General features: G+C 36.8%; 1 long non-coding RNA gene across 1 annotated transcript; it reads left to right on the plus strand.

Moving 5' to 3' along the window:
• Positions 1 to 23,008: 23,008 nt before the first annotated feature.
• Positions 23,009 to 45,183, plus strand: LOC116421670. Its single transcript, XR_004232147.1, has 3 exons — positions 23,009 to 23,435; positions 39,781 to 39,920; positions 43,491 to 45,183. It is a non-coding gene; the product is annotated as an uncharacterized LOC116421670 (long non-coding RNA).
• The last annotated feature ends 26,906 nt before the right edge of the window (positions 45,184 to 72,089 follow it).

The raw sequence follows: 72,089 nt of genomic DNA on the forward strand, positions 1-72,089 counted from the left end.
AAGAACTTTGGAGTGAATTCAGAAGATAAAATTCAATAGGAATAAATGTCAAATGTTACCTGGATACACAAAAAACTCAACTTCAAGAATAAAAGATGGGAAAAGGTACACAAAGAAAATAGTTGTTATATAAAGGATTTGGGGTTTTTAGCAGGGCACAAGACTAATGGGAGTCAGTAATGAGATGTGGCTGCCAAAAAAGAAAAATGATAAAATAATCAAACTTCATTAGGAAGGCAAAGCTTCCAGAAATAGAGAGATGATAATTCCACCATCTTCTGTCTTTATTAGAACTCATCTGGCATATTGAGCACAGCAGTTCAAGGATGTTGTTCAGTTGGAGAGCATCCAGAGGAAGACAATAAGGATGATGAAGGTCACAAATTTATGGAAGATTAATTAAAGGAATTGGACATCTTTAGACTGGTGGAAATGATGCCTTGGCGGGGTATAGTGTGTTCAAGAATTTGAAAAGTTCTCATGTGGAAGAGGGATTAGTCTGGTCCTAGAGTTAGGAGCAATGCGTAGAGATAGGAATGAGACTAATTTGGGCTCCCTAAATTAGAACTATCCCAAAGTAGAATGAACTGCCTGAAGATATCCCCCTGCTTAGGGGTCTTGAATTGAGTCTGTATAATTAACACTTTCTTAAGTCTAGAGTAACAAAACAATAAACCAAGCCCTGATTTGTAGTTGAGGTGTAAATGCTCACACTTACCAGTTGGCTCTCACCCCAGTTGGAGCTAGCTCCAGTGTAACCCTGTATGTTACAGCAGGGATTCCATCCTGTATGAATTGAACTAAATGGCTTTGATGTCCCTTCCACCTCTCCAGTTCTGAGATCCTGTGACTTCTAGGGGGGAAAAAAATGAAATCCCTGTGATCAGAGAAGGCTTCACTAAAGTCTAAGGTTGTGCTGTTGTCCTTCATTTTTGAAGAGGACCAAAATGACTTCACTATGGTGGAATCAAGGTACAGAGTGTCTGACTGTGGCTGATCAGACCAATGTAAGCTCAGAAGGCTTTGCCACAGGCGGGGCACAAATAGTCCATATGAACATCTAGAGTGGAGAGGTCCCTAAATTTGCACATCTCACATTTCTTTTAGCCACTGCAATTCTGCTTTGCTCATAGAGCGCAGTGTCTTTTTTTAAAGGGAGCACAGCATGCTGGGCAGTCCTTTTCCAACATCTCCCATGTTATGCATTTGATTAAAAAGTTTTTCAGAGAAACCTTGAGAGTGTCCTTGTATCACTTCTGACTGTCATGGGAGCACTGGGCTTGCCATGAGTTCTCCAAAAAATAATCTTTTAGGCAAACATATGTTTGGCATTCAGACAACATGGCCAGCCTATCAGAAATGGTACTCTACTCTCTGAAGTAGAGTTTGAATGCATGGCAGTTTAACTTGAGAAAGGACCTCTAATACCTTATTTTGCCAGGTGATCTTCAGAATCTTCCTAAGACAATTCAAATGGAAATGATTAAGTTTCCTGGCATGGCAATGATATATTGCCCAGGTTTCACAGGCATACAATAATGAGATCAACACGATGACTTTGTAGACCTTCAGTTTGGTGGTCAGTCTGATACTTCTTCTCTCCCATGTTTTTCTTCAGAGCTTCCCCAACACTGAGCTAGCTCTGAAAAGCATGCATTAACTTCATTATCTATATGCACATCCCTGGGAAGTGTATTGCCAAGATAAGTGACCCTATCTAGAATATTCAAAATGTCTCCATTTTCAAAATGTCTCTTCCATACATGATTCCATGTAGGGATGATGTGGTGCTGGTTGGTAGAGAATTTGTATTTGTTTGGTGTTCATTGTTAAACAGAGAGAATTTGTTGTACAAAGTACAACAAAACGTACTTTGTTGTATCTCAGTTTCAGAGGTTGCATTGTGTGCTTGAGTTGGTAAATAAGGGCTAAGAACCTCACTGCCTCTCCTTTTCATATACCTCCTTTCCATTTTCAAAGCTTCTTACCAATGCCTTCATTCAGACATTTATTTATTAATTCACAAACACTTACCTCCCAGAATACCTCCCAGAAGCCTCTGCCAGATGATGGGTGATAAGACAGATGAACAAAATAAGATTCCTGTCTTCAAGGACCTTATAGTCCAACAAGAAAAGTAAGGCATGGATCCTATTAACCAATTTGAAGTGTGTGGTAAGTACATAAGAGAGGTACAAAGAGCTAAGAAAGTTCAAAGAGAGGAATATCACTTCTGGCTAAAGGCATCAAGGAGCACTTTATGAAAAAAAGACTATTTGAACAAGCCTTTAGGGGTAAGTTGGATTTTAACATCTATAGATGGGGAGAGAGAGAATAGTCCCCTGGTTACCTAGAGTTACAACCACATCTGGATCTGCTCTCCTCATGCATTATCTCATATTCCAGATGTTTACCAACATCTTAATCCTGTCAAAAATTAGCTGTCCCAGGTCCTATTCCTTAAGGACTTTCAGTTTGCTAGACTAGAAACTACTAATCTGGTTGGTTAATTTGTACTGAAGCGTGAACAGTGATAATACAATGACTTAGAATGCTACCTTTCTCAGGTGACATCTATGCATTTTTTTAAAAGTTCTTTTTCTTGCTTTTTGTTTCTATGTCACCCATTTGCCCTTAAAAAGCCTTCTGATGCCTAATGGCCATGTAAGCCAGGGCAAGTTACAGGCATCTTTTAAAGACTCAAGAAAAATCTTTAAGACTTGAAATTACAGAAAAGTTTCTAGTCTTCATTGATAGGGAGAAATTTCCTCACTGAAAGTTCCCAACACCCATGAAATCATACATCTGGTCCCCTAAAAAATAAACAAACAAAAGTGCCCAGGTCAGACTGATTTCCTCAGCTTCCTTCAAGGTCTGGCTAAAATCACATCTTCTCCAAATGTTCAAGAATAATTAGTTAAAATTGGAAGCTGTCAGATGGTGAAATGAGTTGAGTTCTTCCCCCATCTTGCTCACTTACCCTTGACCTCTCCCTAGAATAGCAGCTTCCCTAGCAGTAACCTCAACCTGGCATTTTGGGGTCTCTGCCTTCCTACCACAAAGCAATCTCCCATTCCCTCCCATCAATGGAGGGCACTTCATGTTGCTTGCTGCTGGTGTGGTTTGTGGTCCTTTCTGTGGGCAAAAGAATTCTTCCAACAAAACCTCACAGGATAATAGGATCATACATGTAGAGCTGGAAGCAAACCCCCCTCATTTTATGAATAAGAGTGAATATTTATATGGTGCTTAAAGGTTTGCAAAGCATTTTACCAATATGATCTCATTTTATCCTCACACTAATCCCTAGGGGTAGGTGCTATTATTATCTTCATTTTACAATGAGGAAATGAGACTGAAGGACTTGCTCCAAATCATACAGCTAGTAAGTATCTGAGGTTGGATTTGAATTTAGGCCTTTCTGGCTCTCTATCCACCATGCCTCCATATGAAGTCCAGGGAATTTAAATAACTAGTTCAAAATCACACAGGTTAAACATGTCAGAGTAGGAATTGAACCATAATTCTCCTAAGTTATAATCACCATTGAGGTGATCTACTGCCAGGTTATTGTCTCTCTCTTTTGCAACCAGTTATAACCATACTTTTCTGTGGCAAGTTAGAAAAAATACCACCACATTATTTAGGACAGGTGACTAAATGGTGGCTGACCTGGACCAAATTTTGATATTCTTTGCCTCTTGAATTTATGGAGTGCTTTCTAGATACAAAAGTTGGGAGAGTAGGGAGGTAAATCTAACAAGACAGGTAAACTAAGGTACCTGTTACACAAAATGGACCTCCCTATCATCCTTTCTATAAACTGAGGGGGGTGTGTGTGTGCCCATGTAGTGGGCCAAGGGTGGGAGTCATGAAATATGACTAGTGGACTTCTGAGGTTCTTTCTGGCTATGACCTTCTATGATCTTGAAATTATCTTTGCTTTCCAACCCTATATCGAACTAGTATCTTTTCCTCACATATGAGAAAGATTCTTCAAAACAATCAGAAAATACCATCACCAGTATAGCTTTTGAAAAGATGGACCAAAGCCTTAAGGATATCTTAAGATTGAATTCCAGTTGAGTTATCCTCCATATGATAAGCACCAAAACAATGTCTTCATTATAGAGCAAGTGATTCTGGCAGAACAGGGTCTGATGAAGACCCCTTTGTAACAGTCTTTTTCATTTAATAGAATTTCTTGTAACCAGATGAGCAATACAGTTACATTGGGCCATTGGGGAAATAGGTTTGCTACTCAGAACCAGAAGGGGATGATGGTTTTTGTTAGATTCAAGCATTTCAACTTAGTGCAATAAGAGGTCAATTCAAACTTGGTTCAGAGAATATGTTGGTGTCTTGTTTAGTAAGGGGAGGGACCTTTGATTTCATTGGAATAAGGATGGCAGATAGAGAAACTCTTTACCAATACAGATGAACAATAATAATTATACCAAGAATCATATTAATAGCTAACATTTGTTATAGTGTTTACTATGTGCCGAGCATTGTGCTAAGTGTTTTACGATTATTGCATCATTGATCCTCACAATAAAATAAAATAGAGAGATAGTTGCAATCACTATCCCCATTTTATAGACAAGAAAACTGAGGCAGGGAAAAGTGACTTGCCCTCATCACATATCTCAGATATAAGACTGGATCTGAACTCAGGCCTTCCTAACTCCAGACTTAGCACTCCATCTAATATATCATCTAGGTGGCCCTTCTCTGCAACATAGAGACGTGTAGTCAAGAAAAACAAGTTCAAATCCTACCTCTGACACTAGCAGTATGATTCTGGAGAAGTCATTATATATAAAGTTTCCATATATATGTATATAAATATTATATGTACAATTATATATGCAAACATCAATATCAAAATAATATATAACATATATATATATATATATATATATATATATAACTTGTTTGTGCCTATGTGTAAATAATTTGAGCTGTAGCACTTAGCACCTATCTTACTATCTTACTGCAAGGTTTAAAAGACATAATATAGATAGGAAAAGTATTTTTCACATCTTCAAACATTTGTCCATGTCAGCTTTTATCATTCCTCCTCCCCCAACAAGAAAACTTGAAACCTTTCCATACCTTAGGAGAAAGTCGTTGAGTTTCTTGAGTCGCTTATTTCCAATTCCAATGGTCTTTGACTATATCAGTTTAGGAAACTCTTAGTGTGATAACTATCTGCATCAATATGACTAGCTACTCCTCTGTAACAGACTTTTAAGAAGTTACCCTGGCCACTGTTGTGATTATTCAGTTAGTATGTATCAGAAGCAAGTTTTTGACTCCTACTTATCCTCTATCCAGTACGTCAGGCTGCTTTTCATGAATTGCTCTGAGGACCATTTGGTGATGAGCCTTTCTAAAATTAGCAAGTCTGGTTTTGGGACATCAGAGGCACAATCCATTCCAGGGTCTGTTTGAAGTCTACAAGTTTTTCAGCTTGAAAAGATCTAACAGTTTTCACTCGGCTGCCATAATTTTCAAGAGGCTAAGGTCATCTATACACTACAACTTAACACTGGATATGAGCTTTAATGGATAAATAATAATAACAATAATTGATACCTGGGTTTGAGAATGGTGTTTCCATGACTAGTGAATTCATTTTAAGACTATTTCTTAGTGCAAATAGGCAAGAAGAGGAGAAAGTTTCTAGAGTGCAAAACTGATGTTAAAAAAAATCACTAACAGTACAACTTGGTCTCCATCACCTCAGGAAAGACAGCAGGAACCTTCTTGCTAGAGGTCAGTCCATAGCAGTAAATGGCTAAGAGAAACCCTTGAGCCTTGATGTCCCCCTTCTACCCTAGCTGTTGTTAGCAAGCACTAGCTCTCCTTTGCTGTCAGTCTGGACTCTTCCAGGCAACATGCTCCCAGGAGGGAATGAAAGCCTTTCTAGCACTAGCTTAGCTCTAATAAAAAGCCATTCCAGAATGAGCATTGGATTTGGCATTGTCTTTGACAGACCCCACTGCATTACAAAGCTCATACAGGATTTGTGATAGGGAGGAAATTCTTGGCCCTTGCTCTGTAAGGATTTGTGGAGAAACTGTCACATTCTATTAAACCTGATTAGCCTTGACAGTTGTATGGGTGAAGTTTATAAGGTACATCTAATCTATATGCATCTGGTCATAAAAATGCAAAACAAGTTATTCCCACCCAAGTGCTAGCTCCAGATGTGCGCCGATTTACATTGATTGACACCATATTTTTTTGCAGCTGTCCCACATTTCAAATCTTTTTTTATTTAAAATATATTCATCATAATTATGGAATGTAATAAACAAACTTCATCCTGATGACAAGCTTAAATATAAGAATGTTTCGACTTAAAATAAATGCCGTGATTTCTCTTGGCTAGAAGGAAGCATCACCAGAAAGAGTTCTCCAGAAGGAGACGTGACCTTGTCACCATAAACAGGACACACTTCCCCCCCCTTCTCAGATCATAGAATAATTTTCAAAGAAAAAAGTTTTTTTATGCAGCAATACTATGCAATATCTATGAGTAAAATAATGTTATTCTCAGAGAATAATATATATGTATGCATATATACATATGTTTGTAGATGTATAAAAACACATGTATCCATCCATTCTAATAAATATCCACCAATGCATTTTTAAAAATTAATAAATATTGCTATTGTTAACATTTCCTTTCTCATTTTAAAGTTTACTTACTTACGTAACTGCAATTCTCACCATTTGCTCCATTAGTACTTAAGGTACTAATATATAAAATGTATAAAATTAAAGTACTTAAGTACTTTAATTATGCTGTTACTATCATGGTGAAAAGAATGTTAAAAGCCAATAGGTAAAATTTTATGCAAAGGAACACAATGATAATTGTGTCCATTCTGAGACTGTGTGCAGTCAGTGTGGTTAAGTGGGAAAGGCAATGTATTTATCATAATTATATGTATTGAATGTGTACATATATCATATATGATGTGTATGTTCTATATGGTGTGTATATAGTATATTGTGTTGCAAGAGCTGTCCAATAGTGAAATGGGCTGGCTTTGGTGGGTAGTGAGTTCTCTATCATCGCAAAGACTGAGATGACCATTTGCTGGATTTGCTGTACAGAAGATTCCTGTCCATAAATAGGCTTAACTAGTTGAATTGTGAAGTGACTGTTAATCCTGAAATTGTATGATTCTACATGTTTGAACTGCTCAAATCAACACCCACCCCTAGATTTTGTCCTGTTAGGTATAGGTGCCCATCCATGTGTAATAGCAAAGTGACCAGATATGCTTAATTTTTGTTCCCAGGCTTATTTTTCAAATTGTACTACCTAATTCATGGGCTGCTGTGAAGAAAACACTTTGTAAACTTGCAAAAGTAATAGAAATATGAATTATTTTTAAATGTCACTGTAATATATTAAGAGCTGCTAATGAGGTTGGCTAAATAAAAAATCATCAGGTTGACAACAGATGGGTCAACAGAAGGACAATCTACTGATTTGTTGACTATTGATGGACGTTAGCCATCTCATATGAATTCCAGATAGAGTTATTCATGTCTTTAGCAGTTGCAAATGCCTTTGGGACTTGAGGAAAACAGGAGCTTCCACTTCATCTAGAAAATCTCATGTTTCTCTAAAATGATGCCATAAGTCACAAATCTGTAAGTTCTCAAATAAGTGTCTGGAGTTAAATTTGTATCTTGGCTCTGATAATTGCTCTCCTATTAGGTTGATGAAACAATTAGAACATGTTAGAAGCTCTTGGGTTAGTGCCCATTATTCAGGCCTAAAATGGAAAATGTGTGAATGTTTCTATTTTTGAGATTTACAAAAGGCTTTAGCCTTCATATACAAGTACAAAGCATTTTTTTTTTTACAAAAAAAAAAAAGATTCTAATGTTGGCAAGTTGTCTTCATTCAACAATTCTGAAAATCCCAATAGCTTGCTTAATAAGGGATAATGATTTTCACCCTTCCTCGGGCCCCTCTGGAGAGGACATTCTTGTTTTTTCAAGTCCCACCTACCCATGTTGACTTTCCAATCCTTTCTTGTATCCCCCAGAAGTCTCTCCTTTTTGACATATAATAGCACTTATTGTAGATACCATACTAAGTGTATACTTGCATTATTGGTTACCCTTTTTTGATATATGGTTCAGGTCTCTAAAAATAACCCAAACTCCTTAAAGATAGGAATCCTGTCTTGTTGGCAGAGACAGTACTAGAGATAAACAAAGTAGGCAGCCATACAGAATAAATGAATTGATGCTATAAAAGGCATCAAATTTTTTTTTAATGAAAGAATGGGTGTTGATCAGGGGACTGCCTGATCAGTACCCATACCTCCCCTCCCTCACTGCTATGTCCTAATACTCACATCAGTTTCACTAGAAAATTCTTTAGTTTGGTTAGGAGCTAACAAAAATGTATATCTTGTAATTTCATCAAGTGGATTGGAGAATTTCCAAGTCTGATCAGTGCTCCTCTCATCAACTCTGTCTTTAACAATGATCATTTTATTTTAACAATAATCTTAACAAAAAAAATTTAATATTAGCAATTTCCAGTTTCCATGCTCATGTCCATTTTCTATGTATCTGGGGGAGACACACACACACACACACACACACACACACACACATAGAATGAGAGAGAGAGAGAGAGAGAGAGAGAAAGAGAGAGAGAGAAAATAGGGAGGAGAGAGAAGAAGGGAGAGAGACAGAGAGACAGAAACAGAGAGAATGAGTGTGTGCTTTAAGCTTTACTATACCACATTTTTGGGACACTCTATATATATAAAAGTAGATAGACATATAGACATATATATACATATATATGCATACAAATACATATATTTCTGTATATGTATACATATAACTTGTAGATTTGTTGTTGTATAGACATTTTCAGTTGTGTCCAACTCTTTGTGACCCTATTTGAGGTTTTTTTGGCAAAAATACTGGAATTGTTTGCCATTTTCTTTTTCAGTTTACTTTACAGATGAGGAAACTGAAGCAAACAAGATTAAGTGCCTTGCCCAGTGTCTGAGGTCAGATTTAAACTCAGGATAAGTCTTGGGCCCAGCACTCTATCCACTGGACAACTTACCTACCCCAATCATGTATACATATAGATATGGATATATGTATTATTATATGTGTTTGTATGTGATAAATATACATATATAATAGTCATTGCCCTCAAAGAGTTTACATAATAACAAGAGATTACCTGCAAATAATTATATGTGTATGGATGTACACATATGTATACACACATATGCATGTATACACACATGTTATAAGTTGTTCTTCCTGTTAAACTATAACCTCCTTGGCAGACTATTCTTCCTTTACCTTTGTACCCCCAGTGCTTAGCATAATGCCTATCAAAAAGAAATAGTTTAATAATTTTTCACTGACAGGTATTTATTCTATGACAAGTCATGGGAAGGGAGTGGGATTTAAGGTTAGAAAAACTTCCAAATCCTGACTCTTGACTTCACAAGATCATAGGATCACAGACATATAGACTCATAGAATTGAGAATTGGAAGGGATCCCAGCAACCATCTAATCTAGCCAAAAGCCTAAAGAAAACCCACTAGAACCCACTTGCCAGCTGGTTATCCAACCTCTTGTTTGGAGATCTTCCCTGAAGGGGAAGCTATCTGAAGATAGCTCATTCAACTTATGTGAAAGCCGGCCTCAGAGCCTTAGATTTCTCATACAGAAAATAATGCGATCAAGTGTTGGTTGGGGAGTTGGGAACAGATTAGATGGGGGATGGGGAACCTTTTTCTGCCAAGGGTCATTTGGGTATTTGTAACATCATTCACTGGCCAATCAAAATGATCAACTTAAAGAACTCAAGCAGTGGCAGATTGTTGGACTTATCTTTCAGTTCATCTTCACCTGCAGTTGCTTTAGCAAATGATTTCTCTGAGATTATATAGCTCACAGGATAGATGTTCCCCACCCCTGGAATAGATGATCTCTAAACTTCCTACCAGTTGCAGGTCCTAAGTCCCATGTTGTGCACAGCAGGCAATTAAAAATGCTTCTTGGTTTATTTACTGCTAGATTAACATAGTGAAGGCTCAAAGCTCCTAGTCAACATTAATTGCATTTAACTGGCATTTCTTAAACAATAACTATATACAAGTCACTCTTGTGCTGAGGCTAAAAGACAAAAATGAAAAAGAATATCTGTCTATGAGGAGTTAACATTGTATTTAAAACAAGATATGATATTTACTCAGGTAAGTAAATTAAATACAATTTTAAGTGGGAATCAGGCAAGATCTCATCTAGTTGGTAGCATTTGTGCTGAACCTTAAGGGATTGTATGCAGCTGGGGGACAACCTGTGCAAAGGCATCATGATAGGAAATGGAATACTGAACTCAGGAAACAGCAAATGAACAATTATGGCCAAAATGTAGAGGACATGAAGCAGAGTAATAATAAAATAAATCTTATTTGGAGCCAGATTGGGAAGGGATTGGAAAGCCAATGTTTGTATTTTATCTTGAATATCATAAGGAGCCATTGAAGGGAGTGATATAATCAGACTTTGGCAGCTGTGTGGAGGATGGGCTAGATTGGAGAGAGACTGGAAACAGACTGATCAGGAAGCTATTAGAGTTGTCCATGAGAGAGGTGATGAGAGTCTGACTTATAGTATCAACCAGTGAGAGAAGATGATCAAAGGGAAAAATGTGAGCATAGTAGAACTGGCAAGAGTTGGCATCTGATTGATATGGGCACTAAAAGTGGGTGAAGACTTAGGAAGGCTTGTGAAGCTGCAAACACAGGGATCGGAAAGAATAGGGAAATCTAGAGGAAGGATTACTTTAGGGGAGATAATGAGTTCCATTTTAAAAATGTTTGACATTTAATATTTGAATTTGGCATGCCAGTGGGACATCTAGGACATTTAGGTCAAGATGTTCAGCGGGCGGTTGGTAATGGTGGGTCTAGATTTCAGCTGAGATTTGTGCTATAAAAAGAGTGATTGGAAAGTATCTGAAAGATCACTGAACCAAATGGGAGTTGACAAAATCATCAAGAGGGAGTAGAAGAGAGCCTAAGACCTAACATTGGGAAACATTCAAGCCTAGGAGATCAGGACATGCATGGTAGACCCAACAAAGGAAACTGAGAAGGATGGGTCAGCAGGATAAGTCAGAGGAGAGCCAGGAGAGCCATGTTGTGAATGTAAAGGCAGGAAAAGTATCAATCACTGAATCAACAAGCATTTATCCAGTGCCTATTAAGTGCCAGACACTAGGCTAGATGCTGGAGATCCAAAGACAAAAACGAAATAGTCTCTCAAGGAGTCTATATTCAAGGAGTATACCTACATGTATATATGCATATAATACATACATATGTGTATATGTATAATAAATATATATATGTGCATGTTTATGTGCATACATACGTACAAAATAACAAAGGTAAAGATGCCAAGGAAGTCACTAGCAATCAGGTGGATTTGTAAAGACCATATTTGTATGTTTTGGTCATGTATACTTATTGTGTATCTAAGTTATATTTTAATATATTTAACATCTACTGGTCATCCTGCCATTTAGGGGAGGGGGTGGGGGGGGGTAAGAGGTGAAAAATTGGAACAAGAGGTTTGGCAATTGTTAATGCTGTAAAGTTACCCATGTATATATCCTGTAAATAAAAGGCTATTAAATTAAAAAAAAAAAAAAGACCATATTTGTAAAGACAGTGATTTAACTAAGTTTTGAAGGAAACTAGGATTCTAGCAAGTAAGGATGATCAGGAAATGCTTTCTGGGCATAGAGAGCAGCCCATATAAAGACATGGAGCAGGAGATGGAAGGTCATGTTTGACTTCTTGAGCAGCAAGAAGGATGGTTTGGTTTGACTAAAGAGTGAAGTATTCAGTGGGAGGGCTAATCATCAGTGCCAGAAGTTGCAGAAAGGTCAAGAAGGAAGAAGACTGGGGAAAAGTCATCAGGTTTAGCAATTAAGAAATAATTGGTAATCTTAAAGACAGCAGCTTCAGTTGAGTGGGAGCATTGGAAGCCAGATGGCAAGAGGTTGAGAAGTAAGTGGGAGGTGAGTAACAAGTAGAGACAACTTCTTCCAGGAGGCTGAGAAAAGGAAGGAGATCCAGGTTCAGTGGCTTGAGGGGGTACAGGGGTAAAGTGAAAGCTTATTTTAAAATTTGTACTGCAGGGAAGGACCCAGTAAATAAAAGAGGATTTGCGATGAGAAAAAGATTGAATTAGGGAAGGTCCTACAGGATACAGAAAAAAACTATCAAGGACATAAGTAGAGAGGTCATTTTGGGCAAGGAAAAAATCCATCTCTTTAATCAGACTGAAAGGGGAATAAGGAGAAAATGACAGCTTCTTTAGAGAATGTTTGAGGTTCAGATTAAGGGAGAGGAAGAAGTTAATGACCCAAGATCTTTATTTTGTCAATAAAGTAGGGGTTAAAGTCCTCTGGTGAAAGGAAGATGGGAGAGATTAGTGTAAAGTGTAAAGAGAAAAGAATGTCTGCAAAAGACATTGTGGGGAATGTGACAGAGAGTAAATCATTAAGAAATGATAGTATTGCCATGCCTCAGAATGGAACCAGTTGAAATATAATAACATCAGTTCAGAATAATGTGATTGTAACTTCCTTCATAGTAATTCAGTAGTAACAGAAAAGAGAATGTGTTTTTTTTTTCTTTTGCTGAGGCAATTGGGGTTAAATGACTTGCCCAAGGTCACACAGCTAGGAAGTGTTAAGTCTTTGAGGTCATATTTGAACTCAGGTCCTCCTGACTTCAGGGCTGGTGCTCTATCCACTGTACCACCTAGCTAATCCTAGCTTTTTAAAGAAGTATTTATTATTCTCTCTAAATGAAACATTTACAATAAATGCCAATAAACTAAAAGTCAAGCTAAACATAGATCGACTTCAACCCTTTTTCTAATTTTAGACTATCTATATTTTGATTAAATGAGGGAACCTATCCCATATTATATCACATGTATTATTTCATTTTGAAAAAAATTGTTTATTCCCTTTTTAAATACCAGTCATTTTCTAACATCCTCCTGGAAGCTTCTCTTGTAACAAGGAAAAATAATTCTCGAAAACTTCTCACCATATTTTAAAGTACATGCAATAGTCTATTCTCATAGTCCCTGACCTTTCTAGCAAGAAGAAAAAAGTGCATTTCACCATCTGTTTTCAATTGATCATTGCAGTTAATCAGAGATTGGCTGCCTTTTATTGCTTCTGTTCTTATCTACATTACTTTAATACATTATGTATTTTGTATTCCTGTTTAGTTTCCCTTACTTTATCCTGCATCAGTTCATACAAGTTCCCCATTTTTCTCTGAATCCTCATATTTTGGGATCTATAACTTCATTAGCATGAGGAACTCCCAGAGAGAAATACAATGCAGATATGCAATCCTCCTGTTACTAATAGATTTGGAGTGTTGTCTGAGGCCCAAAGAATTTGGTTCTTGCCCATGGTCACACAGTCAGGATATATTGGAGGCAGTACTTGAACACAGGCTGACCTATTCTCTGTCTACAACAATAATACAGGTTGTCCCAAAAGTCTTAGTGTCATTTTAAGCTTAATAAAGTTATTTGGGAAACTTTGTAATCCAGAACATTAATATAATATTAAGTCATTCCCCAGTTTCCAGTTTGGGATTTTTTAATTATAAAGTAGAACTCTGTATATTTTGGGTGTGTATGTGTAAGTGTATTATATACATGTATACATATGTATCTCATGCAGTTTACAAAATCAGAATAATAAACAAAAAACCCTCACAATGTTTGCCCTATGATTTCTTTCAAGTATTTATAAAGCTTCTTTGCTTTTGGCTGTGCTTTCTGGTGTCTCCACAGTACACAAAGCAATCAATACTCTGCCCATATCAAGTATTCAATAAAAATGTGTTGATTGGTTTCCACTGGACCCCTTTGTCCTTCTAGCTTTCTATTTTAGCCACAGTGTTCTCTTGTTAAGTTTAAATTCCCTGGAGTTATTGTTAAATTCTTGATTCCTTCTCCTCCTCAGAAATTTTCTTTTTATACTATAATTCTTTGCTACTTTGGGCTGCTTCCATGCTGAGATTCTGCTGAGAACAGTCACCTCACTGCCTCAGGTCAGAGTTGTCAAGATGAATTTGTCTGCTCACCATGCTCTAGAACTTTTACTGTCCTGTTCCTAGCTTCATCTCTCTCTAGCTCCCAGCCTTCTCCTTTCTATAATGACTCTGGCTCTTCCACTAAATGGCTTCTCTGCAATTTGGAACTATGCCCAAAGGGCTATCAAACTGTGCATACCCTTTGATCCAGCACTTTCTATTGGGCTTATATCCCAAAGAGATCTTAAAAGAGGGAAAGGGATCCACATGTGCAAAAAATGCTTGTGGCAGCCCTTTCAGTAATGGAAAGAAACTGGAAACTGAGTGGGTGCTCATCATTTGGAGAATGGCTGGATAAATTATGGTTTATGAATGTTATGGAATATTATTGTTCCATAAGAAACGACCAGCAGGATGATTTCAGAGAGGCCTGGAGAGACTTACATGAACTGATCCTGAGTGAAATAATCAGAACCAGGAGATCATTATATACAGCAACAGCAAGATTATACAATGATCAATTCTGATGGATGTGGCTCTTTTCAATAATGAGATGATTCAGGCCAATCTTGTCGTGGAGAGAGCCATCTATACCCAGAGAGAGACCTCTAGGGGACTGAATGTGGATCAAAACATGGTATTTTCACCTTTTTTTGTTGTTGTTTGCTTGCTTTTCATTTTCTTTCTCATTTGTTCCCCCTTTGATCTGATTTTTCTTGTGTAGCATGACAATTGTGCAAATATGTAGAGAATTGCACCTGCTTAGCATATATTGGATTACTTGATGTTTGGGGGAAGGGGTGAAGGGAAGGAAGGGAAAGTTTGGAACATGGGGTTTTGTGGGGATGAGTGTTGAGGACTATCTTTGTGTGTGTTTTGAAAATAAAAAACTATTATTAAAATTTTTTTTAATTTAAAAACAAGTCAATAAATCATGAACCAAAATTTTAGATATTAAAAATAAACTGCTCCTCTGTGCATTCAGTGTTCCCCATTTATTTTCTCCTCCTCTAAGAAGCTTTTCAGGAAAATAGGATGAATAAATGAATGAATGGATAAATGAATAGATAACATTTATTAAGCACTTAATATATGCCAAGAACTCTGCTACAAAGAGAAAATGAGAATAGATCCTGCTCTCAAAATGCTTACTTTATGATATGAGGATGCAACACATAGAGAAGATTTTTTGTGCAGTTCCATAGGAAAGGACCTGTGGGCTGCAGGCACAAAGGAGATGGTTGTATGGCTTCTTTACTATTATTTACATCAATAAAATGCATTTCTCATGTTCAGACATTTGCCAAAACTTTGGTCCAAGAATTTTCTGAGTTTTTGGTAGCTCTGGTGTGGAGGAGGTAGGGACTACTGCAGTACCTGCAGAAGATGTTGCTAATTTTCAACTCACCCCAATGATGGCTGCCAGGATTTAACTGGAGTCAGAGCTTTGGTCTTTCATGGACTGCTATTCCCTGCCTGTCAGGGGCAGTTTGTCATTGGACAATGTTGGATTAAGCAGAAATCAGTACTAAATTCTCTGCTCCCTCTCCTTGAAGACCATGATACCTCAAAAATTAAATTTGTTGTTGCTCAGTCATGTCCAACACTTTGTGACTATACTTGTAGTTTTCATGGCAAGGACACTGAAGAAAGAGGTTTAACATTTCCTTCTCCAATTCATTTTACAGATTGGGAAACTGAGGCAAAAAAGGGTTAAGTGACTTGCTTAGGATTATAGAACATTTAAGGGTCTGAAATCAGATTTGAACTCAGAAAGACAAGGCTTTTTCACTCCGGCCTGGCCCTCTGTTCACTGTGTCATCAAGCTACCCATAAAACTCAAATAGCATTTATTAAATATCTGTGAGGTACCAATGAATTCACAAGCATCTATTAAGTACCTACTATGTACCAGGGACTGTTAGACCCTGGGGGTACCAAGGCAAAAATAAAATAAAATAGCTTTAAGGAATTTATATTCTGTCAAGAGATAACATGTATACAAGTAGCTATTTTACATATATATATATTATACACACACACACTTAAAAATACAAGGTAATGAGAAAGCATCAGCAACTGGGGAGGGATATGGGCTCATCTACATGATGATGTTTGAAATGAGTCTTGAATGAAACTGGAGATTCTAAAAGGGAGAAATGAGAGGGGAGAGATGAGAAGGGAGAGAATCCTAGGCATGGGGGACCTTGGCCAAAGGCATGGATATGAGAGATAGAAGGTTGTGAGAGAAGAATGGTGAATAATGCCAGTTTGACTGGATCAAAAAGTATGTGAAATAGAAAAATGTATAAGGGTGGAAAGGGAATTTGTACCTCTTAAAATCAAGTTGTAAGAAGCTAGAGGATTTTCTTTTAAATTCCAGACTAATACAAGCCATTTGAGTTTACTGAGAAAAGTAATATGGCCAATTGATATGTGCTTTAGAAATATCATTTTGATGGTTATATGGCTAATGGAGAGTTGAGGAAGGAAGACCAATGAGGAGTCTGTTTCAATAATCCAGATGAGAAGTGATGAAGTTGTTACAATTAGGGTGTTGTCTATGTGAATGGAGAGAAGGGCATTAATGCAAGATTCATTATGAAGATAAAATTAACAAGATCTGATAGTTACTGGTTGAATATGTGAGATGGAAGAGTGAAAAGCCAGGAATGACTATGGGCCCAGCAATAGTTCTAGAAAGGAATTTAAAGATTATTTAATCCAATAGCCTTTTTTTTTTTTTAAATAGGAGTTGTCTTCTGCATCAGTAGAATACCAGTCTGAATGAGATCACAGACCCAAATCACAGACTTAATATTGACAAAAGCATTTCTCTTCCAACAACTTCATGAGTCTGCAGTGCAAGAATTAGTTATGCTTATTTTAAATAAATGAGGAAAACTGAGACTCTAAGAAAAGATTTATCTATAGTTGCAGTTAGTAAGTGTGAGAATTGGGATTCAAAATCCAATCGCCCAATTTCAAGTCTATAAAACAAATGAGGAAAACTGAGGCTCTAAAAATAAATTAGTTGCAGCTAATAAATGTTGGAATCAAAACTTGCAAAACCCAGTTACCCATCCTCAAGTCTACACAATAAATCTGGGTGCCAAAGGCAAGTTAAGGGGACATAAAAGACAAACGGTTGGCTTCAGTTTTGTAGAGAGCTGGTTTGGCTTTTCACCTCTGTCAACCAAACTGCCTGTGAGTGGGCCAGCTCAGTTGCCAGACTGTTTCCCTGGGAGTGGGTTGCCAGCGGTCAGTGAAGCCTGGGTCTGTCTGTTCTGTCAGCAGGGGCTTAGCAGGAATTGCCTGCCAGTAGGCTCCACTGTGAGTCAGCAGATCCTCTGTCCTGAGGTTTCTCAAGCTCTGTGGCTAGAGGGGAGATAGTGCTATTGGCACAGATGAGAGAAGCAGAGATATTGGAATGCAAACACAAATCAGACATGTTAGAGGAGAGAGGAAAGAATTTCTCTTAGGAGAGAGAAGAGGACTGAGAAGTTCAGGATCTCAAAGCTAAAAAGTATTTTTAAAGGGCATTTAGTTCGACCCCTACCTTCAACATGTATCTTCCATTAAATAAGTGGTATTCCAACTTTTGATGAGATTCAATAAATATTTACTGACTGATTGATCTATGTAAAATTATATTTACCTAATATATAATATATTATTACATATCACATATATCATAAATAATATCACATATATAATAATATATTAATATACAAATAATATAATATAATAATCACATATATGATATATACCATAAATAATACATACCACATATATAATATAATATTTATACTATATGTAATAATTTATTATATAATTACATATTGAATGCTTATGCATTTAATATTTTCATTTTTTAAATGTACTTGTGAAAGGTAGTATGGCATCACACTGCTTTGGACTCAGGAAGACCTTAATTCAAATGCCTCCATTGACGCTTATTAGCTACATGACTCTGGGTAAATAATTGAAACTCTCTGAGTCTCTGGAAGTTCTCAGAGACAATAAGTTATAGACAGATTGTGATCTGCTTTGGGGAAGGGTGGAAGAAAGTTCCCATACTCAAAAAATAACAGGCTTTCAACATAACATATTTTTGGAAAAGAAACTAGACACTGCAAAAAACAATTAAGAATATGGAAGATCTCTCCCAGGGATGCAGAATGAACTAGTGGGTGTTGAACCAACAATACCTGACTATGGCCCCAGCTTTACCACTACTTCTGTGCATTATGCATAGGCTTTTTCTTATTGGGTCCTGAAGAATTCTGATCTGGAAAAGGAATAGTCCCTCTCCCTTTAGATCTTAAATCCTAGTCATTTTTTTTTATTTCTTCCTTTCTTTTCTTTTTTTAAAATTAAATATTTTTTTTTTTGCTGGATCATATACTTCTAGGGGCAAAGTGCTGACAAATATTCTTTAGTATTGATTTGTAACACTAACTGATCAATCTAGCTCATTGCGGGACTTGAATATGTGTATTTTTAATGGAAGTTAATTTAGTAAGAAATGATTTCTACCTGTCATAGAAAATTTTTTTCTATGAATTGGTTCTAGTCTAATCTTGTTCCATCATTACCCCATTATCTTATTATCATGATTCTGTGAGGTACACTGGTAGAGGAATCACTTTCCCATTTAATAGATGGAAAATCACATCACAGGGTCAAATGAATTGTTTGTGTACTAGGTAATCTACTTTTTTTCATTAAAATATACAAAAGATTTTCCTTACTTTGTCTAATGTTCCAGGGTGAAGCAATAATAATTCAATTCAACAAACATTTTAAAAACAACTAATTACCTTGGACTCTCCAGGCTATATTAATGCCTTGTTGATAGCGAATATAAGCTCTTTGAGGGGGGAGTGTTTATTTTTGTTTGTAATGAAGGTGGGTGGCTGGTTGAAGGAACTGGGCATGTTTAGTCTGGAGAAGAGAAGACACAGAGGAGATAATGATAACTGCCTTCAAGTATTTGAAGGACTGCCATATTGAGGAGATCCTATATTTCTGTTTGACCACAGAGAACAGAATCAGGAGTAATACATGGAATTTACAAAGAGAATAATGTAGCTTGGATGTCATGAAAAACTTTCTAACAGAAATATCCATGACTGGAACGGTCTGCTTCTGAAAGTAGTAGATCTCTTCCCCCCGCCCTCCACCTTGGAGATCTACAAGCAGAGTTTGAACATTGACTTATTAGGGATGCTACAGAAAGAGTTCCTTTCAAGTATAGATTCTATTAGATGGTGGCTGAGGTCCCCTCCAACTCTCAAATTCTGTGATTCTGTGATATTGTGTCAGCTACCATTAGGCATTAAGGATACAAAACCAGAAATGAAACAATCTATCTTCAAGGAATTTTTATTCTACTGAAACAAAGTATTTGATTATATTGAAACAATAAAATATTAGAGTTTATAGAGTTTTAATTGGGGGGAAGAATAAAAATATAGAATCTTCTCACACGTGTACATTGCAGCATTTTGCTATAAAAAATTATGAAGTTTATGCTTTCCAGATCTTCAAAGGATCAAAGAATGTACTTTATTCTGGTTAAGTATAGCCCTGGGAGAAGTAACTTCATTTCAGAATGTTTTATTTTTCATATTTTCAACTGGAGATAATATACTTATTCGGCATATCACAACTGGGTTCCAAAGTCAAAAGAGGTGTTTCTTTTGAAAGTACTGCTATCATCCCAGTCACCTAGGCAAGAACTTCAGAGACAGTTTTGACTTTCCCTTCTTCTTCAGTACTCATAGCTAAGCAGTTATCAAGTACTGAGATGATCACTCCATAGCATCTGTTGCATCTGACTCCTTCCACCCATCACTCAGTTATACTCTGATGCAAATTGGGTTGAGTCATTGCCAGTCATCTTGACTCTCATCTTGCCACTGGACTCTGAGGACTCTGGAGGAGATAGTAAAGCTGACAACTTTGGTGGTTCTTCTTCTCTTAATTCCAGTTCACACCCAAGTCAAGACATCACCTTTGTGATGTTATTGGACTTGCTATTGCAATAGCAGTCTCATCATTGCTCTTCCTACTTCTAGTCACATTGTTCTTCTCTGCAGAGCTTCCAAGATAGCCTTTCTAATGACCCTGTCATTACATGCCTCAGAAAGTTTGAGTAGTTCCCTATTGCCCTTAGCATAAATTGCAAACTCCTCAATCTGCCATGTAAAGCCTTTTGCAAGCCATACTTTCCAACATTTAACATAGAATACCATGCACACTATATCCCAAACAGAATAATCTTCTTGCTAGTTTTCAAATCTGGCTCTACCTTTCACAAGATAGTTAAGTGTAAGGTAGGTAATGTTATTATCCCCATTTGCAGTTGTGAAAACTGAGAGAGTTTAAGTGGCTTGCTCATAGTTAATAAATATGTGAGGCTGGATTTGAACTCAAATTTTCTTGACTTCCAAGTCCAGCTCGGTATCCATTGATCCACTTAGCTGCTTCTAGTAGTAATAATAATTATTATCCTACTTATAATATGAGGAAAATGACTTGTGAATCTTGAAATATTACAAATATGTGAATATTTATTTTTAAGTATATAGATTTAAAAATATTGATGTTGGAAGGGAACAAAAAGGTCATCTGATAAATTAGGTAAAAAACATTGAAGATATTGAATGACTCAGAGAAGGTCACAAAATCAGTTATAGGTGAACACAGAACAAAAACTGAAGTATTCTGATTCCTAGGCCTGGGCTTTTTAAAAAAAATAATACCAGTCCCTTGGGGCAGCTAAGTGATGCAGTGAATAGAGCACCAGCCCTGAAGTCAGGAGTACCTGAGTTCAACTCTGACCTCAGACACTTAAGATTTCCTAGCTGTGTGACCCTGGGAAAGTCACTTAACCCCAATTGCCTCAGCAAATAATAATAATAATAATACCAATCCCTTCTCATCCTCTTTCCCCATAAGAGATTGTCCTATCACTAATAAGTATCAAGCACATCTAGGTTCCAATTAGTGTGAATAGAGACTTTCCTGAAATGGATGCATGTATTTGAATTTGGACTTTTTTAAAGTAATAATTATATAATATATGGTCATTAGTTCCAGTATAGTGGAAATACACAATATGAATTTAAATAATGCATCAGCTTTAGGGGATTTAACATTGCATTAATGAAATTCATTATTGTACTAATTAGGACTTAGCTGTACAAAGCTAACATGGTAATTATAAAAATTAAATTATATTGCAATTAAATAATTATGATTTTAAAATTATAACTTCATAATTATTATCTCATTTTTTCTTCACAACAATCTTAGGAAATAAGTGCTGTTATTATCCCCATTTTACAGATGAGGAAACTGAGTTCAACAAGTTAAGTGACTTGTCCAGGAGCAAACAGTTGGTGAATGAAGTGGGATCTGAACTCAGGTCTTCTTGATTTCAGGTTTAGGGAAGAAGTTGTACTTATTCCATAACAAGCCCATTTGAACTTCCAAGTATCTTGGATACTCAGAAAACTCAATTCAATATGTATTTATTTTTTAAAGTAGGTTTTTATTGATATCTCTTGTTTTTGTATTTCATCTGTTTTCTCCTATATCTAGCTCGCTCTCTCCTTCTCCCAAAAAACCATCCTTTATAATAAAGAATTCAAAGAAAATGAGAGAGGGAAAATATCAACAAAACTCATAAAAAATCTCATGCTATATGCAATTTTCCATACTTGTGAATGCTAAGCTCTACAAAGAAGGAAGGAACTGTTTATCTTTTCATAGCTCTTCTTTGAGTTTGGGCTTATTGGTTTTTTTTAATTTAGCAATATTTAATTTAGATTGTTTTGTGATTTGTCATTATGTATATTGTTTTCTTGGTTCATTTTACTTCACTTTGCATCATTTAATGTTTGTCTAACATTCATTATGTTTGCTGTTTTGATGGCATTCATATACCACACTTTGGCCATTCCCCAGTTGTTGGGCTTCTACCTTATTTTCAGTTCTTTATACCACAAAAACGTGTTGCTATGAATATTTTGGAATATATGGAGTCTTTCTTTTTATTGATGAACTCCTTGGGGTATATGCCCAGCAGTGGAATATAAACTGTAGGGCCTTCTAAGTCTTATTCCAAATACTTTCCAAAATGATATTGCCAAATCAAAGTTTGACCAATGATTCACTAGTGTCCCTATCAACACTGACTATCCCCCTCTCATTACCCTTGCCAATATCTTGGTTGTGAGGCTTTCATTATTTATTTGTTAAGCCTTCATTATATTCATTTTTGGGAGAATATAAATAAAAAATTGAAAACTATCTTTGCCTTCAACCCAAGGTAAAAAGCTTCTTCAACAAGATGTAGATGCTAATGAGAGGCAGGAGAAAAAAAGAAAATCATGGATAAAATAAACTGAATAAACAGAGTATTTTAGTTATTTGGAGATGAAAGGCCTTTTTAGCTGGATTCATTAGTCTTCTGCTCACAAGTTTAGCTTTGCTTGGAAAAATACTAATGTCTTCTCAGGATGCCAAATCATGCATCTGTCTGAAAAAAAAAAAAAAAGCTCATTTAAAAATTTTTGTATTCCTCTTCTTTAAAAAAAAAAAAAAAAAAGGCAGTTGAGAAATAGATCTGTTGATTATGACATTTTCTTTGTTTGTTCATTGTTTAAAAGTATTGGAAGGTAGCTACAAGTAAGGGATTTATAAATGCTCTCTTTTTTTCTTTTAAGCTCAGGGATGTGGAGGAGAAAGAGGAAGTAAAGGGAAAGGAGCAGGAAAGGAGATGAGAAAAAATCCATCCCGTTTCATCTTAAATCTGTCTTGATTCGCTCTTGAGTTGACATTTATTGTTTTAAAACCTTGAGAAAATGTAGTGAGGACTTGCCCAGCACCATCAGTTTCTGTATGAAATGTTTAAAGTGCACATTTTTCATCTGATGCCAGAATGCGGATCAGAGCCAGGCCTTGTTTGACAACCAGATGACTAGCACAAAGGGGTTCCCCTGATGAAAACGCTCAGATATGTGAGCTGGCACACAGCACAGATCCCCGCTCACCCCCTTCAGAAGCCAGAGCACAGTCATGTGCGGGGCACATGGGCCGCCAGCACATCGCCACACGGAACCCAGCAAGGCTGGACTGAGTAATCAGGCTGGCCAAATTGGGCCATTTTTCTACGCCTGAAATTCAGAGAGCAGCTTCAGGGCGTTAAATGGAAACAATTTGAATGGCAAAATGAAAATTGACCACACATTGCTGAGAGGTAAGTAATGCTAATCTGTAAGTTTGCCCTCATTTAAGACGCACACAAGTCAGGGATTCCAAATCAGGAACAAATCTTTACCACTAACCTACAGGACTAGAGGAAGGGGATGGGGGTGAGAGAGACAGAGACAAAGAGAAAGAGAGGGAAGGAGAGAGGGAGGGAGGCAGGGAGGAAAAGAGAGAAATAGAGAGAAAAACCAGGAAAGAGACAGAGACAGAAAGAGAGAGAGAGAGAGCACATTGTCTGCCAGTCAAACTAGACTTCGAATGGATATTCCTAAATTGGAGCTGTGTCTTCTCTTGGAAAGGACAGGTTCTAATTTAGTGTTTAAACAACATGACTTTCATACCAGTCATTACTTTTGGCTTTCCAAGTATTTAAAAGTGTTCTTCTTCTTCTTCTTTTTTTTAAAAAGAAAGCAGGGGGGAAAATATTTGGGCCTCCCAAATGGATTAATTTTGTGGCTTTTCAAGAGGCTCGGGACCTCCACATGGGCCAGCCACTGGGCTGGATGGACAGGGAGGTAAGTGGAGATTATAGGTCGATCAGAAGGTAAAGGATGAACACTCAGGGTTTCCCAGTTTATTTCCAAGTTTGTCCATTTAGAGTATAGGTCCACCTCAATTTACACAATATCCAAGTTCTTGGAAAGTTGTGCTTTTAAAATTTTAAAATAATTGCTTTCATTTATTTATTCAACAAAAAAATTGTCGAACATTTGCTGTATTCTGAGGGTTAAGGATGTACAAAGACCAAAATGAATGTTGTTTTGATCTCAAGGAGTTTGTGTGATAAATGAGCACAAATCCTTTGGTAAAGAGAATCCTCACCTTGCCTACCCATTCCTGGAGTAATCTGGTTTGTGCAGCAACAAATCCAGAGTTCCTTATATAGGATTTGTTTAGTGTGGAGTCTCTCTATAATGATATACTTGACAGGCCATCTCTATAGCACTGTAAGGTTTACAAAGTACTTTCGATCCATTATTTAATTTGTTCTCTTTAACTCTGTGAGCTAGATTCTCCTGGTTTTTCTTCTTCAAAGCCCTTGCCTTGTGTTCTACTCCCTGAGGCTGAGTTATGCTTAGTAATTTCCCTATAATCACTATAAGAGTAACAGGTAGGATTTGAACCCAGTCTTCCATTATTCTCCATCCATTCTCACTGTTTCCTCAATGCTAGGATACCTCTTGTGAGCACAAGAGACTGGATTTATAGTCCTCTTGGAGATAGATGGAATTGATCCCACTTTTCATTTCTTAGTTCAAAAATTGACTCTCCTTTATCACAATAAGAATCACACTCTTATCAGTACTGCGTGGCCTCTGATAAAAAATCTCTAGGGCTCCAGGGTTCTCTGAGTATTGAGCTTTCATTTTTTCAACATCCAATAAGCATCTGTTGAGCATTTATGATGCACCAAGCATTGTGCCTGTAGTTTGAAGAATATGAGGGAAGTCAGACACAGAGGATGGCCAGGTAAGGGAAAGACTGGCTTGATGTCCAGGCATTGGTATGGGAAGCTCCTAATCAGAAACTTTTAAAAACACCTTTCCCCTCAATTTAAAGTCAAAAAGTTGCCCAGTTCACTGAAAGTCTTTCTCCAAACATACAACTACTATGTGTTAGGTAGTTGCTGAACTCAGGTCTTCAAGATTAGTTCTCTATTTACTTTGTCCCACTGCCTCTCTTATGACAAAGACAAAAATCAGAACAAAATCCTGGCCTTGGAATGCTGTCATTCATTTTATTCTTAACTTTACATCCCCCAAAATGTGCCTTTAGTCTTTGAGTAAGAAGCCAGGAAGGTCAGAAACTTTATCTAATAAAAAGATGTTTCAGCCTCTAGTATAAAAGAAAGTCCTGTGGGAGGAAGAGTTGGTATTCCTGGCAAATAATAGGTCAGAATTAATTCTCATTAATACCTCTAAAAAAGTTAATTTTATGAAACAATAAAATGATGGGAAGCTAGATGGTTTGCCCAACTTCTTAAACTGTGGTTTGCAACCCCATATGGGGTCTTGTAACTGAATATGGGAATCACAAAATTATAATTTATTATCAATAAATGTTTGATTTGCATAACTATTTTATATGCCTGTATATCCAGGGTCACATGAAAATTTCTTAGGGGAAAAGAGGTCGTGAATGGGAAAAGCTTAAGAAACCCTGGGTAGTGTAGTGTATGAAGTGCTGAACTTAAAGAAAGGAAGACCTGAGTTCAAATTTGGACTCAGATATTTTGTAGCTGTCACTTAACCTCTGATTCATCTCATCTGTAAAATGAAGATAGTAATTTCACTTACCTTTTTGTGAGGATCAAATGAAATAATAATTATAAGGCACTTATCATAGTGCCTAGCACATAGTAAGCACTACATAAAATCTATTAGTAGTAGTATTATTAGTGTTATTTAGCAATGTCCCAGAGCAGACTGGCCAGTCTGAAGTCCTGTTCCCTCTTATCCTACCCTAAGGGAACTGAGGTTAAAGGAGAGTTTGGAAGAACCCACCTGCCATGAGACTCTATAGAAGAGAGACATGCACATTTGAGCCTTAAAAACATGTTTGAGATTTAGCAGCTATGGAAGAGAGACAGGGCTTTTACATAGCTGCTAAACCTCAGTAGACATGTTTTCATTCATCATGGGGTGAGTAATCAACATTAAGGTTTTTGGAGGGCTCAATCCGTCTTACAACAGAGTGTAAGCAAGCTATGAATTTGTTCCTGGTATATGGAAATAACTATCCTGACCATTTGGGTGAGTGGGTGGGGGGCACAAGCATTTCTTAGGAGATCATATTTTGGTCACTGCAGTCCTTGAAGGGAGGAGACATGAGATGTATCTTTAAGCAAATGAATAATAAACCTCTTCTGGATCCCAATTAGGAACAGATGTAATACATATGGACTGTAGACTTAGAGTTACAAATAAATGTTTTGAAACCAAATATTTGAAAAACAAGTTTTCTTTTATTCAAAAAAAAAAACTTATCTCCCAACATCAATTCAGGGCTTTGATAAGCCCAGGTGGAGCTGCAGTGGCTCATCCTTAACCTCTATACTGGGGGCAAGAGAACAGTGTATAGAGAAATTTTGCTAAGAGAGCAGATCAAAGCTAGAAGCATTATTAAAATTAGGGCACTTGGGCTTTCTGATCTCCTCACAGCTTCTTTAAATGCATCTGTCCTTCATCATGCAATTAAAAGAATGCTAGATTTAATGTCTGAGATTCCGAGTTCAAATTCTAACTCTTAGAAACAGTGGTACCTTTGGACAAATTATTTTTACTACCCTAAGTCTCAATTTTTTCATTTATAAAATGAGATGGATGGATTATTAAAGTTTCTTAAACTGTGGGTTGTAATCTCATATGGGGTTTGTAACTAAATGTGAAGATTGTGAAATTATGATTTATGATCAGTAAATGTTTGATTTGTATACCTATTTTATATACTTATATACCTGGGATCATGTAAAAATTTCTCGGGCAAAAAGGGGTTGCAAGTGGAAAAAATTTATGAAGTCCTGTTCTAATAATCTATGGGGTCCCCTCCAAAACTAGATCTCCGATCCTTGTCCTGTTCACCCAAGATTAAGAAAATTCATCTTAAGTTCTTAATAAATATGTTTCCAAGGGCTTACAATATAGTATAGGAAGAAATGACTCATACAAAACATTAAAGTGAAAATATGGAGAAAATATGAAAATATGTACTAATTTGTATTTATAAACATTCCTCTTAATTCAGCTCAACTCAATAAGCCTTGGTTAAGTGCTGTACTAGACACTAGAGAGAATAAATCAAAAATACAGTAATCCCTGCCCTCATCAAGCTTACACCCTATAAATGGTGAAATGAATAGTTCACACTGTTTTATCATCCACAATTACCTGACAATAAGCCTCTTGAAGCCAAGTGCCATTTATTCCTTTTAATTCTTACTTGTCATTTATTTATATTTTTAGATATATATTTGTTTATAATTTATTCTTTACTGAATTAGCACAGTAAATATTCAATAAATACTTGATTAAATAGTTTATTTAAAATGATTACTCTTCTGCTCATAATGCAATTAGTTCCTATAAAAACTATAACTAGTGTAGAGGATGTATTGGTATTCTATACTCATTTAATGGGTGAGGTTTGTCCATGTAAATTATGTCCAGCTGAGTCTGTCTAGATAAGATTGACAAGGAGGCAAGAACAGCTGTCTCTTGAGTCTTTTCCCCTTACATTTTCCCAAGGATTCTTGTCAGGAGGGGTAGGAGGAGGTTGAGACCAGAGCTACTCTGTTTTCCTTAGAATGAGGAGGTACCTGGCTAGAATTATATTTCTCTACTGTCTTAAAAACCTGTGGATTTAATCTATGGAATATATATGTTAATTTATGGAAAATAATATTAGGTTTTAGCTGTGTATCTGATTATTATCCCTTACTGGGGAAGAAATGCCCCAAGCTTTATAAATCCAAAGCTTGAGTCCCTTCTTATCAAATGCTAGTTCCACAATTAAAACACATATTTTGAATAACAAATAAGCTCATTTATCCAAATTCATAGCAAATCAAAATCAGTGAAAGTATACATAGGAGAATTTATGCAGAAAATAAATGTTATAACAAGATCTCCCTTTGGGAATAAAATAATTCAGTTCAACCAAGACAGTCTCAGATCTCATTCAAGGGGAAATTCTCTATAGTCTCTAGTGTAGTAAACAAAGAATGAAGTGTATGGAGTAGGACTAGAACTTCTGGTGAAGGCTTGCCAAGCCCTTTTCAGGGTTATTCATCCACCTTTAGTATCTACCTGCCAACTAATTCTTACCTGTGGCTCCAAGAAATGTGCATAGCGAACACACCCTGATAAACTGTCTCAAAAAATGGGCTCCTGATAACTGACAAGTCCCAAACCAGTTAATGAGTTAGGAAATTGTCCATCCCCAAGCGTGTAAAGAATCCACTGAGGCGGAATGGGTAATTGAGGACAATTTATTCTAGTGGTCATGAAGGCAACTGAGTAGGTGCAGTGGAGTGCTTAGAGCTCAGTTAGACACATGCATACATATCAGAGTCATTTGCTGCATCCCAGACCATCCCTGATCATCTTGACTTTTGTCCTACTACTCAAATTTAATGATTAAGGAAGAGAAAGTAAGGCTGATGATTTTGTTCAACTCTACTTCACTTCAATCCAATTCACAAATATGTTGAAATATTACTTATGATGTCATTGATCCTCTTCAAAAATGAAGGAAAAAACAAGAAGAAGGGCATAGGGACATAACCAAGAAGTCAGCTCCCAAGAGGTCAACTTCTTCTCAAAGTTTCTCTTTCTTCAGGAAAGAGTCTAAGATCACATGTCTTCTTTCTTGAAACTGAAAGTAAGAAGACCAGGATCTTTCTTCTCCCCAGTTCTAAGTCCATTCTCAAGCAGATATGAAACATTAATCATCAGCCTTTACCAATTAGAAGAATTCTATGTAACTGGCTATTTGAGCAAAGGATTACAATAAGAGGAAAGACCTGAGGTTTTTTCTCAGAGTGCCCAAATTCAGAAGGTGACTTCAGTATTTGCAATTCTTTTGCAGCGTTAAAATATCTGAGTTTAAACTCTGGTTTGCAAGACTAATGAGTTAAAATAAGAAACCAACAACTCACTCCAAAGGAGTTTTCCCTTTCCCTTTCACTGTGGCAGCAGCCTTCCTAGCAGCATTTAAGGATTTGTGCCATTTTCCTTAAACACAAACCTTGTTAGTTTCAGCTTTGTTTTCTAAGGTTATCAGCAGCAAAAGTGCATGGTCTTCATCAGCTAAGCATCTACTTTGCCTGCTATATAAGCTGGGTACTCTAAAAAGTCATGTTCCGTTCCGAGTCACTGGAGGACTACTTAGCATGCTGAAGCAGTACTATACTAAATTGTGCCCTGGCACCAGAGTGAACATGGCTTCCCTAAGTACCTAATAATCTTACTTAATAAAGCTACCAAATTATCACCAATATATCCAAAATATCAAACTACTCAACCAACCTGTGGAGTCTCTGGGGATTGGCAAGAAGTTGAATCATCTTTGCTTTTATCCTTAGAGGTTTGAAAATCTAGACAAAGATATGCAGAACTGACAATATATTTTCAGTTTTTGCTCAGCCTACTAGGGTCCCTGCTTCAGCAGATGCCTCCTCTCCTAGAAATGCCTTTTTAAAATACCCACTAATTGCAGGCTCTGGAATTTAATAGCTCTTGTGTGTGAGGATGGACTGCAAGGAAAGTTCAATATAGTCTATTGTCTGATCAGTTTGATGGCCAGATTGGCGTTCTGGCTTCCTATTGTTTTCCAAGATGTATTTCTCAGGGGTCTCTATGATTCTGAGAGTGTGCACATTCTCTCTGCTGGTTTTGGATGGGGTCAGCTAGGAAAATGTCATGGAAGGACATATGGACTCCTTTGGATGTCCTTCTTTAGCTCTTTTTGTTTGAGTCTTTTCTTGAGCTAAGTAAATTAGCAGCTTTCTGTCTTGCGTGAGAGCTGAGCTTTTGGTCAAGACCCTGGAAGTTGTTGAAGTTCAGCACAAGGCAGGACCAGCTTGGCCCCTTTCCAAGGGGGATTAGTTACTGAAGTACCAAAAGGCCCTCGTTAAAAGGCAGTCTCACCTTATAACGAACAGCAAGGACCCCAAGGAGAGTTCTATAATGAGGCCCCCATGTATTTCTAGCTGTTTCACACTGGATGGCAAGAGGGCAGGTGTAGTTGTTTTTTCTTCTTTTAATGCAAGAGAAAATGCAGCCTAAATTCACCTTTAGTTCTTATCCCTAAGATATTTAGTGAATAGAATGCATTTGTTAAAGCTCAGCCAGCACTTTACTCATTTAGTTTGATTTGTAGTTTAGATCTAAGCTCAGTATAGATTTCTATTTATTAAAAGATTTTCTGTAATCAAAAGTAAAATGGGCAATAAGGTAAGAAATGGAGGCAAATTATTCTAATCTTTTTATTGGAGCCATTGAAAATACAGATCTTTTCTAAATACGGAAGATAAAAATTGTAGTGCTAATAAGATGATAACATATTTGGACAATGCTTTCAGATAGCCAGGTGTACACAGGATAGAGCACAGCAAGACATCTTCATGAGTTCAAATCTAACCTCAAACTCTTAATAGCTATATGATCTTGGGTAAGTCTCCTTAAACCTGTTTGTCTTAGTTTCCTCATCTGTAAAATGACCTAGAGGAGGAAATGGCAAACCACTGTAGTATCTTTTCCAAGAAAATCCTAAATGGGATCATGAAGAGCTGGACATGATTGAAATAACTAAATGACAAAATAATGCTTTCAGATTGTCAAAGAACATTTTATTTATTATATTGTTTGATCCTCACAACCTCTTTGTGAGATATATTAGGATATGTTTCAATACTGGTTCTATAATAATGATTTTATTGACATAGGGAACTCCTAGGTGAGGACATTGCCTATACTGATCCAGATGGGTACTTTCTCTGTCACATGTGCTCCTCTTCCTCCTCTTCCTCTTCCTCCTCTTCCTCCTCCTCATCCTTCTTGTTGTTCTTCTTCTCTTCTGCTTTTCTTCTTCTTCTCTTCTGCTTTTCTTCTTCTTCTTCTTCTCCTTTTCTGCTTTTCTTCTTCTTTTCATCATCTTCTTTTTCTTCTTCTTCTTATTCTCCTCCTCCTCCTCCTCTTCCTTCTTCTTCTCCTTCTCCTCTTCCTTCCTCTTTTCCTCCTTCTTCCTCCTCCTTTTTTTGTCATGCCAATTTTTTATTGTTTTTCTAAATCTACAATTTGATACTCAAATTCTGAAAACCCTACAAAATTGCTTTGAGGATAAGGAAAGTTTTACAATGACACTGATATGACAATTACTTCTCTAAAAGGAATGAAAGTTGGCCTAAATTAATCACACAGTTTCACAGATTAATGTTTTTATTATTAAATTCTAAAAACTAATAACTTGTCAATACTATCCTAGTCCTTTTGTTTTGTAAATGGATAAATACTTCTTTTGATGAAAGATAATATAAATTATTTTATGCATTACTAGATAACATATGACAATAATACAGTTTTTACTGAATACCACAAGAAAACAAATACTAAGTGTCATAATTGAAATATTGCAAGCCAGTTAATAATTCACTCCTTACATTAATGAAAAGATAACTATTAAATATCCATAGCAATATGATAACTCAACTACAACCATATGATCCTTATACTTTACACATGTAATTCTTCCTACCTGTGACTATCAGGTGTGTGATATATAAATAAGGTGTTACTTCTAATGACAACAGATCACTGGGTGATTGAGATGTCCTTATTAATCCACACATTCAAATATAAATATTCCAGTAAGTGTATCACATAGATTCTTAGAGAATTATCTAGACTTGGGATGGAAAGTGCTATCCACATCCAGAGAGATAACTATAGAGACTGAATGTGAACCAATGCATTGTATTTTCACCTTTTTGTTGTGGTTATTGTTTGCTTGTTTTTTTCCCTTTTGATCTGATTTTTCTTGCACAGTATGATGAATAAGAAAATATGGTTAGAAGATTTGCACATGTTTAGCCTATATCAGATTGCTTGCTGTCTTGGGTAGGTGAAAAGTGGGAGAAGGAAGGAGAAAAAATTGGAATACAAGGTTATGCAATTGTGAATATTGAAAACTATCTGCATGTATCTGGGAAAATAAAACACTATTGAAAAAAAAACAAAAAAGCACCAAGAAGATGTGACTTGCCCACACAATACATATGTGTTAAAGGTAGGACTTCAGAGTTTCCCTTGATTTGAATCTGGCTCTCTAAGCACTATTCCATGCTGCCCTTCTGAGGTAAGGGTTATTATAGATATTATTTTCACCATTTTACAGATGAGGAAACTGAGGTTTTGAGAGATTAAGTGAGTTGTTCTAGATAATGAGTTTTTCAGACAATCCTTCTAGTTTCTATTCTATTTAACTGTTCAAAAGGAAATGGCAAACCATTCTAATACCTTTGCCAAGAGAGTCCCAAATGGGGTCATGAAGAATCAGACAAGACTGAAAAAGAATGCAACAACAAAAAATCTGTTCCAGAAGATATCAAGCACAGTGTCATTAGGCATTTTCCAATTAAATTTGTCTTGTATTAGGCACCTATGGTGGCATTTAACTTTTAAAATTAAGGTCTTGGTTTCTTCAGCTGGAAAATGAGGGATTGTCACTAGCTGTCTTCTGAGGCCCTTTAATTCTGCAATCATATGAGCCAGACACTGTGCTTGGGATAAAAAAGCAAAAAAGCCCCCATTAGAATGTAGCTTCCTTAAAAGAAAGGATTATTTCATTTTCTTTTTGTATCCTCAAAGGTCTATTACAGTGTCTGCCACACCATAGCCACCTAACAAATTATTGTTGGATTAATTGATATGAATGAAGAACAAAAATAGTCCCTCTCCCCAAGGAGTTCACATTCTTTTGGGAGAATAAAGATGTACACAATGGATAGATATAATATTTTAACTAGACATTTTTTCTGAAGCTGTGGGTCTCATTTTAAAAAACACATTGAAAAAAACTGTGAAAAACTACTTTGATACTTTGAAGTTGCCATCAAGAAATAATTTCCTCTGAATTATACCATTTTTGAAGTTTACAAAGCCAAATTAACAAGCGTTCACTAAGTGTTTATTATATGACAGCTACCACTCAAAGTACTTTCCTCACAACATCCCTGCAAGGTGGGGAGTGCAAGTAGATTATGTTATAGATTTAGAAATTGATGGTCAAGTGTTGTGACCATCGCTCATGGGCACAAAGCTAAGAAATGCCAGAAATGGAATTTCAAGGCCAAGTGGTTTTAAGTTGTAGTCTGGATTCCTCTTTCCTAGTTGGCTCTTGAGATATCTTCCATCTCTAAATTCTGGAAGGTGGGAAAAACCCAAGATTTAGAAAGGATTTTGGAGATCACTTAGTCCAACATTATCACTAAGTGGAGATTGAGGTCAAGATGCACCTGAAGTCAAGATGCACCCAGATTCAAATACCAGCTATCTATGTGACTCTGGACAAGTCACTTAACCTAAGTTTCCTCATCTATATAATGGAGATAAATAATAGCACCTATCTCCAGAGTTAATATGAACATCAACTAAGATAATAATTATAAAGCACTTAACACACTGCCTAGCTCATAGCAAGGACTATATAAATTAGTTATACTTCTTATTTAAATAATAATATTAGAGAATTGCCTGGTCACTAGCATGTGGTGACTCGCTGGAGGTTACACAGTCAACATTTGTCAGAAGCAAACTCAAACAGCAGCCTTCCATACATTCTGTCTCTCAGTTTCAATTCACTAACATTAAATACAAATCTTTTTTTTTTTTTATTTTGATACATTAACAAATACTGGGCACTTTTCCTGAACAGAAAGACAAAGCAAAAAAAATTGTGATGAATTAATAAATGTTTGTTGACTGAGCACTGACCCCTGAACCTTTGAACTCATCTACAAAACATTTTTTGAAATCACAAACTAAATCTAAACTCTTTTCAAAGAAATACTTGGAGAACCATATCAGACCAGATCTGAATCTATTTTTGTTCCAGAACATATTGAATCACAACATAATCAGAATACAGGACCAGCCTGTTCTTGTAGTCAAACTGGAGCTGAATTGTATTACACTTGATTCTAGGATCCATGAAGTACTAATAAGTTTGCTGGAAACATATTAATGGTGTGATTTTTGTGACATTTCTCACCAGTTCCTTGTTCTGGCTTGTACAGACTGTCCTTCGTGTCCGCCAAGTCTTACTTTCCTTTCCTTTCCTTTTATTTTTGTCTTAAACTTCAAGTGCTTTCTGTATTGTTTTTGTACATGACCTTATTGTTTTAGCAATTAAAGAATAAAACATACACATATGTCCCTGGGGAAATCAGAATTCAAGAGGTTAAGTGTCTGCATTACACTGCAGAGTGCAGCTCATATTCACCAGAGGATTCCACTAAATTGTTTGGATAAACTGAGTAAACGTCAGTGGGAATTCTGACACTCTGCATTACATTAATCTTCATAACTACTAGGCCAGATGTGTACACATGTTTCTAGGATGCTGAATTTTCAAGTTAACCTCTCCAACCTAGTGCTCTCTGGAGTGAGGGTGGAGGGGGACAGGGGGAAAGGTTGTTGGCAACAATTTATTTTCATTTTCCTTATTATAAAACATGTGCCCTTATTCTAGGGGGATTTGTGTTTTTATATCTGATTTTTTTGAAAGTTAATAAATTTTAAATTTCCAAAACAGCTCCTATCATACAAATGGAAGAAAACAAATTTTACTTATGTCATTAGTGTTACCAACCGTACTGGTGTTTGATATTATTTTTAACAGGTATATTAAAATGATTGCTATTTCATTCTTTTTCTGAAGAGAGCTAAGAGTTTTTATTGCTTGGACCCATGGGAAAGAACTAGGCCCAAAGGCTGGAAACTATAGGTAGGCAGGTTTTCATTTAATGTTAAGAAGAATTTTACAATTATTAGCATTGTCCAATACAAAATTAGAGACCAAGGGTCATTATAGGCATTTAGACAGAGGTTGAAGAGATTGTAATTTGTCCTTGGTTCTCAAAGGGGACCATGACATCGGGGAGATAATGTCATGACATGCAAGTGAATTGGTTTAAGTGAGGAAGGGCTAATGATCCTCGAGGAGGGAACTTAAAGATGGGAATTCATTTTTTTCAGAAGGGTATGGGGTTAAATGACTCTGTCCTTACATTCTATGAAGCCCACATTGTTGGGGGGGATTTATTTTCCTGGTGGTGGGAAAGAGGGAAAGAAATTGGAATAAATAACTTCAGTGGTCCTTTCTAATTTGGGGATTCTATGATTCTCTGAGTTTTGGCATATATGTAATATGTATTTTGAAAACACATAAATATTGTAAAACTTCAGGGAAATTGTCATCATTACTCTATTGTACTGTTTTCGACTCATTGCTTCTATGTGTGACTTAGCAGGCTCATAACACTTTGTAAATATTGCTAAATTGAAGAATTATTTTGAATACCCACTGTATTGTTTTGACTCACCCCATCTGTCTGCTGTGGAAACAAATGAGCTCCTCTCCACATTGCTCACCTCCTCCCATCCCACTCCCTTCCTCTCCTCCCTTCTCAGGAGGATGAGCAGGCTCTAGGGGAATACAAAAGCCAAAATTCCGAGTGTGTAGAAGGAAGGGTTAGGGTTGGAGTAAGGACATTTGAAGCCAAGTTAGAAGCTGTTCTGAACATAGGGAATGTAGGCAACTGGTGGCCTTTGTAGAGGAATCTAGTAGTCTCTGGTGGTTTCTCCCCTTTCTGACCTCTCACAGTGTGCTTTCTGAACTGCTTACATGAATCTTGGCACTTGGTCATATTGTCTCCAGGACTGTATCTACGCCTTAATTACTTCAAGAATATTTGATTTCAACAGTGTGGGATCTCTTCATGGATGCAAATGGCAAATTCTCCATGTATCACTCAGATAGTTCATCCAGAAGCTGTTAAAAAACAACTCTATGCTTGATCTGGGTTTATAAAGACAGAATCTACTGTTGAGGCTTGTATTCTTTTTTTTAATTGTAATAAGTTTATTTATTTTTAATACACATTGCTTTATGAATCATGTTGGGAGAGAAAAATCAAAGCAAAAGAGAAAAACCACAGGAGAGAGAAAAAAACAGAAAAAAAAAGAATGAATGTAGCATGTGTTGATTTACATTGTCTCCTTAGATCTTTTTCTGGTTGCAGATGGCATTTTCTATCCAAAGTTTATTGGGATTGCTTTGGGTGACTAGCCTTTAATAGTTGATTATCTCACATTCTTACTGTTGTTGTGTACAGTGTATTCCAGGTTCTGTTTTGTTTCTTTCAGCATCAGTTCATGTAAATCTTTCCAGACCTTTCTAAAATCAGCTTGTTCATCATTTTTTATAAAACAATAATTTCCATTACCTTCATGTACCACAACTTGTTCAACCGTTGCCCAGTTGATGGGCATCCATTCATTTTCCAATTCTTTGCTACCATAAAAAGAGCTGCTACAAACATTTTTGCAAAAAGGATGTGGGTCCTTTTCCCTCCTTTATGATTTCCTTGGGATAAAAACCCAGTAATGGCACTGCTGGGTCAAAGGGTATGCACAGTATGACAACTTTTTGAGCATAGGTCCAAACTGCTCTCCAGAATGGTTGGATCATTTCACAACTCCACCAACAATGTATCAGTGTCCCAGTTTTCCCATATTCCTTCTAATATTTATTATCTTTTCCTGTCATCTTAGCCAATCTGAAAGGTATGAGGCGGTACCTCAGAGTTGTTTTAATTTGCATTTTTCTAATCAAAAGTGCCTCAGAGTATTTTTCATGTAACAATATATGGCTTTAATTTCATCATCTGAAAATTGTTGATATCCTTTGACTATTTATCAATTGGGTAAGGGGCTTGCATTCTAATGAGGGAAACAATGATATAAATGTGCAAAATACAGACTGAAGAGGAATTCAAGGATGTTTGGGAAGGGAGGGCTCTCACCAATGGAGGGCTTCGTGTAGAAGATGTGCTTGATGTGAGTGATGAAGGAAACAGGTTCCAAGAAGTAGAAGAGAGGAGAAAGGGCATTCTAAGTATGGGACATGGCCAATGCAAAGAAATAGAAATGGGAGATGGTGCACTGTGTGTAAAGAATAGGAGGAAGGTCACTCTGGCTGACTCATAGCCCATTTGGAATAGAGTAAGGTGTAGGAAGACTGGAGAGGTAGAAAGGAGCCAATTATGAGGAGCTTCAAAGCCCAGACATGTTAGTAAATGAGGAAACTGAGAGAAACAGAGTTAAATGAGTTGCCCAGGGTCACACAGCTAGTAGGTGTCTGAGGCTAAATTTGAACTCAGAAGATGAATTTTCCTGACTTCTGGTCTGGCCCTCTATCCACTCTACCACCTACTGTTCTCTGTTATATGCCATAGCCTAATCTCTCCAACAAAATTGTTGGACCCTTGATTATTCTTCTTCAGGTTCATGGATTTGATTCTGGGTGGGATATTAGAGGTGTAAATAAGTCCATAAGTCCTCCTTAGAGGTCCATAAATCTAAACCCCTAATTTTCTAGAGGAGGAAACTAGCTCAGAAAAGTTCAGTTACATACTTAGGATCACATAGCTAGTAAGTATATGAAGTAAAATTTGAACTCAGATCTTTACTTCAAGTTCTAGGCAAGTCATTTAATTATTCTAAAAAAGAAGCAGTAGCGGCTTTGGATTAGATCAAGAATTCTTAACCTTTTTGATATATGGACTTCTAGTAAAGCCCATGAACTTCTTCTCAGAAAATACTTTCAAATGAATAAAATATATTATAAAAATATTACTAAGGAAACCAAGAATATTTAAATATTTAGAAATAGAGAAAATTTACATTCATAATATATATTGTTATAATTTTAGTATTAATTTAATATATGTATTGTTTTATATGTTTATATCTTATATTTGCTTATATATTATATATATGTTGTATCTATGTGTGTATCTACATCTATCTATATACTTTATTTCTATCTATATCTATTTTTATATTATATGTTTATATATCTATATAGACATATATTTATATCTTTAAAACAAGGTCAGGAGCCCTAGATTAAAAAGCTCTGGTCTAGTGATAGCTAGATGGCATAGTACTGGCCTTGGAGGCAGGAACACCTGAATTCAAATTTGACTACATAAACTTACTTGACCATGGGCAAATCACTTAACTCTAACTACTACCTCTCAAAAGCAGCAGCAGCAGCAGCAGTTGTAGTCTAAACTCTCCTCTGATTCTAAAGCTTTATAAATGCTTTTCAGCTTTTATCGATTTGGACCTATATCAAATGACCAAGAACGATGGAATTATATTGCACAGATCAGATTTAGTAGGATGAGCAAAAGTTGTATTTAACTGGCAGAAGCCTCCCTTCTACCCCTGTTTTAGAACACAGACTTTTCATAGTTAGAAATTATATATATAATACTGTATATGATGTTGCCTCCACAATTACTGATATATTTTGAGAAGAATTCTCCTTAGAAAATAAGAAATGGGGTAAAACTTTGGGTTTCATAGGCAGGGCTTCTTAAATTTTTTCCATTCACAACTCCTTTATGCCCAAGACATTTTTATGTGACCCTGGGTATATGGAGATATAAAATAGGTATACAAATCAAGCATTTACTGGTAATAAATCATAATTTCACAATCCCCACATTCAGTTACAAGATGCTATATGGGATCATGAATCACAGTTTAAGAAGCTGGGCCATAGAGGATAACCAGTATGGTGAAGGGCCCCAATTTTGCTTCAGATGAAAAATAATTAAAAGTGTTTACTCTGGAGAAGAAAAGACTTAGTCTGGTGGGAAGACAGAGTTCTTTAAGTATTAAGCCACCAGGTCTTCTGGGTCAGAACCGGGAGCAATGAGTACAAATTCTCCAAGAGGCAAATTTAGTCTTGCAAAAATTTCCAATGGTTGGATTTCCAACAATCCAACAGAAGAATGGATTGTTGTGGGAGCCTACCCTAGGCAAGGTTTGCAAACAAAAATGGACCATTTCTCAGGAATATTGCAGAGAAGATTCTTGTACCAGGTGTAGGTCGAACCAGATGATTTCTTAGGTCTCTCCCAGCCTCAAATTTGTGCTTCTCTGAACTGAATCAGGTTTTGTAGCTAAATTATTTATAGACAGAGCTGAAATGAAACCCATGTCTTCTTCTGACTCTTACCTATCATCAGCAAATCATCAAGAATTGGCAGATTGACTACAGTGCCCCTCTTTAACTGTCTCCAGCTTTGGGCTTCGCTCATTAGTGACCTGATGTTTTTGTTAGCAGTTACTTGCATTAATAACATCACTTTGGGGTTGAAAAACCCTTTTCTCAAAACTTTGTGAGGTATTTATTATAAGGATCATTATCTCTATTTGCAGATGAGGAAATTGAAACTAAAAATAATCCATCAGCAAAAAAAAAAAAATCCATTTATTAAGTGCTGGTGATGTACTATCCTGCTAGGTTCTCAGGAGAAAAAGAGGAAGGTGGAAAAATCCCTGCCCTCAAGGAGCTTGCAGTCTATTGGGAGGGGTAACATGTACTTTTACAAGTCTATACTATATGTGCATGTATAAAAACAAATATATATCTATTCATATACAGATATTATATATAAATTTTAAAATTTGCTTGTGGTCTACAATTAGAACCAAGATTCACATCACTGATACCCACTTCACTGTCTTTTTCTTTTCCAGGCTGGGCTAAGATCAGTTTTCAGAATCCTGAATTCTTCATTCTTCTAAGAAGAATTCTTCTTATTCATTCTTCTAAGAAATTTGGTGTTTCATAAAGATGATGTCCTGAACTAGAAATCCATCTCCCTGCGAATTAAAAGGTTTGATTTGTAAGAAATAGCCAATCTCAGTCATAGAGTAGTAGAATTTGAAAGCTGGAAGAAACCTAAGACACCATCTATAACAATTCCCTCATTTTACAGATGAGTAAACTGAGGCTCACAAAATGGAGGTGACTTCTCAGAATCATTCTCAATGAACCAGTTTCTAGCTGGGAAGGTATAGTGTACTAACTAGCAATCTGCTACAGGGGTCCTCAAACTACAGCCCTTGAGACAGATGCAGCAGCTAAGGATGTTTATCCCCCTCTCCCAGGGCTATGAAGTTTCTTGATTTAAAGGCCCACAAAACAAAGTTTTTGTTTTTACTATAGTCTGGCCCTCCAACAGTCTGAGGGACAGTGAACTGGCCCCCTATTTAAAAAGTTTGAGGACCCCTGGGCCCTTAGCAGATTAGCAATAGTAAATATTTTCAGTTGAGATACAGCTAGAAATACCCACAAAAAAGAATATTTATATTTTATAATATATATTTTTGTAAAATATATTTCATAAAGTTTGTTTTATGAATATTTTTGTAAATTAGATTTCACAAATATATTTTATAAAATTTATATTTATAAATATATTTTGTAAAATATGTTTCATAAATATACAAGAACACATTTTGTAAATATAAACTTTTAAAAATGTGTTTCACAAAGTTTATATTTTATAAACGCATTCTTATATATTTATGAATATATGTATATATAAACTTAGTAAAATACATTTCATAATATACTTTTAAATGTTTATATTTTTTAAAAATATATTCTTATAAAATATTTCATTTATTTCCAAAGTTTACATTTTATAAATATATATTTATAAAATATGTTTCATATATAAATAAATAAATATTTTGCAATATTTATATTTTTAAAAAATAAGAACATTTTAAATAAAAATATAAGCAACCCCTTTAAGCTAATGGCAATATTTTCTGTTTGTAACATTTTAAGGCCTTCAAGATAATTTCCATATATTATCTCATAGGATTCACACAGCAATCTTGTGTTACAATCAGGGCAATAATTAGTCTCTATCAGTGCAATAAAATATACCTGAGCCAATAGGAAACTTCCGTCTTTTCCTTAGGGAGCTTCTGGTGCAACTAGAGAGACAAAACTGTCCAATTTGTGACACTGAGGATTCTAGTCAAACCTGGTTTCCCAAGAAACTACTGACAGAACTTTGCAGCGACTGAAAACTTCCCAAATCAGTTATCAGAGGGGAAGAGACAACAGACAGGAAAACAAGCTGAAAGCAGAGATTTGTTGGGGGGTAGAATTGGGTGGGAAACTTCCAGGGACTCTCTTGGGCTAAATTAGCCTTTAGTCTAATCTCTTCCATCTTCTCCATTGCCATCTCCTGGCAGCAATTAGTAAATTCTGAGGGCAGAAGTAATGAATTAAGAGGCAAGTTTAGGTTTGCTATAAGTAAGTGTGCTGGTAAATGTTTAACAACCATCTCTCCAAAAAAAAAAAAAAAAAAAAAAAAAAGAATACTTTTAAGTTTAGTCTGTATTATTAACATATTTTCCATGACTTTTATAAGGCTAGAAAATCAACATAACAATGAATCAAGTCCCAATTGGTGGCATTTGGTGATTTCTGAAATGTAAATGCTCACAATGAAAAATTTAACAATTTGCTCTTGGGCTCCAATTTGAGCTGGTTCCAGCATACTGCTGGATGGAACTAAGTAGAAGTAGAATGGACTGCTTTATGTGAAAGTGGGTAAGAGGCAGCATAGTGAAATATTGCAGAGAATAGCTAAGTCATTCACAGTTGATTATCATAAAATATTGCTGTTTCTATACAATGTTCTGTTTCTGCTCATAGTGAAGTAGAGCAAGAATTGAACCTGGAGTAAAAAAGATATGGATAAAAATCCCACTCACTAGCTCTGTAACCCAAGCTGAATAATTTATTCCTTGGCTGTAAGAGGAAAGAGTTAGACTCAGTGACCCCTAAGATCCCTTCCAATGCCAAATAGACATAGGCTCATTGGAAATGTTCATGCAAAGGCTTGTTGCTAATTGTCAGCGATTCTTTTTGCAGGTATGGGTTGGATTAGATTGCAGTGCCAACATTCAGTGATTCTGAGGTTATGACCATTTTATTAGAAAAGGAACCTGAGGATCACACCTAGAAGAATTTAGAACTTGGATCTTTCAAATTCTGGTCCAGTGCCAATTTCACTCTACTGTGCTAACTTAATCTTTCTATCATCCACAAATATTTATTAAACACTTATTATTGTTATTTAGCTGCGTTCAAGTCTTTGTGAGCCCATTTGGATTTTCTTGGCAAAGATACCAATGTGGTTTGCTATTTCCTTCTCTAAGCTCATTTTTACAGATGAGGAAACTAAGGCAAACAGAGTTAAGTTACTTGTCCAGGATCACACAGCTAATAAGTATCTGAGGCCAGATTTGAACTCTAGAAGATATGTCTTCTTAACTCTAGACCCAGAATTTTCTGCAATGCTACCTAACTCTCCATTAAACACCTACTGTATTGTATATACCAGGTTAAGTCGTGTTTTTTGGTCTTGTTTGGAAGAGAATTAATGGCATCGTGACTGTGCTAGGTGCTGTGGATAAAAAATAAAATTCCTTATTTTCAGGAAGTTTATATTCTATTAATTAGGGAATAGAGAGGAGGGGAGATCTATACATAAATAAATTTTTGCACATATACAAAATAAACACAAAGTTAAAAAAAAAATGGAGCCGAGGCCCCTGATAGCAGCTTTCCTGCTTCTTTAAGAAGATGGTGTTTGAGCAGAGATCTGAAGAAAACAATGGATTACTTAAATACCCATGAACATAAAGGGGTGGTATGAAAATAAAAGAAAAGTACAAGAAGATAAGTTAATGGGAAAGAATTGAATTCAAGTCCTGTCTTTGATATAGATTGACTATATAGCCTAGACAAGTCTCTTAGCCTCTTTCCTTCTACTCCCAACTCTCTAAAACTATAAATTGCAGAGCAGGTGCTAATCAACTTTAGTAGAGGTTGTGTCTCCATCTTGAGTCTCCTACGCCAATGAAATTGTTATCTGATCTGAAAAAGAGATCAAGAAGTACATTCCCAGAGCCTTTCTACAACTATTGGTTCCTTATTTCTTTTTACTATATAATATTTAAAAATATTTTTAATATTTATTTTTAAAATTTTCAATTCCAAATTCTATCTTTCCTTCCCAACCCTCTCTCTCTCTGAGATGGTAAGCAATCACACATAGGTTTTTTGTGTATATTCATGTAAGATATTTCCACATTCGTAATTTTGAATAAGAAAACTCAGATCAGAAAAAAAGAATGAAAGCAAGAAATTTTTTAAAATAGCATGTTTCAGTCTGTATTTAGATAATATTTACTTTTTTTCTGGAGATAGCTAATAGGTTTCATTAGTCCTTTGGGATTTTCTTGGATCATTGTATTGCTGAGAATACTTAAGTCATTTACAGGTTGATCATCATAAAATATTGCTGTTACTATGTACAATGTTCTGGTTCTGCTCTTTTTACTTTGTAACCGTTTATGTAATTTCTTCTTTCCAGGTTTTTCTGAAATCATCCTGCTTGTCATTTCTTAAAGCACAATAATATTCCATCACTATTTGATTCTTTATTTACTGACCATCTCCTTTGTGGCCAGCATTGCCAGAAGATTCTGCATTAAAGGGAGGACTGTATAACCTTGAGCCCCAGACTTATGATTCACAGGCCTGGGTCCCAGGGCCTGTGTTGGGGGGTGGAGGGTTGGGAAAGGTAGCTCAGGCATTAAGCTTTTACAGCTGGAGGGGCTGGTATCCTACCAGGTAATCCCGGGGCCTTCTTGCCAGTGAGATGATACTCCCCTAGGGCTGAGTTCTGCTCCCTCTCAGGATACATTCATTGTGAAAATGTTTAACAGTTCTAAACTTTATAAAGTGTTCAAGCCCAGCATGAATCATTCTTTTTGAACTTGTTTAAATGTGTTTATAAAATAAAGCTGTAGCCCTCCACTCTGCCGGGCCGAACGTGAAGGTAATATGTTTTTAATTGGGGAGATTTGGGGGAAGGTGGCTGCCTGCCAGGGTGAGGTCACCCTTTATGAATGCTGTACTCAGGAGAACAATGTGGACACACATTCTTTTACAACAACTGTTCACCACAGGTCAGTCAGAGTCGGCCTCGACGGAAAGTATAATGTGGCTTTAAAATCATTTTTAGCTAGAATCCCCAACAATGTGGTCCCCAGAACCACAATAATTCAATGGAGGCAGCCTGCACTCAAGAAGTCCCATTCATTCTGATACCGGTGTGCTTTGTCCACAGCACGTAGAGTGGACTAATAATCAACAACGCCAATAGTAGCTAGCCTTTGTAAAGCACTTTGCAAAGCCCATCATCTCATCCGATCCACACGACAGCTCTGAAAAGGAGGTCCTCCCATTATCCACATTTTTGCAGATGAGAAAGTTAGGAGAGTTTAAGAGAGATTAAGTGACTTGCACAAGTGTGCACAGCTAGTTAGGGCACTCTCCTTCACTTCATTAATAATTTCTTCTTAAATCTGACAGCCATCTTGGAACACGGGGAGTTGGTTGGTTCTTTGATATCAGGAGTCAGGAGACCAAGATTAGTCCTTGCCTCTACTATTAGTTAACAGTGCATTAAGAGATTTTTCTAAGCCTCTTTTTCCCCAAATGCAAATTGGCCTTAATTCCTGCCACCTACCTCACAAGGTTGTTAGGAAGATAAAATGAGCCAATGTGTAATATTGTATAATGGAAAGGAATTAAATTTGGGGTGAGAAACATCTGGTTTGAATTCAGGCTCTGAATCTAGTTGTGTGACCCTGGAAGCTTCATTTTCCTCATCAATAATAAGGATAAAAAGCACTGCCTTACAGGGTTGTTTTGAGGAAAGGGCTTCTATAAATGTAAATCATGATTATAAAGTGCTTTAAAAAGTAGAGATTGAAGCACATTATGTGCCATTATAGGATTACTCTCAAGTTACATATGGGAAAACTGAGTCTAGAGATGGATGTGGCCAAAACCACACAATGAACAAGGGTAGAGTCAGTAAAAGATATTACATGGCTTCCTGAGCCCACTTAGCATCAGATAAGTATGGCCAGGAAGCTAAATGAGTGGGTAACAAAGGTGAGAACAACACTTTTGTTAAACCTTAAGGAGGATGATTTAGATTATTTTGTACTCAACATAGGCAGACCCCACATACAATCCATATCCTCAAAATTGTGTGTGTGTGTGTGAGAGAGACAGCAGAAAGAGAGAGACAGACAGATAGACAGAGACAGAGAGAAACAGAAGAATAGAGAGACAAAGAGAGAAACAGAGAGACAGAGAGAGAAAAAGACAGTCAGAAACAGTGAGAAAGAGACAGAGAGAGAGAAAGAGAAAGAGAGAGAGAGACAGACAGACAGACAGACAGACATAGAGACAGAATCAGAGAGACAGAGACAGAGAGAGATGGAGATAGAGAGAGAGAGATAGAGACAGAGAGATAGAGATAGAGACAGAGATGGGGGAGACAGAGACAGAGAGAAAGAGAGACAGAAATAAAGGAGGAAGACAGAGAAAGAGAAAAGAGTGGAGGGAGAAGGAGAGGAGGGGTTAGAAAGGAAGAGAAAGAGAGAGAGGGGGAGAGGGAGAGAGACAGAGACACAGAAAGACAGAGAGCAAAAGAGAGAGAGAGAGAGAGAGAGAGAGAGAGAGAGGGAGGGAGAGAGGGGGAAAGGGAGAAAAGGTGTGAGAAAATAACACCAGTTATAAATTACATATAAATTTTATACAAGCTAAATTTGGGTGGAATGTGAAATCCATACTAGGACCAATATAATACAGGGTCATAAGATCACAGATTTGGAGGTGAAAGGGACCTCAGAGGCCATCTAGCTTAAGTTCCTCATTTTACAGGATGAGGAGAGATGCCAAGAGAGAAGACATTATTTGCCCATGATACATGGATAAGAAATAAAAAACAAGGATTGAAATCAGGTTCTGTTTTGGTTTTGCTTGTTTAATCAAATTATTGTTGTCTTTAGAGAATGTTTTTTCTTTACATATTGCTACCAAGATCTGTCCCTTTTTAATTCTTTCTTTTAGTGTATTTTAGGTGTAACAATTAGACATTCTAACCTGGAAGTCTTCAGCCACTCTAAGTCTCCCTTCTAAGCTGCCATGACAAGTAGACAGATTCTACTGTTCTTTGTTCCAGGTGTTTATAAGCATTTGGTCTCTAATGCTTCTCCTTCCTTGACCTTCCATATGTTCCCTAGATTGGGAACTACCTCAATCAGTTTGTCTCTGCTATATCATTTCTACCATCCTCTCCCCTTTAAGCCATCAAATATCCTTTATGATACTAATGTTTTCCAACCTGCAGATTAAAGGGGGAGTAAATGGAGGAAGGAGCTATGGAAAGAGTTCTTGGATTCCGTATGCACACCAAACATCACCATTTTGATCACTATTTAGTGCTAACAAAATGCGGCATGGTTTAGTACAATAAATTAACAAACATATCTATCATAGCTATATCCCAGCGCACACACAGGTATCACAATATTTCAAATCCAAGTAGGAGCTATTATGATGAATACAAGAGTCATTTAAAATTGTTATTGAATTCACAGTAGCTTCCTCAGATCATGCAATTCTCAATCAATAAATACTGATACAACAATCACTATCATATGATGGGGAGAAATGTTTCATTAAAAATGTCAGTACTCAAAAAAACATTGGGGAGGGAGTGTGTACTTTTATTCACACTGATCCATCTTCCTCTTCCAGAATCCCCCTTTCTCCTGATCTTAAAAACCCTTTCCATTTCCCTTAATCCATAGGCAACTTGTTATCATGGGAAAAATATTGGACTCTGTGCCCAAATCCTGGTTTTGACACAGAAATGCCTTAACTTTTTCTTGTTGTTCAATTGTGTTTGACTTCTCATGACCCCATTTGAGGTTTTCTTGTCAGAGATATTGGAGTGGTTTGTCATTTCCTTTTCCAGCTCATTTGACAGGTGGGGAAACTAAGGCAAATAGTATAAAGTGACTTGCCAAGCTAGTAAGAGTCTAAAGCTAGATTTGAACTCAGGAAGATGTCTTACTGACTCCATGCCCAGCACTCACCTATACTGAAAATTTTTCATCACTACCCCTGCTGTGGGGAAGTACCAATAAAAATTAATTTTGATTTTTATTACTAATAATTACTAATAACATTTCCTACATTTAATGGTTATGCACTTTAATATTAATTTTGTATTTTACTATGGGAGTTGTTTTTCTTGTTTTTTTTTAAACACTTTTGTGACCTTGGCAAATGACATAACTTCTCTAAGCTTCTTTCTCATCCGTAAAATGAAAAGGGCCAGAATTGATCTCTAATATTCTTCCAGTTCTAAAAGCAACGGAAAGTATGATGGAAAATTTACCAGTCAGGGAAAACTGAGTGAGGAATGCCATTTTTGTTTCAATCATCTCTTTGGAATCTATATCAAGTGTTTGTTCTTTTGAAATTTAAAAGACGGAATGAGATATCATGGAAAGAGCACTATCCTAGGAATCTTATGGGGACTTTACTCTGTAAAAAGGGGATTGACCTAGATGATTTCTAATGTCCCTTTCAGCTCTAAACCTATGAATAATGAAGTCACAAAATGTAGTTTGCAGCAATAAGCAATAGGGCAATTCAAGAATGAGGGAATTCAGATTGATTGGAATTCTCTAGGAGAGCTTCCCACAGAATTAAAGGTTTAGAGCTGGATAGACCCCAGAAATCACTTAGTCCAACACTCTTATTTTGCAGTGAGGTCCAAAAAGATCACTCAGGCAATGAGCCAAAGAGACAGGATTTGAACTTGGGCCTTTGGATTCCAAATCCTGGATCTTTTTTCCTGTACTCGGCTGCCTCCCAGAGATGTAACTTAAGCCAGACCTTACTGGAGAATGAGAATAAAATGTTATAAGCAGGAAGGATTTATGGGCCAGGGATACATTTGAAGGACCTTCCCAATCAATGAATGTTCTTTGAACCAGACAGGAGAGGCCTGCCTCCTAAGGAAAAGTGCCCCTTCCAGTGAAGCTTTGGGTTCAGGGAAGTAGTTTTCTGCATTCCACTCTGGGAACGAAGCTTGGAGAAGGCAAACACCAGAAAGCTCTATTCATCCCCCTTCCCCCATTCCCTTCAGCCATATGGCTATAAATTCATCTGGGGGCAATCTCAGGTGATACACAGCAGAGATGTCAGTCACTAAGTTGCCCTGGTCTTGCTCACCCCAGTGAGTTCTGGAGAAGAGACAACCCTTTCTGGGATTTCCAGCAGCAGCAGCAACAGCAGCAGCAGCCGTCCCGACAGCAAATGATGCGTTCATTTTATGACATCATTCCCACTCTCCCATCTGCTCAGGGAGTTGCAGGCTCTGTGCCCATGGCTGTATTGTGCGCTTGCTTGTGCAAGGAGGCCCATTTTTGGGGGGAATCGCAAATCATCCCTGTCCCTATGTATGCAGCTGGGCCAGGCTGTGGTCCCTAAGCTCCTGCCCATCCCATTGCCAAGTTCTCAAGACTGGGTCATGAGTCACCTGGCCCCATTATCTCAACTGGACAATCAGGAGAAGGAAGGCTACAGGGAAAAGAGCTTCCAAGCAGGTCTGTCTTCTGGCTGACATCCCATTCAAGCCTCAGGCACTGTGTGGGTTTGAGAAATTGTCTTAGGAAAAATTTACCTAGAATTACGGATTCACAGAATGTCAGAGCTGGAAGGAACCAAGACTCATGGAGGTTGCATGAATTAGGCAACATCACAAAGCAAGTCAGTGACAAAGCTGGAGCTGGAAAAATGACTTCAGAGTTCTTTCCTTTACAACCCAAATACCTCCAATAAGTCTATTCAGATCAGAATAAGAGGATTTCCCTGCAATGTCCTCTATGGCAATTTGAATTTTTTCTGCCTATGTTCAAAACGATCACTTAGTTTTGCATTTTTATTCAATCTATATAAGCAAAGGTTTCTATTTATATAAATTCTGGATTCCTTTTTTTTTTTTTTTACATAGATGTGTGGCAGCATGAACATTCCTTGGAATAATTTCAATTGTTTTTTTATTTTTATAAAGAGGTAGCGTGATATAATTGGATAGAAGGCTATCCTTGAAGGTGTGTTTCACCTTCAGATGTGCCCCCTGAAACACAACTATATGATCACAAGCAAGTCACTAAACTTCTCAGTGTCCCCAGGTAACTCTCTAAGGCTTGAAGTTTTAGAAGTGCAGATCTGCATCAGCAGAGGTAATTTCCATACTGGAAGTTCTTCACACAAGTGAAATGATAGGACTTTCCCCCTCTTTCCTTCCCCCAGGATAATTTAAAAAATAAATACTCTTTATGTACAAATGTGCTTTTTCAGTGGCTTGGTAACTGATCAGCCAGTTCAGTGGCTTGCTTAGCCAGTTTCCCACCTCATTTTTAAAGTGTGTGACCTGTTAGTGGTGTGTTTTTGTTGTGGTTGTTAGTGTGCTTTATTCCTTAGGTTTCCTAAAGCCAGAGTTTGTGAACTTAACCTACTTAGTTGACAGGAGTGCTTCCTTGGATAAGATCCTCAATACTTAACTAACAAAAGATGGCACCACTGCCAACGTTTGGGTGGTGGTGAGGAGCTGACAGGGAGCAAAGCTGAACTCAGGGCAGCCTTAGGAAGGGCAGACAGGCACATTTCTCTTGATAGTGTTGGATCACTTCTGCTCTTGTGGTTTACTTTTCATTTTGCCTGCATTTGACCTAAGCGACTCTCAAAGCCCGTGGTACCTCTGCTCTATGGACGCAGACAGCACCCTTGGGAACAATCCATTGGGTTTGTGAGTCAAGATCACATTTCTTGTTCCTACTTGGCAGATTGTCTTAATTCACTTGCTAACTCTGATGGATAGCACTGACTTTCTTTGTCTCTGAGCAGAAATTCCCAATTCCATTTCCTATCAGGTAACGAGCTGGGGGCTTCTTTGTATTAATTCCAAAGTAACATGCTGTCTCTTTTAAATTATCATCAAACCTTCCCTCATCATAGTTCCCCAAAGCTGATGCCATATTAGATGTGTTATGGAAGGATATGTCACAAGGTGACAAATGGCAGGGGTGAAATTTAAGCATAGGTACTTTGACTTCAATTCTAACACTAAAAATATTTGTTTCATTGACATATTTTGTCTCTCTACTCAAGTCATTTCTGATCCACACCTCTTTCCACATTTTATACTCCCTTGTGACAAAGAAAAATAATTAAGCAAAATTTTTAAATACAGAAATCTTGTCTGATAGTATATACAATATTCTCCCCTAATAGTGTCACAGCTCTCTGCTGTAAGGGTAGAGGAATGCTCCTTTATCTCTTCTCTAAGATCTTTATTACTCTTTCCCCCTAATGTATTTTTACATAATTTTTAAATTTATATTGATTTGGTCTGGTTGTAAAAATCATTTTTGGGTTCTATTTAACTCACTCTGCATCAGTTCATACACATTTCATGACATTGCACTGAATTTCTCATATCTGTTATTTCTAATTGCACAATAATATTTCATTATATCCTTAAAACAGATTTATAGCAGCTCTCTTTGTGGTGGCAAAGAATTAAAAATTGAGAGTATGCCTATCAATGGAGAATAACTGATAGTTGTGGTATCTTACTATGATAGAAAACTATGTGATGAGAAATGATAATAGTTTCAGAAAAACATGGCAAGTTCTGCATAAATAATACAGAGTAAAATGATCAGAACCAAGAGAATGTTGTATGCAGTAACTAATAGTTTTTGGAGAGTAACTATGAATAACTGAGCTGTTCTGAGTAATATGAACATTCAAATCATCTACAGATAAAGAACTGATATATGAAAACATGTATGGTTTTGTAAATACATGTCTCTGTGTGGGCACATACATATATAAATACATATATACATATGTTATATGTGTGCCTATATATACACACATATATATTACATATGTAATGCTGGCCTTCTATAATGTGGTGTTGAAAGGGAGGGAGAAAGTTCAAAACATAAAATATGACATTCACACACACACACATACATACCACATATACAAAACCCTAAATAAATAAATAAACAGATTTAGTAACCGTTCATTCAGTTCAGTATATAGATACCCACTTTATTCCAGTTCTTTGTTACCACAGACTACCAATATGAATTTTTTATATATTGGTCCTTTGACCTTCTCAGAGAATATGCGTAGCAATGAGATTGCTAAGTAAAAGAGTATGGATTACATTTTTTTTTTTTTTGCATGATTCCAAATTGAAATCCAGAATGGTTGGACTATTTCACAACTCCATCAAGAATAAATTAAGCTGTCTGTTTTTCTACAGATTCTTCTACCTAGACTCTTCCCATATTTTCCTATCTTTGCCAATTTGTGAATGTGAGACAAAATCTGTTTTAGTTCGCATTTCTCTTATTTACAGCTACTCATTCCTTCACTCTGCATCCTTCCATGACTCATGCACTCAGTTGGTAAACCATCACTTTGTGTCTTTATGATCTTACTTTCTAAAAGATCTTAAGTAATTTCATGTATATTTGGGTTGTGAAATGGAAAGAATCACTAGATGAGACGTCTAGATACAGGATTACCACTTGCCACAAGCTGGTATTATAAAAGTTTACAGATAGAATCACAGAGCCACAGATTTGGCAGGAACTTTAGAATCTATCCAGTTCAACACACACCTTAACAAGAACCTTCTCTACAATATCACTACTCTCTTCTGGAAGACCTTCAGAAAGGGAAACTTGCAAACTGCTTTTATCATAATAAATCTGTGATGTAGGTAGTATGAGTATTATTATCCCTATCTTATAAATACAGAAATGGAAATGATTTCCCTATGTCATATTGATTAACTGAAATAGGACTCAAACACGGGTCTTCTCATTCTAAATAAATCCAATACTCTATTCACTATGCTGTTCCCAATTTCTCTTTCTAGAACTCAGATTTCTAGACCTATTTAAAATGTAGGCTTCACTGAAAATAATCAGAGAGACAAGATGCATAGGCAGTTGGACACAATAGCTCACTTAAAGTTTAATAAGTCTAAAAACATGAACTAGTGGGGGAAGAATGACCCATCTAAAAAGAATTATTGGGAAAATAAAAAAAAATATATATATATAGTATAGTCTAAACATATTTTCTGTCATTCTGGTTTCAGATTGAATCACATATATATATATATATATATATATATATACACTAAATATACTATTTAATTACCAAATTCATTATTATAAAAGAAATTACAGGAGAATGGATGGATATGACTTTCAGATCAATGACTGGGGAAAAATTCTGAACTAAACAAGGTATAGAAATAATTATAAAAGATAACAAAGTCTATTTCAATTACATACAATTTGAAAGCTTTTATAAGAAAACAATGTAGCTATATAAGAAGAAAAACTGTTGAAGGGAAAAATCTTTACATCAAATATCTCTGATAAAAGTCTGATATCCAAGATAAAATAACTCTGAAGTTTTATCTCACACATTTCATACATCTCACACTTTTCAAAGTGGCAAAGTTGAAAAGAGAGAAATAAGCAATATTGAAGGACTGAGAGAAAATAAATTCACTATTGGTAGTAGTATGCATTGGTTCATCCATTTAAAAAAAATAATTTGGAATCCTGTAAGAAATGGTATTAAACTCTTCAAATCCTTTGACTCATATTTTCTACTATTAGTCATATATTCCAAGGAGGTCAAAGACAAAAGGAAAGGTCCATTTATATCAAAATATTCTTAGCAGCCCTTTTTGTGATTAAAAAAAGGAGACAAAGTTGTTTGGTGTCCATATGTTGAGAAATAATTGAACAATAATGTAGGAGAATTTCAGAGAACTGGGAAATGACATTTATGAAATGATAAAGAGTAAAAAAAAAAAAAAAAAAAACAGTCAAAGCAGGAGAACAATATACACAATTACATTAACATAAAGGAAAGCAACGCTAAGAGAAAGACAGCCAAACTCAAATTAATTGCAGTGATCAATCTTGGCTTTTGAGAAAAGATGGTGAAACATACTTTTTTTTTTTTTCAGCTCAGCTAGGGGAATATGGGAGCAGGACATTGAATATGCTGTCAGATGAGGTCCTGCTTTTTTTTTTTTTATTATTGATTTGCTTAATTGTTTTTCTTTGTTAAGAAAAAAGAATTCAATAGAGAAGAAGATGGTATATAGATAAATGACTACAATGTTTTAAAAGAGGCATCAATAAAACTTAAAAATAAATAGAATGAGGGGATCCCTTCTTGTTCTGGCATTCTGTGACCTAAACCAATGTTCCTGTGAGTCCTGAGAACAATATATATTCCCTAACCTTTCTAAGGCTCTTATCCGGAGTGAAAAAGAAGAGAACTGCTTGTCTTCTTTCCCATAATTCACTGATATGGGTGAGTGGGAACTGGATTTTCTGTATTTCACCATAACCTGTGATTTCATAGTGGCTAAATATTTGTTTTAAAAAATGGATTTTCTAAGCTACAAAGTGGATGCAGATATACCCAAACCATCAACAGACATTTGTCTAAATCTTTTATCCCATTTGAGAAATAACTTTCTCTCAGGCAAATAGTCCTTTGGTTTTGCCCTAATAAAAACTCCTCATCAGGAAAATCTTAACTATTTTTCTTAGCCTTTCTTATTCTTTTAAACCTCTGAAGAAATAAATCCCTTTCTTCCCTGGTCATTTTTAATTCCACAGCTCAATTCCACATTGTCAGTGTTCCCCTCTGTATTTTATTTTACCACTTCTTACATCTTTATTTTCAGCACTGTTATACATTCAACCTTTGAGGTCATAACATTTTTAGCATAATGGAGAGATGCCCCTATTTTGACAGGTTTATAACTGTCTTTATTTCCAACGTTTACTTAGAAACTCCAATAAGTATTTCTGGATTTGAGTTCCATTTTCATCCTTTCAGAAAAGGTTGCCAAATAATTCAAAGAAAAACAAAAAAGTTTCCAGAGGAGTTCATCAGACTCTTAACAAAATGTTTCACAAGAGCTATTTGATGTCGAAGTGTAAATAATAATAATGCTTAGCATTTGTATAATGCTTTGTATTTTCAAAGCCGTTTACAATCATAAATTAGTTAATCAGTAAATGAATCAGAAACATATGGATTAAGTTTCACTTGAAACACATGGTCTTAAATCTTAGGGGAAAACTGCCATAAGGGAAAAAATGCATTTTTGGTCTTAGGAAGGCCCAGACATTTGATAAATAGATTGAAATGAGGTTGGACACAAATACGATCAGGTGGCCCATCCTTGAACGAGAATATAAATTGCAGATGACTATTAAAGAGGAGAACCTGCTTCCCAGAATAGCAACTTACCTTACCCTGAAAGTCAACACTGGAGGGGAGAAAGGCACAAACAAGCCTCCTACCTAAAGTATATGCCCAGTGAGAATCAGCTCTGAGAGAGAACAGTTGTTAGATAAAACAAACCACATCTGGATTGCCCCTGCAAGCTGATCTTGAAGCTCTTGAGAAGGGCCCCTTGCCATCTGGGCTATCTGACCTGTTGCATTTTCCTGGCTCTCTGTTCATTCCAAGCAGGGGCAGGATTAAGGCAATTCCCCAGGGATCCATATCCCAGCCACCATGAGAGATGGTTGGGCTTCCTTGCTTTTTTTATTGTCCCTCACTCAGCACTCCTGGCAGAATAGAGGAGAGGACTTAAGACAGCTCTTTTGTTTCCTTGGCTTGGTTTTCAGCTTTTGCTCACATAGGAGGTATCCTGAGCCTCCCCAAAGAGTATGTGCTCATGAACACTCCAGCATCCTATAAGGGGGATGTTGATTTCAGGGCCAAGAATAGGTATTTCTTGGCAAAAATGGGTGTTTCAGGAGAACTCTCCACCCTGTCTGGTCTGGATAGGGGTGGAAAGGATTAGGATAAGCAGCCTTCACATCATATGCTGAGAGGAAGAGAGATTGAGGTCTGGTACCCCACTGGGGTCAAGAAACTGAGGCAATAGGGAACAAGACGAGATCAGTGTTCACTTCCAGTGGAGTAATATGTCCTTTTCCTTGTGATTTCAACTTTTGGGACTCAGTGAGATTGTAGCTCTCTCTGTTATTCATCAAAGCAACTGGGGATGTTTAGCTTGAAGAAGGAAAGATTCATGGTGACCCTGGCAGCTATTTTCAAATATATGAAGAGCTGTCATGTCAAAAAAAAAAAAAAAAAAAGGGGGGGACAGATTTGTTCTGCTTGGTCCTGGAAGAAACAAATAGAAATTTCAAAGAGGTGAATTTAGGCTTGAAGTAAAGAAAAACTTCCTTATGATTAAAGTTATCTAAAGTGGAATAGATTGACTTGGGAAGAAATGAATTTCCCCCTGACTGAAGTTCTTGAATCAGGACTTGGGGATCACTTGTCTGGCATGTTGTAGAAGGGGATTATTGGTCAGGTATGAGTTTGACTAGATACCCTGTGAGGTCCTTTCCAAGTCTGAGACTTGATGGCTCATTTCATCACCAGCACTTGCTTTTAATAATCCAAATGGCCTCACCAGTCACTTCTGTTCCATATGGCTCTGGTGTGTTGAGACATACATCAGATTAATCCCTTTATCCCCTCAATTTCTTTCTGATTTTAAAATGGTAGATTGGCCACCCGAGTAAGGCGTACCCTCCATCACCATTGTCCTCGGATTTCTGATCTCACATTCTGTTGGCAAAACCTCCCCTAAGTACTCAGACCCTTTCCCTCATACAGTCTAATGTTTCTGGAAGACCCTGAAATCTTGAGTCCTCTAACAATTCATCAATGCCAGGGCTCGGCAGTTTAGTTCCCTACATGCAGCAATCATTCTTTGGTTCATGGGCTGCAGCATGTATGACCTATTCTTTGGCAGGAGAAGTTGTTATGTTTCCATCACAATATATAATCCTAGTTTCATGAGGGTGAGCGGGCAGAGGTCCAAGAGTAGAATACCTATCCTTTTCACTCAATTGAATGCCAAGATTTTATTTTTAATTTTCAAAAACATGAGTGGTCAAACCACTGCTTGAAAATTGAAACCATCCTCCACGCACCTCTGCTTCTCCCATATTGAACTTTTGAGTTGCTGTGCATTACATGACTCAGATGGTATGGACCTTGCAATTTCCCAGCTAATAACTTTGGCTTTATGTTTCCTCCTTACACTTTGACCAATGAAAAATGTTATTCTCTGCATCTCTCTGGGTTACGTGCTGAGCCAAGGGCATCAGAAAATAAATTTGCAGCATCACTTATTGGGGTCATTCTTTCCAGTCTGCTGTAGCCATACCTCTGGATTTCTTTACAGATGACCTAGGAGTCTTGAAGCAGCATTTAAAATAAATGGGATACAGGAGATCTACAATCTATGAGACCTTGGGCCCTAGACTTTTCTGGAACTTGATTTCCTCATCAATAAAGTAAGGAGAGTACCTGCCTCGCCTATCTGATAAGATTGTGAGAATCAAATCAAGTAACATAGTAGAAATTCCTTGGATAATGCAAAGTCTCATAAAAACATCCATTATTGCATTAATTGTTATTTAATTTAATGGACATTTAAGTGATCATTCTGCTTTTTCTTTCCACAAAGGTACATGGCATAGTAGATCAAGAACTGGACTTTCAGTCAAGAAGACCTGGATTCAAATTCTGCCTCTAACATTTACTGTGTAACATATTTTCTGAGTCTTACTTTCCTTATCTACAAACTGGGTAGAATAATAACCTAAAAGCACCTGCTTTAACAGACTATTATAAAAATCAGTTGAGCTCATAGGATCATAGATTTAGAAGTAGAAGGGATTTTAGAGGTCATCAAGTCTAATCATCTCTTTTTACAGATTAAGAACTGAAATCCAAAGAAGTTGAGTACTTTGCTCAGGGTCACACAGCACATGAGTATCTGAGGTGGGATTTGAACACATCTTTCTGACTTCACAGTTGATGCTTTACCTACAAATTACTTTGTAACCTTTACAGCATTATCTGTGAATATTAATGATTTTATTTAAAATTCAACAAATCCATCTAATCACAGTGATTCTTCAGAAATCACTACTAGATCATATATACCCTTTGACCCAGCAATATCACTACTTTTATATATACCACCCAAAGGGATCACAGAAAAAGGAAAAGGACTCATATGTACAGAAATGTTTATATTATCTTTTTTGTGGGAGCAAAGATTTGCAAATTGATGGCATGCCCATCAGTTGGAGAATGGCTGGACAAGCTGTGGTATATGATTGTGAAAGAATACTACAATGGTATAAGAAATAATAAGCAGCTTACTTTTGGAAAAACCTGGGAAGAATTATTTGAACTAATGTACACAGTAACAGCAATGTTGTAAAGATGATCAATTGTGAACATTTTAGCTAATCTAATTAATACAATGATCCAAAACAATTTAGAGGATTCATGATTAAAAGTATAATCTACCTCCAGAGAGAGACTGATGAGCTCTAAGTAAATATTGATGTTTATATATTATTTTCACTTTATTTTTCTTGCCTTTTTTGCAACATAACTAAAATATTTATAAAACACCTACTTATACCTGTAAAATACACAAGATTTAACTGAAATGCCACTTTTTACCAGAGGTCTTTAGAGCTCCTCCAGGCTTTCCTCTTCTATCTACTCTGCATTTTGCATATATCTATGTAGCAAGAATCTGGATTTACTCTTCCAAGTAAGGAGCTAGGTAACCCAGTGGGTAGAACATTGGACCTGGAATCAGGAGCACCTGAGTTCAAATCTGACCTCAGGCACTTATTAGCTGTGTGGCCCTGAATAAGTCACTTAATTTCTGATTCAGTTTCTTCAACTAAAAAATAAGGGTGTTAATAACACCTACCTCTCAGGATTACTCCCATTCCCCACCCTGGTAGGGAAAAGGCAAGGATGTACAGCAGTCTGCTCATACCAAATCACAAGACTAAATGTTAAATTTTCAGTGTAAGCAGTTATATCTCAGAAATATTGCCAAATGTTTCAAATCAGGGCTTGATTTATTGTTTTGTTGATTTTCTAGGCTTAAGAAATTGGTGAAGAAAATATTAATAATCAAAATTAAACTAAAAAGTGTCAGAGTTATGTTTTTCCTCTGGAGAGTCTGGTTGTTAAATATCTATCATCTATCAGCAGACCACTGAAGAGAAGACCACTTCCATCCTCAGAGGAACTTCAAAACTCAGAAAATTACCATTATATTTCATACCTAACAAAAAGGAAGGATAGTAAGTTTTCGTGCTTGCCTTTTATATTCTCTCTCTGTATCTCAGGGTTTTTTTTCTGTCTCTCTCTGTGTCTCTGTCTTTCTCTGTGTGTCTTTGTGTATCTGTCTGTCTGTCTCTATTTTTCTCTGTGTGTTTCTGTTTCTGTCTTTCTCACTTCTAGTACCAAAATATCTTTTTTGTCAACCAAATTACCAAAATACCAAAAAAATACAGTATTTAATAAATGCTTTTCAATTGACTTGACCAGGGTGCTAAGGAACATACAATGATAAGATACATCCCTGTTTTCAAGAAATATACATTTAAGTTGTGCTGATGAAACAGATATGTATATAAATATAATATAAATGATACAGTGTAGCAGCTTTATAGGACTGATAAAAAGTTATAAAAGCAGATGAGGAATGAATAATTTCCAGATACAAGAATTTAGTTTCATGGAAGAGTTGGACTTCAGAAAATAGACAAAGTATCATGAATGGAAATGTGGAAGAAAATTTATAAAATGATATCACTTCATGACTAAAAGAACTTTAGAGATCATCTAGTCCAATCCTCTCCTTTTAAAATCAGGAAAAGTAAGGTCTGGAAAGGGGATTTGCCCAAGACCACACAGCAAATTTGTAAACAAGAAAGCAGAGAATAAGCCGAGATGAGAAAGTGTGGGATGTATTTGTGGGATGAGAAATAATATAGTTTAGCTGAAATGTAGAGAAGACAAATGACACAAAACTGAAAAGATTCCTTGGAGATCAGTTATGAAGGATCTTGAATGCCAAGCTAGGGAGTTGTTATTGTTGTTATTACTCTTGTTTTCAGAAAGTGACTTCATTGTTCCTGTCTCTGATTGATGGAACAGCTCTACTTTAGAAGCTCTCTTTTTTGTGGTGGTGAGATTCAGTTTGCTGGCTGGGATGTACCTTGGGAGAATGACAACTCAATGAAATCTCTGAATGAATCTTTTTATTAGTGACATATTATCCAAAAACAAAAAAAGATAGCAAGCAAGAAATGTGCAGCTTGATACTTCAATTCCTTAAGCATTTCACATGCAGCTACTATATACAAAACAATGTACTAGGTGCTGTGGGAACAAAAATACTGAGAAACTAACCCAGCCCTCAGACATTTTAGTCTAATAGGAAGAAACCCATATATTCCAAACTCTGCTTTCATTCCCGAAGAAGAAAATACTTTTGACTTTGTGATTAAACTAAGCAACTCAGTATAAGTCTACTCATTCCCACTAAATTGTAAGTGTCTTGAGGTCAAGGATATGCCATTTATATCTTCCCTAGCACCTTGTCCAGTGAACTATACTTAGTAATCCATGTGTGCTTTGTTGACATTTGTGGAGTGAATAGTAAATATTACAGTATCAGTGCAGTCATCCAGTTATTAGAGTGAACCATTCCTTCTCTTTCCTCATGCTTTTAAGTTCTTGATCAGAGGAATCAGGGAGTGAGGCAGGAAGGCATTTCTCTTCAGGATTTGGCACTTAGGGTAGGTCCTTGGAGACTGCATTCAAGCACACCTGGGTCCCATTTCCAGCCTGGCTTTTCCTCGCCGTAGCCTGCCCCCAGAGCAGCAGCTCTCTGAAGTAAGTAAACCCTCATAGCTGTAACTGACATCACGGTGACCAGACTCTTGGACCATCAGATTCCAGATGTTAGGCTCATAGATTGAGAGCTTAAGGAACCGCTGGGGCCATCTGGTCCATCCTCATTTTACAGATGAGGAAACAGAAAACCAATGAGGGCACAGATAATAAACACAGAAGGCAAAATGTGGACTCAAGTCCTCCAAAATACTTTGTTAAAGTATATCCGTGGTAAATTCAGTGTAACTTCCTCAGAGAGAAATATCCTATAAAGACAGGTTCATTATATCTCACCTACCTCTTACCTGTCCCTGTGATCTCTTCCTTTTAATGTGCTAAATACCAAACAATCATATTAGTATGTTATTAGTTCAATCAGCAATTATTTACAAAGCACCTAGGTACCAAGGGTACAAAGATGGAAAAAAAAAATAATTCCTGATCCCAAAAAGCTGACTTTTTTAAAGAGGGGCAACATTTATACAGATAAATATATAGAAAATATATTCAAAGAAAATACAAAATAATGGCAAGGGGGAGAAGATTAAGTACTAATAGCTTTTAAATTTCCTCTTCATTGGTGAAAAGTTCTCCTTTTTCATTTCTGAGACTAACAATTTGATTTTCTTCTTTTCTTTTTCTAATCAAATTAACTAAAGGTTTATCTATTTGTTGATTTTTTCATAGAACCAACTCTTAGTTTTATTTATTAATTCAATAGTTTTAGCACTAATAGCTTCAATATAAAAGAAAGTTCTGTTTGGAGTTGCAGGGTCTGTGTTCAGTTTCTGACTCTGTCAAATACCACCTGTGTGACCTCAACAAAGGGAAAGGATTATACTTCTTGGTTGCTGAGGCTTCTTATAGCTCTAACTCAGAGAACTTATTGAAGGTCTTGTAGAGAATATCACAAACTGAGCTTTGAAGGAAATTAAAGATGTAGGAGATGGTGAGAAAGAACATTCCAGGTGGGGGTGGGGGCATTCTAGGAGACAAATATCATGTACAGGAAACAGTGAATAGACATGTTTGGTTATTATATAGAGTACACACAGAAGTAAATCACTCTAGAAAAATAGGTTGGGGTCAGATTATGAAGGTTAAATATGTTGTAGAAAAGGGGTCAATTGTGAAGGTTAAATACGTTGTAAAAAAGGAATCACAAGTCTGGGATAGTATTTTCAGAACCTTCAACAGGAATAGTCTTTCTAAGAAGGCTGACCTAGGATCATAGAGTTGGAAGGAACCTTAGAGACCATCATGATGCCTTCATGTTTCACTGGTTAGAGTGCTGGCCCTAGAGTCAACAAGACCTGAATTCAAGTTTGATCTAAGACATTTCCTAGCTGTATGATCCCGGACCTTTGTTTCCTCAGCTGTAAAATAGAGCAAATAATAGCACTTACCTCTCAGGGTTGTTGTGAGAATCAAATGAGATAATATTTGTAAAGTACTTAGCATAGTGCCTGGTACATGGTGAACATTACACACATATTTTATTCCTATAATGTTATAAAATTTACTTATTTATGAATTTATATATGAATGTTATAATAATATAATAAACATATAAGATGCCAATTAGCTGTATGACTCAGGCAAATCATTTGACCTTCATTTGCCTCAATAGTTTGCTTAATATAGTTTTTTCAACTATAAAATGGGAATAATCATATCACTTACCTCTTACCATTTAGCACTTATCAACACTGTTGTGAGGAACAAATGAGATAATATTTGTAAAGTTCTTAGTACAGAGCACATGCTAGATGCTTAATAAATACTGGAGGATTGATCTAGTCCAATACCTTCATTTTACAAATAAGAAAACCAATGCTCATGGAAATTAGATGACTTTGGGATTGATCCTCTTACTTTAATGCCAGGGAACTTCCCCCTTGATCTCTCCCAGCTTTTAACCAATTTGAGGCAGACACCTTAAAGGACCTATTTACAAGTTTGCCTTGATTTAGATATCAAGTATGAATCAATCAAATTTTATCAGTTTAAGTTCTAGTGAAGGAAATCCACCTTTCACTATAATAGATGAAATTTCATGACTTTGTTTTTGATTGGTATCCATCACCCACATTCTAGAATTCTATGAAGAAATCTATGAAAAAGGATGGGAAGTGGATAGGGTGCTAGACTGAAAGTCAGGAAGCCCTGAATTTAAATCCTACTGCTGATGCTTCCTTACTGAATGATCATAAGCCAGTTCAGCTCTCTCAGTCTCAGTTTCCTTAATTGTAAAATGAAGGGATTAAACTAGATGACCTCTGAAGTCTCACTCTAAATCTATGATCTCCAAGGCCCATGAAGAGAACTGCTAAATGAAAGAACCTTTAATGTGGTTCCTTCTAAAATGTAAATAACCAGCCCATTTGGTGAGTTTTTATATATTTTGCTTTCTGGGTTTTCTTAAAGCAAGCTCTGAACTTTTATAGCACAGGTCATTACCTTAAGCCCTCCTGAGACCAAGTCTTTCTATGGAGAACACTAAATGATGGTACCAATGTGGACTCTGATTCCCTCCCAGCATACACACTGCTCTCCCCAAGATGGAGCTCACTCACGCTAAAGGGGGTAATTTCCTGCTGACTCTGAGTTTGGCAAAGTCTGGCTCAGCTGGATGCTGGCTCCGGGGCTGTATGTAACGGACATCTGCCTCTACTCCTGGACATGCTTTTGTCTACTGCCAGTACTTGGTTTCAGATGGAAATCTGTGGATCAGCCTATTCTTTTTTCTAATTGCATAAGCCTGGGCCCAGTAGAGAAAATAATTGTATATGTAATGATAATAATTAACAAAAATAATGTTATTAACAAATATAACAAAAATAATATTGTTAACAAATATAATAAAAGATATTTACAAAACCAATATTTTTGATCTTAGCAACAATCCCCATTATTTGCACCATTTAGAAAGTGAAACTCAGAAAAGATAAATCATTTTCCCAAGGTCTCAAAGCTAGTTAGTGTCTGAGGCAAAAAGGAAAAATAAAATAAAAATTAAAAGCTCAATATACACACACTCATACACAAACATATTTGGTTGCAATCACACTCCAAGCTGTTTTCCTCCCTCCCTCCCCTTCTCCCTTCTTCCCTCTCAAATCATACCAAAGAAAGCCAACATTTGACATAGATAATGTGAAACCATGCAATACAGACTTCCATGTATCAGTTCTTTCTCTGTAATTGGATAACATCTTTTTTCATAGATCCTTTGTAGTTAATTTGAATATTCTTCTAACTCAGAATAGCTTAAAATATAAACTGTCAACGATGCTTTATTAAGCATTTACTATGTATGTTCTGTGCTAAATACTAAATTTAGCTCTCAAGAACTCACAGTCTAATGGAGGAAACAATTAAGTTTTTAATAGTATAAATTAGAGAGAATCAACAGAGAGAAGGCAGTTTGTTCCTATTAAAAGAAATGTATTGAGGATAAAAATCCAGAATGATGAAACTAACTTTAATTTATCCTAACCATAATATTTTACCCCAACCTATAGTTTTTTGATGCTAATAATAATAATAATAACTGACATTTGTATATGTTATATCATTTGATCCTTAAAATGACCCTGTCTAATTTTATCTCACAGAGGTAGAAACAAGACATAGAGAGTTGGCTGGGTGAGTGTCTAAGGTGGGATTCAAAGCTGGGTCTTCCTGAATTCATGGGAGGGAGTCTATCTTTTACATCGGGCTGCCAGCAGGAAGAGGAGACCTCCAAAGAATACTTCAACATCTATTAACACTTCCTGGCTCAGAGTTCCTGGTCCTTCCAAAGAGACTTCTGCCAGACTAGAGATGTTGAGGCGGTTCACTGTAACCTGGGTAAATGATAATTGACTGACAGCACCACATGCAGTAGAAGTGCCAGATGTGTGATCCTGCTGGGAAGAATGGAGGGGACCCTAGAGCAGACCTACTTTGCTCGGGCCAGGTGAGACAAACCCCCTGTGCTGGAAAGAACTCCTTATTAATGGGGACAGCCCCAGTGCCAAGTGCATGAGCCTGAGTCGGTTCCCCAGGGAGGAGAAAGCTAAGGCATGATGTCATGGAACTGCAGCCCTTGATGTGCGCCCATCATCACTTCTATTACGCTTAATTAGAATGACTAACACACATCAAGGGGAGGGCACACTCCTTCGGGCAAAGAGCACAGTGCCTCAGTATTTGGATAGAAGGAGGCAGGTGGGTTACTTACACTAATGTCTTTGTTTCTTGGAAAGGGAGGGAGGGGGCAACCAGTGGGCAGTAAATCAGTCTTGCAGTGAACCCATCCTCCTGCCAGCAAGCAGAATGCAGAGACGCTTTCTTGCCAAATCCCAGACCATGGACCAGAAGCCAGCTAGCTGAACCTTCAGAGTACTGACCGATCCCCAACTCTGCCCTCCGCCCTGCCGATACCATCTCACTCCCTCTCAGTGGAAAATGACAAGCATCGGACCAAACCCATCACTGAAGTGTCAAAGTCTCCTAGAGCTGTAAACTGAAGGTTGTGCAAGGTTCGCAGATTTAATACTCAAAGGAACTTGAGAGGGTGTCTAGTTTAATCCCTTAATTTGATATGGAGGAATCTGAAGACTAGGGAGATTGAATGACTTTTTGTTGTTTTCTCAATCAGCTGTGTCTGATTCTTTATGACTCCATTTGGGGTCTTCTTGGCAAAGATGCAGGAATGGTTTGCCATTTCCTTCTCCAGTTCATTTTACAGATGAGGAAATGGAGGCAGACAGGATTAAGGGACTTGCCCACTTACTTACTACTAAGTGTCGGAGGCCAGATTTAAACTCAGATCCTCCTGACTATCTACCACGTCACTTTACTGCCCCTTGAATGACATACTCCAGGTCATAAATTCTTACTAAGGTAAGAATCAGAGGTGGAATTTGAACCAAGAGTCACTGATTCTACAGTCAGTCCCTTTTCACTGTATCATCTTGCCTGTAGTTTTCTATATTTTCTGGTACTTAGACCAATGACTCTTAGCACAGTTTATATGCTCTTGGAAAAGTAATTATTCCTAAGGGTAGTAATCAATTCTGATTGGTTAACAATTTTTTTAAATTTGCATTAATTAATTTATTTATTTTATTAAAGCTTCTTATTTACAAAACACATGCATGGGTAATTTTTCAACACTGACCCTTACAAAACCTTGTGTTCCAAATTTTCCCTTCCTTCCCACCAATCCTTCCCCTAGATGGTATGTAGTCCAATACATAGTAAATATGTTAAAATATGTGTTAAATCCAATACAGGGATATATATTTATACAGTTATCTTGCTGCACAAGAAAAAATGGATCAAGAAGGGAAAAAAACTGAGAAAGAAAACAAAAGGCAAGCAAACCACAAAGAAAGAATTAAAATGCTATGTTATGAACCACACAGTTCCCACAGTCCTCTCTCTGGGTGTACATGACTCTATTGTTCACAAGACCATTGGAACTGCTCCAAATTATTTCATTGTTGAAGAGAGCCATAACCATCAGAAATGATTGTCATATAATCTTGTTGCTGTGTACAATGATCTTCTGCTTCTGCTCATTTCACTTAGTATCAGTTCATGTAAGTTTCCCCAAGCCTCTCTAAAAGCATCCTAGCAATCATTTCTTACAGAACAATAATATTCCATAACATTTACATACTATAACTTATTCAACCATTCTCCAACGGATGGGCATCCATTCAGTTTCCAGTTTCTTGCCACTACATAAAAGGACTGCCACAAACATTTTTGCACATGTGGGTCCTTTTCCCTCCTTTAAGATCTCTCTGGGATTTAAGTCCAGTAGAAACACTGCTGGATCAAAGGGTATGTACAGTTTGATAACTTTTTGAGCATAGTTGATTGGCTAACAATTAAAAAAAGAATGAATTTTATAATTCAAGGAGGTCTGTGATATAGTGAAGATCTTGGGACACAAGTTGTGGTCAAACAGACTTATCAATTTCCATATCACATGTCTAATCAAAAGGAGAATCCGTTTTTTCCCAGACCTATCTGAGCAAACACAATGAGAAGAAATGAACCCATTAGTCCAAACTTAGAATTTTTTACTCTCTTTCTTCCTGTCTGGGTGATTTTTTAAAGAGAGATTTCCCACACTGGTTGATTTCTAGATAAGGAAGTAGAAAATGGGAAAAACCTTAGTTCTGATTCAACAATTAGTTATTAATACAAAAGAGAAATAATAATTTTTCTCAACAACAGGGAGGAATCCTCATTATTTGCTACTGGACTATCATGGATGGGTTTTCTTCCTGATGATGTCTCTGTACTAATTTTTACCCCTCAGATATGGATCTTACTTCAGTAGGAAGAAGAAGGAACCTGGTCTTCAGGAAGTCAGGGAAATTGAAAAGAAAAACTTTCTAATAACTTAAAGTTTAAGATTTCTGGAACAGTTTACATTGATCAAGTTTCTCAATGGGACTGATTGACAATGTCCATTTTTTCCATTTTTTAAAGTTTAATTGTAAAAATTCATTGATGCCTTTTCAAATCCCACTCCTGGTGCTTGCTACTTATGTGACCTTGGCAGAACATTTCACACCCCTGGTCCTCAATTTCTTCATCTGTAAAATGAGGGAATAATTGTTCTGGATAACCTGAAAGGTCTTTTCCATATCTGAATCAATAACCCTGTGATATTTTGTATCGTAGTCAAATACAATATATCCCCATTTCAGATAGCACCCTGCTGCCCTTCAAGGAAGAGAAATATTTAAGGAATATCAACTGCCATAGAGACACTGATGTCATAGGCAGCATCCTTGTCCCATTGTTTTCTACCAGAGATGAAATTCTCAAGGATCTAGATTGTTCATTGCACTGAATGCCAATCCAGCTACTTTTTTTTTTTTTTTAACCACTGGTTTAGTTGACATTGCTGTAATCACTGTGTCTGAGCACTGCTAGTCTTGCCCAAAGTACCTTGAGAAGCAATGCAAGATTATGATGGAAAAAGTTTGTATTGGTTCTAGAACCAATTGTTAAATTTTCAGTGGGAGCACTTACATGTCACAAATTGGCAAAGGTTACAAATAAAGGGGCAATTGGGTGGCACCTTGGATAGAGCACTGGGCTTGGAATCAGGAGGACTCATTCTCCCCAAATTCAAATTCTGCCTCAGACACTAACTAATGTGTAATTGTGGCAAGTCCCTTAACCCTGTTTACCTCAGTTGCCTAATCTGTAAAATTAAATGGAGAAGAAATTGGTAAACCCCTCCAGTATCTTTATCAAGAAAAGACCCAAAATGGGATCATGGAGAACTGAAAACAAATGAACAAATCTGTGTTTGATTTATTGTTTTGTTGATTGTCTAGAGTCCAGACTTTAAAAATGGAAAAAATGTTGATTATGTCAATTAATCCTAAGAATATGATTGGCATTTTTGGAAAGCCAATTGTTAAATGTTTCCACCTGAGAAGACTTTCTAGAAGATGTGACTTCTAAGTTGTATTTATTCTACATATGTACGTATAGTCTCCCCAGATAGAATGTAAGCTCTTTGAAGGGAGGAGCTCTTTCATTTTTTGCCTTTAAATCTATTACTTGTCAAATAGTAGATACTTAATAAATGCTTACTAGTGGATTAATTGATTAAATGGGCTTCAACAGATAAAGATGGAAGGATTTGGGAATGAGGGTTAGAAATGGCATAAGTCAAGGCCCAGAAGAGGACAAGAAGAAAGCAAAAATTACAAAGTACAAATAGTTTAAAATACAGACAAATATGAAGAAAAGTTGTTATTGCTAGTCATTTCAGTGATGTCCAACTCTGTGACCCCATTTGGGGTTTTCTTGGCACAGATACTGGAGTGGTTTGCCATTTCCTTCTCCAGCTCATTTTACAGATGAGGAAACTGAGGCAAACAGGGTTAAATGTCTCAGACACAGGTAATGTCTGATACCAGATTTGAACTCAGGTTCTCAACTTGTGCTCTATTGTGCTGCTTCATTGCTCAGGAAGAGAAGTGGGAAGAAACAAAACTGGCAAATAGGATGGAGCCTGAGAATGCCAGTTAGGGATTTGCACTTTACTTTGTAAATAACAAAGAGCCAGCATCAGTTTTTTTGTTTTTTTTTTAATAGAAGACTGAATCATGACGCTGTGTTAGAAAGTTTCTTTATGGAGTAATGAGGAGGATGGAGTAGAAAAGAAGTGAAGGTATATGCAGGAAGACTTAGGTTCAAAAGGTCCCTTCTAGCTCCACCATTTTATTGTTCATTTTATCTATCAAGGGTATTTGCTTTAAATAGAATAAGAGAAAGCAAAGAGCTTTTTTTAAAGACCATTGTCCAATCCTGAAAGTAATAGATGCTTGGATTGGGCCCCGCGAAGTCCCTTTTCAAGGATGGACTGGAACCAAAGGTCAAATTTATACCTCAGAAACCATCAAATGCTACAAATAAGAATTTAATTATTGTTTTGTTGATTGCCTAGATTTAAGAAAATGTTGATAAAGCAGATTAAATTCAAAAGCTTGTCATAAATAAATAAATAAATAAATATATATATATATATATTTTTTTTTTTCCTGGAGATCCTGTGCATTTATTAGCACACCCCAGGGTCAAGCACGTTCTTGTTAAATCCACGGGGATTCCTCCGAGGCAGAGGAGAAGATGTGACAGGTGATGATTCTGAACATATGTGAACCTGATTGTCTGAGGTAAGAGCAGCAGCCTTGGTAGGGCTTCCAGCCTGAGCAAAAAGAATGGAGGCCTGTCCCCAGAATGCACCAGTGACCCCAGGACTGAGGACAACAGCCGCCGGCCCCCTCCCCAGCGAAGCTCAGGTTCCAAATCCAGACCCCCTGCAGCTCGGAGCACTCACTCCTGGGGCAAGCCTGTATTTGCCCAGTCGAGGTCGAAGAGATCTGGGCACCTCCTTGCAAAAACAAGTCCTTGGCCTTTCAAACCGATGCTAGTTAAACAAGTTGGGGCCGAATCAATATTTGTGTAAAGTATCTCTGTTTGCTTTCCTACCTATGGACATTTTATGCATATTTGCCTTCCGAGAAATGGGGTTTCAATCCAAATCCGCCCATTGGCGGGGGTCGCTGCAGCACGAAACAGTTGCTTCCTGGAGGATCCTCCGGCTGGAATGGAGCAGAATAAATCATTAGGGCCCGTCCCGGTTCCCTCTGCAGAAGCTCGGGCTTCTCGCAGCCAGCGTGCGCTGGAGGGCGGCTTTCAGCACATACTGTCGGGCTATCCCTGCCCGTGCCAAGTGCAGGGACCTGCTTTGAATTTGGGGTTCTCCTCCGCCGCATTACAAAGGTTTTTATTGGAATGTCACTCGGGGTTTTGTAGACTTTGAAGATGTTTCAATAATGCAATAAAGGGCAGGTCCTTGCCACAACAAAAGGCAGAAATATCATGTTGGGATAAACAGAATTCTTTGGCCCTATGGAACATGTGTTGATGTTGTATGTCGGGTTTTTCCCCTGCAGATTTCTTTTTTTTTCTTCTTCTTTTTTTCTGGAGTGCATTATCCAGCCCCTGATCAGGGCAGTACTTAATCTCATGTATGTGATCATTACATGAGCTGACCTAAAGACGGCAGCGTCAGTCACAGAACAGATGCTGGGATTTTAGTAAACTGAGAAACAGTAAATTGAAATGATACGCATTACGGCTGACTGCCACAATTGCCCATATGGAAAAGGCATTCCTGTAGCTCCCCTCCCCCGCCTCAGCCCCACCGGCACACACATGGGCTGCGTTTGTCCATAAACACTGCTTATATATCTAAAATGTATGTGACATGTACAAAATGGCTTGATTTCAATTTATGGTTGGAAATTAAATGAATCTGAAATGTACATGTTTAAAAACAATTTCAGCGGAAAAGCGTACCAGCTGACGATTACATCCTTAAATTAGATCTTGCTCCCCAGGTATGTTTGTAATATGATAAAAACCAGCAGTTTGGCCAAGTACCATGTGTCCACCAAGGACAGAGGGCAGACCCCACCGCAGGAGGGGGAGGGCCTTCCTTCAGTGAGCCCATTCTATCTCAAGATCTCCAATGTTGGGTTTTGGATGGAGGATTTAAAAAAAAAGAATCTGGATACTCCTTTGGGCAGGACAAATGCTAAAATGGGACCAATACAGAAAGATTAACTTCCCCCCAAAAAAACAGGGGGGAGAGAGACACACACACAGAGACAGAGAGAGATAATTAGGAAAGGCTTCTTACCTACATGCTCGGGATCTGGAAGGGGGCTTTAAAGGATTAACTCATTTTACAGAGAAGGAAATTGGGTCTCTAAGAGGTAAAATAATTTGTCCAAAGTCACCCAGCTAGTAAGTGACAAAGATGTAATTTGAACCTAAGTTCTTTGTCTACAAACCCAGTGTGCTAGTTTGGAAGATTAATAAACATTAATTCATTAGAGAAGAATAAAAAAATGTATGTAATATAATCCTGGGCAAGTCACCTAACCTGGATTGCCTACAAACAAAATAGTATACTTGCAATTTAGACAATTCATTCAATAATTATTTATCAAGGTCTTACTGTGTGCAGAGTATTGTGCTAAGTATGGGGTGAGTGGTGAGTAATAAATACATGGCTTAATTAGGACACAGTTTCTGTTGTAATGGACTTTATTGTCTAATATCTAAGTCTGTATGAATAGTCATGTGATGTTCCAAGAAGGGAGGAAGCTGGCTCATCATGGAAGGATGGGAAAGGTAAGACTTGAACAATGGACAGGAATTGAAGAAGTGAAAGGCAAGGGAGATGCAATTTAGTGCAAAGAATACAAGCAAAGGCAAGGTTAATACATGTGCCTTTCTCATGAAGTAGATGACAGTGGGGAGAAAGAAAAGAAGAGGATTTGGAACTCAAAGTTTTAAAAACAAATGTTAAGAAATTGTTTTACATGTAATGGAGGAAATAAAATATTAATTTTTTAAAAAGGCAAGATAGATAGGACATGGAATACTTATTTGAAAGCTAGTAAGGAGGCCATCTGAGTAGAATGAATGTTATATCCTTGAAAGGAGGAAGATTAAGGCTGGATAGTTAGGCTAGAGTATGAGATTCTTCTTGCATAGTTTGAACTTTCTTGTATCCAAGAAAAGCTTCCATGCAGATTGGTCTCCAAGTCTGGCTAAAATTTAAATTTTGCCTGGAACAGATATTCTGGTGTTCCCTAAATTGTTTTTATATAGATAGATATAGATATAGATATAGATATAGATATAGATATAGATATAGATATAGATAGATACATTGCTATTACTACTTGTGGGATTTGGAGCAAGTTACTTTGAGAACATCTTTAAGGTCCAGCAGAGACCATACTCTAACATAGCTTTCCCCCCAGGAAAGGGGGTCTCAGCACTCAATTCAAGTATTTGACTCTGCAATAGGTAGGATATAGTTTCCAAAGAGGAATTCCATCCACTTTCTTTTATTATTTCTTCATCTGGGATTGAAGTCTGCACTAATCCTCCTGAAAGCAAAATAAGGCAGCCATTTAAAAGAAGTAACAACATCAAGCTTTACTCAAACCTGTTTATCTGTGATCAGATAGTCAGTCATTCAGTTCTTCAAGGCGGCTTCTCCTATGTACCAGGCACTGCAGTATTCTAGGGTTGGAAATACATAGATAAAAGCAAAACAATCCCTACCCTCCTAGAGTGGATATTCTGTGAGGGTGGGGTAGGGAAAACAATGTGAAAACAGAGAAGTGAGTGCAAAATAAAGCATCATAGAATCCTAGATTTAGAGCTGAAAGGGACTTTAGAAATCATCTAGTCCAGACTCTTCACTTTAAAGAGATTAAAAACTGAGACCTAGAGAAATGACATGCCCAAAGTATCACACAGGTGGTAAGTGACAATGATATATATGTGTCTACATATACACATACACATATGTATACCTGAAGGTACATATATATAGGTGTCCACATAAACATGTATAATATTACATGTAATGGTATATAATATAATTATACATACAAATACACACATATGTGTGTAGAAATTTGATAAATGGGTAGAGGGTCTTCAAACAACTGAGTGGATCAGTCCGTCTCTCAGTCAATAACATTTATATTATTATCCCTGAAGGGGAGATCTTACTTATTCAGATATATCTGGGATATTGTCAGTGGGAGCCTTCTGACCTTAATCCTCAAACAGAAGCTGGACGGTCCAT

Source organism: Sarcophilus harrisii, chromosome 2 (genome assembly GCF_902635505.1).
Source record: "Sarcophilus harrisii chromosome 2, mSarHar1.11, whole genome shotgun sequence".
Classification (NCBI taxonomy): Eukaryota; Metazoa; Chordata; class Mammalia; order Dasyuromorphia; family Dasyuridae; genus Sarcophilus; species Sarcophilus harrisii.